The sequence below is a fragment of the Rhinoderma darwinii genome, chromosome 1 (assembly GCF_050947455.1).
Source record: "Rhinoderma darwinii isolate aRhiDar2 chromosome 1, aRhiDar2.hap1, whole genome shotgun sequence".
Taxonomy (NCBI): Eukaryota; Metazoa; Chordata; class Amphibia; order Anura; family Rhinodermatidae; genus Rhinoderma; species Rhinoderma darwinii.
In genome coordinates this window covers 376,432,366-376,504,454 of record NC_134687.1, presented here as the reverse complement: position 1 = coordinate 376,504,454, position 72,089 = coordinate 376,432,366, and the positions used below count along the sequence as shown (strand labels likewise).

The following is a 72,089-nucleotide window of genomic DNA, read 5'->3' as shown; positions in this document are numbered from 1 at the left end:
GTTGCCCACTCCAGACCAGCTGGTCTGCTCCAACCACTGCCTGTGCCCATTGCTCCCTGGCAACATGTTGCAATGGACTTTGTCACGGATCTGCCTCTCTCTGTGGGTTGCAGTGTGATCGGAGTGGTGGTGGATCGATTTTCTAAAATGGCAATTTTTTTTCCCTTGACTGGTCTGCCTTATACTGCGCGATTGGCCGACCTCTTCATTCAACACATCTTCCGTCTGCACGGCTTGCCTCTGCATATTGTCTCGGATCGAGGGGTCCAGTCCACCTCGAATTTTGGAGAGCACTCTGCGGTCAGTACATCAACTCTTACAAGTGCGAGTAGAGATAAAAAGAAGATCTCATTTGAGAACTCATATTGTACCATATTAAATAAACAACAAATTAGTAACAGGTTAACAAATTAGTGTTGGGAACCGGTATCATAATTACTTCAGTCTGACTGTATGGAAATACTACACATAAGTAGTCTCAATGGTACCTGTAGCATAAATTAACCATGTATGTCAATGAGTGTGTACTGTTTGGTTTACCCTGTCTTGACGCTGTAGAAGAATTGAACAATTGCTCAGATTATTATGTAACATTGAGGAAGTGTCCTCCTGTAAATAAGGAAATGTGTGAAATAAATTGGTGTTTCGCATTATAGGTATTCCTGAAGGAGTATTCCCAGAACTGACGTTAATCACTTAGTCTGATCGCTGGTGAGCCCACTGCTGGGACACCCACTTATCACTATAATGGGGGTCCCAAGCCTTTGAAGCGTCACAGCGTATGCTTGTACGCCTCTCCATTCAAAGATCTCCTCCCTACGGTCATGCAGTGAGGACAAACGGGGGCTTGGGACCCCGTTCTAGTGACTTCTGTGGGTCCCAGCGGTGGAACTGATGAAACTGATTTTCAGTCACAGAAATTTCTTCAACAAAATCTGCCGTGTGCGAATGCACCCTTATACTTTTTGTGTTTAGATTCCGCTCCTGACTTAAAAATATGGACACAAAATACTGACCAAATGATGTACTTATGTACATATTCTTATGGCCCCTATTGAACAGGTAAAGTTAATTTATGGGGCTTTCCGCATGCTGTAGACATATAAAACACACTTGTAAGTCAAATTTGCAGCATGTTCCACTTTTGTCTATTTTGTGGAAGCAAAGGAACCATTGAATTCTATGCATCTATATGTTATCCATAGTTTAAGTGGACTGTCTCATGTATTTCCTGTTCCCCTCTAGAAGATAGAACATCAGTATTATAGATCCATCATGAAAGCCACACAAATGAACACTAGTTGTAGAAAATGGAGCATGTACATATGGACATCATAAAGATGAAAAATATGATTGAGTAAAACCTGCTGACAAGTCCTCTTTACAGGTCACTGAGGTGAAAGAACCCACAGTATTTGATATTTTTTCTCTCTGAATGTACTTCTTATACGTGAGGTGTGGTAACCAGTAAATCTTCATTCCGGAAATCTTGCTTCGAATATCTGGAACATGGAATATGATAATATGCGGCACACCTTTTTGAATCCTCCCAAAAAGTTCATTGTTGAATGTTTCTTTGAGTTTGCCATCTTTTATGCATCGTATTAGCCTCTACAGTATTCATTTTGAAGACAACATGTCACATTTTAGCAAAGACTGAATAAACATAAATTTTCCCAGAGGCTTTCATTATGTGTTCGATACTCTCTATTGCGTTCATTTAATAAACCTGATACTTGTAGTTTATTAAGCATGCAGCAAAGCAGTATGGGTTGTGGGCTTGTGCCATCATGTTTCCGAGGCCCATCGTGATTTGAGTGACATACTACATTATACATTTGAAAACATTTGTACACCCAGTGGATAAGACGCACCTGTACGTTTCACAGGAATTAAAGCAAAGTAGAGGTGACATTTTCAAATGTCATATTTTTTTGCAGAAAGAAATTTTTAATCCAATTTTTTTTATAACATAGAAAGTTATACAAGAGAAATGCAACTCAATATTTATTGCCCAGGTTCTGCAGTTTTAGGAAATATACCACATGCGTGCTGCTGGACTGAAGCACAGGTGTAATGTCGGTGGCTGCGGGCTGTCAGCTCCAACCTCCCAGTGACAGCCGCAGCCACGAGTCGGCAAGCGCTGGCCCCAGCTTCCTCAGGAGAGGCCAGCACTTGCGTCCACTCACCTCTGCCAGATTCCGTAGGGTGCGCGCGTACGCTCGTGCCCGCTCTTAAAGGCATGGTGTCGCCCCAAAAACATGTTTTTTTTTTAAAATTTAAACATTTAGTGTGTGGGTGATAAAACATTGTTCAAATTTTTTTTATTTTTTTCGCGAGTCAGGAAATATTATAAATTTTTTCAAATTTATAATACTACCCATTTTTGGTCACTAGATGGAGCTGTTTGGAGCTAGTTCCCAAAATTGCAGCATTGCAACATTGGGTTAAAAGCTATCGCTCTAGTGAGCGCTCAGCATCCCCCCCTCCTTTATCCTGGCTAGTGCCGGGATAAACGAGGGGTTTGAAAGGTTTAACCTGCTACACTGTGCGTCGCCATTTTTTGAGGTAACCCACAGTGTAGTAGGTTTACATGCAGTAGTAAACACACACAAACACTAACATACGCTTGCACTGGACCTCATGCACGAACTTTGACCCGTGAGTACCCTGGACTATAAGAGGGGTCCAGCCCCCTAGTTCTATGCCTGAGCGTTGTTCTGTTCCCTATAGTTTGTCTATGTGATGGCCTCCTAGTGTGTTTCCTGTTCCAGTCCCTGTCCCTATACCTATACTTGTTTCCAGTTCCTGTACCTAGCAATCCATACCTTCCTGGTCTAGCACGGAGCTATGCCAAAGTCGTGCTGCGCTACATCCACGTCTGACCTGCTTCACCTCGCCTGACGTCCGCCTGCTACCTACAGTAAGTCCCAGCCGAGCCTGCCCTGCTGCTGTCTGAGCTGCCACAGGTACCTATAGAACTATAGACAGTCACCTGCTCCCTGTTGGCCAGCTGCCTTACCGCCAAGGCGGTACGGCCCAGTGGGTCCACAGACCATTCGTGACAACAGGCCTCAGAAGCAAAGGAGCACCTAGTGGATTTTGGGGCCTTATATTTATTAGAATATATTTTAGGCACCATGTCAGGTTTGAAGGGCTCTTGCGGTGCCAAAACAGTGGAAATCCCCCAAAAGTGACCCAATTTGGGAAACGACACCCCTTGAGAAAATTATCTAGGGGTATAGTGAGCATTTTGACCCCACAGGTTTTTTGCAGAAATTATTGGAATTAGGCCGTGAAAATGAAAATCTTCAAAGAAAATGTAGGTTTAGCCAGTTTTTTCTAATTTCCACAAAGACTAAATGAGAAAAAGCACCGCAAAATTTGTAAAGTAGTTTCTCCCGAGTAAAATAATAATCCACATGTGGTAATAAACGGCTGTGTGGACACATGACAGGGCTACGAAGGGAAAAAGCGCTATATGGCTTTTGGAGATCACATTTAGCAGGAATGGTTTGCGGAGGCCATGTCGCATTTGCAAAGCCCCTGAGGGGACAAAACAATGAAAATGCCCAAAAAGTGACTCCATTTAGGAAACTACACCCTTTGAGGAATTCATCTAGGGGTGTAGTGAGCATTTCGACCCCACAGGTGTTTCATAGAATTTATTAGAATTGGGCAGTGAAAACAAAAACAATTCTTTTTCTTCAATAAGACGTAGTTTTAGCTCACAATTTTTCATTTTCTCAACAAATAAAGGACAAAACGAACTGCAACATTTGTAAAGCGATTTCTCCCGAGTATGGCAATACTCCATATGTGGCCATAAACTGCTGTTTGGGCACACGGCAGGGCTCAGAGGGGAAGGAGCGCCATTTGGAGTGCAGATTTTGCTGCATTGGTTTCTGGGCGCCTGTGGGACCAAAACAGTGGAAACCCCCCAGAAGTGACCACATTTTGGAAACGACACCCCTCAATGCATTCACCTAGGGGTGTAGTGAGCATGTTAACCCTGCAGTTGTTTTGTAGAAATTACTATGCACTCGATGTTGCAGAGAGAAAATCGGATTTTTTTTCCATAGATATGCCAATATGTGGTGCCCAGCTTGTGCCACCATAACAAGACAGCTCTCTAATTATTATATGGTGTTTCCCGGTTTTAGAAACACCCTACATGTGACCCTAATCTTTTGCCTGGACATTTGACCAGTCTCAGGAGTGAAAGAGTACCATGTAAAATTGAGGCCTAATTTGGCGACTTACTGGTTCAAAATTGGAGAGGCTCTGATGTGAAATAATAAAAAGAAAGTGACCCCATTTTGGAAACTACACCCCTCAAGGCATTTATTAAGGGGTGTAGTGAGCATTTTCACTCCACTGGTCTTTTCCATAAATCAATGCGCTGCGGATGGTGCAAATTAAAAATTTATATTTTTCCCTAGATATGCCATTTCAGTGGCAAATATGTCGTGCCCAGCTTGTGCTACTGGAGATACACACCCCAAAAATTGTTAAAAGGGTTCTCCCGGGTATGGCGATGCCATATATGTGGAAGGAAACTGCTGTTTCGGCACGCTGTAGGGTTCAGAGGGGAGGGAGCGCCAGTTGGCTTTTGGAGAGCGGATTTTGCTTGGTAGTAGATTTGTTTGAGTATTGCTGGTGTTTCCGTTTATAACGTGGGTTTACATGTAAGCTGGGCAGAGTATATCAGGGGCTTAGTCAGATGGTATAATAATGGGGTAAAAAAAGAAAAAAATGATCCATAGATGTGTGTTACGCTATGAAGCAATCCTTTCTGCACAGGCCAGTGTCGCACTGATAAATGGCGTCCTTTCTTATGCCCATTTTGGTCCGCACTCCGCACCTTTGCAGTTTGGGGAATTTTGCTGGGAAAGTGTTGTCCTGGTATAATACGGACGCCCTTGCTTCCAGTGGATATTTTTGGGCCCTCCCCTTCCTGGTTCCCTAAATTTAGGGCCTTGATAAATCGCCTCTTGAAACAGAAGAAATGTCCCCCTCGGGCTGCACAACTGCATATTTTTTATTTCTGGACATATTAGAACCTTAACTCATTTTATTATTTCATACACGTAGTTGTATGAGGAATTTTTTTTTGGCGGGACGAGCTGTAGTTATTATTGGTACCATTTTGGGGTACATGCGACTTTTTGATTACCATTTATCCTGTTTTTTGTGAGGCAAGGTAACCAAAAAAAACGCAATTCTGGCATAGTTTTTTTTATTCAGCATTCACCACACGTTATAAATTCCATGTTACCTTTATTCTGCGGGTCAGTCTGATTCCGGCGAAACCTAATTTATAGCACTTTTTTATGTTTTGCAACGTTTTGCACAATAAAATTACTTTTGTAAAAATAATGTATTTTCTCTGTCGCCAAGTTGTGAAGACCATAACTTTTTAACTTGTTTGTCGACAGAGCTGTATTAGGGCTTGTTTTTTGCAAGACGAGCTATAGATTTTATAGATTTTTTTTGGATACGTGTGATTTTTTGATCACTTTTTATTCCAATATTTGTAGGGCAAAGTGACCAAAAAACAGAAACTCTGGTATAGGTTTTTAAGTTTTTTTTTTTTACGCTGTTCACCGCGTACAATAAATAATATAATATTTTTATACCTCAGGTCGTAATAAAGGACTTGATCAGGGAACAGGGCGATTGTGTTTTATTTTATTACTTTAAACTTTTAATATGTTTTCAAACTTTTTTTTTTTTTTCACTTTTTTAGACTTTTTTTCAAGTCACACTAGAGGACTTGAAGGTCCAAATGTCAGATTTATTTTTTTTCTAATACATTGCGCTACCTACGTAATGCAATGTTTTAGATCTGTCAGTTGTTCACTGACAGCAAGCCGATTAGGCTTCGCCTCCCGGCGGGGCCTAATCGGCTTCCGTAATGGCAGAGCAGGAGGCCATTGTGTCTCCTGTTACCATAGCTGCAGTCGCCAGTCCTGATTGCCTGTCAGGGCTGGCGATCTGCTAGCAACCGCTAAGATGCAGCGATCACTTTCGATCGCTGCATCGAAGGGGTTAATTGCAGGGATCGGAGCTAGCTCCGGTTCCTGGCATTACAGGTGGATGTCAGCCATAACATACAGCTGACTTCCAGCGCTGATGATGCCAGATCAGCTCCTGAGCCGTCGCCATCTTGCCGGCGGCTACAGAAGCCGTTCAGGCTCCTCCGCTGGGCAGGTCCCGACCAGCTTCCGTGCTAGGCAGACCGGGAGGACAGTATTAGGCCTCCGGTTGCCATTGCAGCCACCGGAACCCGGGCAATTTAATTGCTGGGGTTCTGATGAGCTGCAAACACCTTAAATGCAGCGATCGCGTTTGAGCGCTTCATTTAAGGGGTTAATGGCGGGGATCTAAGCTAATTTTGGTCCCCGCCATTACAGCCGGATGTCAGCTGTAAGATGATGGCACCGGCTCAGCTTCTGAGCCGGTGCCAAGCATTTGGCGTATGGATACAGAAAAATACGGGAAGCACTAGCTTTCCATGGCGTACCCATACGTCAAATGTCGGGAAGGGGTTGTCCTATGATAAAAATGTATCACCTATCCACAAGATAGGTGATAAGTGCATGATCGCTGCGGGTCCAAAAGCTGGGACTATAAATCGATTACGAGAACAAAGATCCCGTGTCCCCCGTTGGGACACAGGGCTCTCATCATCGCTGGGGTCCCAGAGGTTGAATCCACAGTGATCACACATTTATCACTTATCCTGTAGACAGGTGATAACTTATTTCCTTGGGACAAACCCTTTGAAGGGTAAATTTATAAGAGATGTTTTCTCTGTGGTTTTGTAATTTTTGTTTGCCCCGATTACAAAAATCGCATCAAAAAATGTGAATAAAAAACAAACAAAAAAATTTTGGCAATAATGTATCTGCGTAACTGTAATGACCAGCAGGTTTGTGGACCCACTGGGCTACTCCACCGGATTGGTGTAGGGCCACCTCTAAGGGCATTGTCAAAGCAGCCTCCCTGGTCTTCACTGTTCAATCCCTAAACAGGGATCTGATCTTCGCTGTGGGGGGACTGCCAGGTCGCTACCTCTTTAGGTGGTCCCGGCAGAGTAGCTGCTGGCCAGACAGGTGCTGGGCAGGCACAAGCAGATGGTACCTTGGTAGCAGCAGGCAGGGGCGTAGCTAAAGGCTCATGGGCCCTGATGCAAAAGTTCTTACTGCCCCCCCCCCCCCCCCGAAACTTCTCATGGCCGACGGTCCGCAGCTTTCAGCTGCATCGCTGGGTCTCCTAAGTGACCCAACAATGCATCACTAGCAGGCAGGGGCGTCGCTAAGGTCTTAAAATGTCAGGGGAAATAGCCCCAATACATATGTGTCCGCCCCAAAAAATGCGTGTGTGTGTGTGTATATGAGACAGCATAGCATATCTATAGCACTACGACCCTATCAACTATAGATAGGATTAGATACAGTGGCTCAGCAGACAGTATTACACATGATAGGATTAGATACAGTCGCTCAGCAGACAGTATCACACATGATATGATTAGATACAATGGCTCAGCAGACAGTATCACACATGATATGATTAGATACAATGGCTCAGCAGACAGTATCACACATGATAGGATTAGATACAATGGCTCAGCAGACAGAATCACACATGATAGGATTAGATACAATGGCTCAGCAGACAGTATCACACATGATAGGATTAGATATAGGGCCCAGCAGATAGTATCACACATGATAGGATTAGATACAATGGCTCAGCAGACAGTATCACACATGATAGGATTAGATATAGGGCCCAGCAGATAGTATCACACATGATAGGATTGGATATAGGGCCCAACAGACCGTATCACACATGATAGGATTAGATACAGGACCCAGCTCGCTGACATTGCAGCTCCAGTGCTGGACCCAGGAAAGGTAAGAATAATAATTTTGCTTCTTTATGTGTTACGGATTATTTTTGTGTGTTTGTGTTTTTTTACAGGTTCGGTTGTTGGACTTCGGATTCGAGGACTTCAATGACAGCGTTTTTTTATTGTCAATAAAATAGTTAATGGGGGTTGTGTTTTCTTATTTCAATAAAATATTTTTTCTATATGCTTGTATCTTTTTAAACGTTATTATCACCGCCTTATTAATGGCCGCTGGCTGAGGCGGGGCTTAATGTTAGCCGGTGCAAAGGCCAACACTAACCCCCATTATTACCCCGGTACCCACCGCCACCAGGGGTACTGGGAAGAGCCGGGTACGAACCAGTACCCGACCATCTGTAGTGACGGGCAGGCACCGGGGCAGCCGCAGGCTCCTGATAATACCAGCCTGCGGCCGCCCCAGTGGCCGACCATCACTACAGATGGTCAAGAACTGGATGGTACCCGGCTCTTCCCAGCACCCCCTGGTGGCGGTGGGTACGGGGGTAATAATGGGGGTTAGTGTTAGCCTCTGCACTGGCTAACTTTAAGCCTTGCCTTAGCAATGGATGCTGTCAATCAGCCGGCGGCCATTACTAAGGCGGTAGTAATATAGTTTAAAAAAAACACAAAGACATAGAAAAAATATTTTATTGAAATAAAAAAACCCACACAACCCTTGTTAACCATTTTATTGATAATAAAAAAAGCCGTCATCGAAGTAGTCCTGGAATCCGACGAAGTCCAATGACCGAACCTGTAAGAAAACACACAAAAAAAACGATTAGTAACACGTGTTAGGCTTAGATACAGGGCCCATGTGTGATACTGTCTGTGGGACCCTGTATCTAAGCCTACCACAATGTAGGCTTAGATACAGAGTCTAGCAGACAGTAATCTTATACAGTATAAGATTACTGTGTGCTGGGGCCCTGTATCTAAACCTACAGTGTGGTAGGCTTATATACAGGGCCCATCAGACAGGATCACACGTGGGCCATGTATCTAAGCCTACCATGTGATTGGCTTAGATACAGGGCCAAGCAGACAGGATCACACAATCTGTGATCCTGTTTCATGGGCCCTCTAAGCCTGCTACATCGTAGGCTTAAAGGGGCTGTCCAGTCCCTAAACATTGATGGCCTATCCTCAGGATAGGCCATCAATAGCTGATGTGTCGGGGTCCGTCTCCCAGGACCCGCCAATCAGCTGTTTTGAAGGGGCCGCAGCACTCGTACGAGAGCTGCTTCCCCTTCATTTCACTACTCGCTCACACTGTGAATCGCCGACACCGATTCACAATGTGACCAGAATGAAGGGGAAGCAGCTCTCGTACGAGTGCTGCGGCCCCTTCAAAACAGCTGATTGGCGGGTCCCGGGAGTCGGACCCCGCCAGTCAGCTTTAGCAGTCAGGGCTACTAATCTTAACTTCCTCTTCAGCCGCGGTGGAGGTCCTGTCCTCTCGATGTTGTGCGCAGTGCATAGCACTGTGACGTCATGCACTGCGTACAGCGCTTGACGTCAGGACCTCCGCTGCGATCCGGAACCAGGAAGGTAAGTACAGTCCGTTACTATAGTAACAGGGGCCTGCGGCCCGAGTTACTATAGTAACTTTTTATTGATGTGGTGCGGGGGGTCGTGGGTACCCCTGGCTTCGGGGGCCCGGTCGCAATTGCAACCGCTGCGACCCCTATAGCTACGCCACTGGTAGCAGGATACACGCTGGTGCCGGATTACTTGAAGCAGGCTGGTGCCGGATTACTGGAAGCAGACACAGGGTACAGGATACCGACAGGTAATGGACATAGGATACAGGATATGAAACATTCACAGGATAACACAAGGTTTGTCCAACTAGGAAAGACTGGGCCCCATAGCAAACTTTTGACTTCCCCCCCTAGGTGCCACACGCAGCACCCCTTATAGATAGTGCCCTCTGTAGATTGTGCCGTACAGCCCCCCTGTAGACAGTGTCATTTCCCACTTGTAGATAACGCCCACCATCTCCCCCTTGTAGATAGTGCCATACAACCCCCCCTGTAGATATAGCCATAAAGCCCCCCTATACATAGTGCCACACAGGCGCCCCCCTCCCTTGTATATAGTGCCACACAGTCCGTCCGTCCCCCCCCAAACAAAATATATGTATTGTACATACCTTGCCCCGTTCTTGCGACGGATGGTGCACTGCCCAGGCCCCGGTTGAGAAACACGCGCAGACCATTGTGATGCAGTGACGTCTTCACGCCGGCCTGAGCAGGGAGTCTTCCCAGCCCCTGATAGGCTGCGGGCCTAAAGTGGCCTGCAGCCTCAGGGCCGATTAGAGATTTTTCTGCTGCTTGAGGCGAACATTTAAATGGCGCCCCCCAGATTTTGATTGATTGTTCTACATCACAACCAGTCTCCTCAAATTCTTGCAGATGCGCTGTACTGCCCTGGCATACGCGGTGCAGCGATGAAGCCGGACAGAGTGCACCTCGCTGCACGGCGCATGTCCAAGTAGTACAAGGTGGGTTTGGAGGCAGGACGATGTGACTCTTCAGGATAGCGGAACCGCCCCATGACCCTTTAATGAGTAATTAGCATATAGTGTGCGCCGCTTTAAAAGTTGATTTTAGAGATTTTGCTGCATCTGAAAAAAACATACATTTGGAAATATTGTCAGGTCATGTATTACAGCATGGTGGCGGTTCAAGGGGTTAAAACTACCAGACAGGTTCACATTAAATATACAATGAATTGCAAACAATTCCATCTGCCCTGCAATTTTATTCTAAATATATATTATAATTACAGCTCGAGAACCAAGCTCCGTACATACGTACGGCACGAGTGCCAAGCTCAGTACATATATACAGCACCAGAACCAAGGTCAATACGTATATACAGCACCAGAACAAAGCTCAGTACATATATATATACACAGTACCAGAGCAAAGCTCAGTACATATATACGGCACGACCCAAGCTCAATACATATATACAGCACCAGAACAAAGCTCAGTACATAAATACAGCACCAGACCAAAGCTCAGTACATATATATATATATATATATATATATATATATATATACGGCACCAGAACAAAACTCAGTACATAAATACAGCACCAGAACAAAGCTCAGTACATATATGCAGCACCAGAACAAAGCTCAGTACATATATATATATATACAGCCCCGGAACCAAGCTCAGTACATATATAAAGCACGAGAACAAATACAGCTCAATTTAGTGCAACCCCTGCCGTATAGGTTTATACGGCGTAAAACGACAGCTCCCATTATGGCCATAACATTGGTAAGGATATGCTGGGACATGCTGTTTCACAAAAAAAAATTCAGGTTGTAATCAAACCACCCATCATCTTGCTGCAGATCATACAGTGACTACAGTACGGATTACAGGCAGAATAAAATTTACATTAAGTGACTCACCGGTGATGTCTCAGATTCTAGTTATTTTTCTCCTTTCTTCTCCCTCTGGTCCTGACCTTTATGATGATTTCTCCCGGCCATAGCCCATTTCTGCAGTTTTTCGCTCAGATGTCTTCAGCTTCTCACTTTTAAAACATTTCTGCACCTATAAACAAAGTTAAAATTCGAAATACCCCTTTATATAATAGCACCATACACTGCACCTCGAATTATAATAGCACCATACACTGTGTCCCTGATTATAATAGCAACATACACTGCACCTCTAATTATAATTGCACTACACACTGTGTCCCTGATTATAATAGTACCATACACTGTGTCCCACACACACACACCGTGCCTGTAAAGGATCTGCCAGGCTCAACTTCTGTGTATACGCCCATAGGTAATCAGTCTGCACCTGAGTCTATGTCTCTGAGACTGGCTCCATTCAATGGAGCCAGTCTCAGAGACATAGATTCAGGTGCAGACTGATTACCTATGGGCGTATACACAAAAGTTGTGCCTGGCAGATCCTTTACACTGCCCCTGTAGATAGTGTCCCCATAGCCCCGCTGTAGATAGTGACCATCATAGAGCCTCTGTTGATTGTACCCTACATAGAAGCCCCTGTAGATAATAGCCCACTTACAGCCCCCTGTAGATAGTGTCGACATATGACTCCAGAGCTGCAAGGCAATATTGCTAACCACTGAGCTGCCCTACATATAACTCCCCCTATAGATAGTGCTCCACATATAGCCCACCTCTGTAGATAGTGCCCCACAGGTAACCAACCCCTGTATATAGTGTCCCACATATAGCCCTCCCCTGTAGATAGTGTCCTACATATAGCTCCCCCTGTATATAGTGCTCCACATCCCCACATATAGACCAGTTTTATATAAAAAAAAAAAAAAAAAAACAACTTTACATACTCACATGATCCTGTTTCCGTGCAGTCCAGGGCCAATGCAGACCTGCTCTCTTCTGAGCAGGTCTGCTGGCGCTGAATGACGCAAGCCGTGCAATGCCATCGCGCCGCTATAGTCGTTGAAAGGCCCTGATTGGCAGGGCAGAATAACTTGCCCAGTCAATCAGCGCCTTTCAACGACGGAAGCGGCGGGATGAAAGGTGCTTATTGGCAGGGCAAGTCATTTTGCCCCACCAATCCACGTCAATGCAGCGCTAATTCATGTATTTGTATCTGCGTGTTATAGACGCAGGTACAATTACTGCAGGAGGGGGGGGGGGGGTGGCGGCGGAATCTGGTTTCAGTGGTGCCACCGCCCCCTCAGAGACCACAGCAGCCTATATTAATAATTTGCATCTACGTGCAGAGGACGCAGATACAAGTGAATGTGGTAGTCGCTAGCTCCGGTGCTAGCGACGCCACCAGGCATGAGGAGACCCGTTCCGCCCAGCCCATAAATGTTAGTGGCCGGGCAGCGCAGGCCCCGTAATGGCTGCTTGCGGCAGCACCAGGTATGGGGCCCCACCCCGAGCCCGTGTTGACTGCTAGCCCGTGGAATGAGGGCCTCGTAGCAGTTGCTACAGCGGTAGTTACATAGAAGAGAAAGGAACTACAGCACTCAGTTTCCAAAAACGGTCTGTTTATTCACCAGGTTACATGCTTGGTGAATAAACCGACAGTTGTTGGAAACTTGGAGTGCTGCAGTTCCTTTCTCTTCTATGCACCACCCATCCTCTCCTGTTGATGAAATAGATTTGATTGTGCTGCGGACTTCTTGAAATTTAGAGCGGTAGTTACGCCACTGATTACTAGTGACTTCCACAGTTGGTGCTATTTTGAAGAGATTTGTAAGCTTCTCAATGCATTTCTATGATCAGTAATTTCAGAATGATTTTTTTTTTTAGTGAACGATTAAAAATCTAGGTGTAGTCCTAGCCATAGGCCCTTAACTTCACCCATAAGTCAGCAACCTTTGACACTACAGCTGTTGTGAAACTAGAACTTCCTGTATGCTCTGATAGCCAAAGGCTGTTAGGGTATTTTGGGACTATCACAAAAGCTGGAGTGCTCAAGGCTGCTGGGGACCCCTGACCCAACCTATCATTGTTGCTGCATGTGCATCCTTTAATAATTTTCAACCAGGTAACTCCAGTAGGAAGATGCACCATGTTACAAAACCCACCTTTTCACCATCTCTGCTTTTGCAACATATCTGTGTAATACATATGTATATTATCAATACAGTATTTATAGTACTGCAAGAAGTACAGGACTATCAGATGCATGCAAGTTTAAATAGAATGAGGAAAAAAAATATATATGTTTCAGCCTAATTCATGTTTGCTTGATGGGCTAGGGTAGTGGAGGGGTTAATGCATGCTTTCCTGATCGCTTAGGATAGAAGACAGGAGCAAACCAAAGTTAATGGGTTATAGGAGAGGGTCATGGAGAGCGTAATGCACCCTTCCTTGGTGGTCTAATGGTTTACACAACTCTCCAGAAAGGTCTCTTGCTGTGTTGTCAACCTGTCTGACATATCTAAACCGGATGTGATCATGTACAACTTCCCCATCCAGCCCGGCAATAATTGCATAAATCTGCGCCAGCTAGCCTAATAATGTGCAGATCCCCTAGTGCCACCAAAACAGCTCTGACCCATCGAGGTATGAACTCTACAAAACCTCTGAAGGGGTCCTGTGGTATCTGGCACCAAGACATAAGCAGCAGATACTTTAAAGAGGCTCTGTCACCACATTATAGTGGCCGATCTTCTACATAATGTGATCGGCGCTGTAATGTAGATTACAACAGTGTTTTTTCATTTAGAAATACGATTTTTTTTACGGAGTTACAACCTATTTTTATCTTTATGCTTCATGCCCAACTGGGTGTATTTAACCTTTTGACCAAAAGGGCGTTGTTTTTTTTTTAGAGAAGTGTATGACGCTGACCAATCAGCGTCATACATTTCTCTGCATTTATTTACACAGCACATAGCGATCATACTAGATCACTGTGCAGCCACACACACACATTAACTTTACTGAAGTGTCCGGACAGTGAATAGACTTCCCTACCAACCAGGATGTGAGGTCTATTCAGAATCCTGAGACTTCGCTAACATTTGTGTGTGATTTAGAGCACAGCACATCAAGATCATGCTGGGCTGTCATTTATAGCGTAATCTCGTGAGATTACGCCTGCTGTGCTGTAAATGACAAACGTTAGCGAAGTGTCAGGATTCTGAATAGACATCACGTCCTGGTTGGTAGTGATGTCTATTAACTCTCAGGACACTTGAGTAACGTTAGTGTTTGTGTGTATGCACATAGTGATCTAGTTAGATCACTATATGCAGTGTAAATGAATGGAGAGAAGTGTATGATGCTGATTGGTCAGCATCATACACTTCTCTCCACAATGCCCACTTGGTCAAAAATTATTATTTTTAGGGTGGTCTCAATGGATTGGACTTTTTTCAGCACTGCCCACAGATATAGATTTAGAACTAAGAATTTTGAGGCCAAGTCAACACCTATCATGTTCCTCAAAACATTCCTGGACAATTTTTGCTGTTTAGCAGGGCACATTATCCTGCTGAAGGCAGCCACTGTCATTAAGGAATACTGTTGGCACAAGGGGGTGTACTTGGTGTGTAACCATGTTTAGGTAAATTATACTTGTCAACATAATGACCACAGGAATGCCAGGACCCAAGTTATCCCAGCAGACCATTGCCCAGAGTATCACACTGCCTCTGCCAGCCTGCCATTCTCCCATAGTGTATCCTGGTGCCATCACTTTCCCAGGTAAACCACACACCCAGACACCACATTTTATGGCTTCATGGCCCAGTTTGGTTCCTCATATGCCCTTACCATGGTTGACAGGGGGTCAACATGGTCACTTCAGCCAGTCGGCAGCACCAAATGCAGTAGGCTGCGATGCAACGTGCTCGGACAACTTTATATTAAAGCAGAGCCATCACCTGAATATGCTGACCAAGGGAACGAAATATTACCAGCAACATGTCCGTACTACTATTTGCCAAACTGGAAAAAATAAAATAAAAAAATAAAAAGTTGTGCCATTTGGTAACAAGGAACGATAAGAGAATATACTAAACAGCGCTATGAGTTCAGTGTATTTATGAGGAGTGCACCCCTCCATCCCTGTTCAAAGTGATTGATGGGCTGCTGGGTATACAGATAAACAGGAGCCAGTCATCAATCATGGCGTGGGGGGATGGGAGAGGTAGCATGTATTGGGGTGGTGTTTTTTTAAAGATATTTTCTCTTCATAAACATAAGTTGTAGCGTGAGCTGCTTCAAGACATGTCACTGCCTGCGTGACTTGTCAGAACATTTGAAGGGGGGGAGAAGGCAATTGGAAAATACCCAAAAAAAGTTACTGATTATGCTTTAGAAAGACTATAGCACAGCTGTAAATTTGACTAGACCAGACGGTCTTCAGACACTAGTTGACCATGTAAAAAGGACTAGTGATGAAACAGCCTCAGACAAAAATTGCTGCTCGAAGGCGGTAATTTTAACCAAATGTGCCATTACTATACAGTATATTGACTTGTAGGGGGCAAATATTTATGCATTGGTTTTATGTTTAGTTGTAACTAAAGTAGATCACTCTAGAAATTTGCCTAGGGTCCCAACCCTCTATTTTTGATAATTATTGCTATTGGCATGTTAATCATGCATGGTCATTACTGATAGTTGTGCTATTGTATCATACTTCCTGCGTTTTGGAATTGCTTGGAAACCGGTACCATTACGAAGCACGGTGGCAGAAGAATACACATTTGTACCCTTTTACTCTATTAGTATAAATCAGGCCTTCTCGAACCTAACTGATGAGGATCCCCCTTGTTGGTGGTGAGGCACAGCTGGGAAGGCAGAAGGAGTCATATGCTGCGCAGGCCTTTCTCTGAACGCACCAATATCTGGTTTAGCATCATACAGTAACAGTTTATTTAGCCTTATTTTAAGGTTATACTGGGTTCAGAAAGAGAAGAGTATTATTTTTCAGTTTCGCAAGGACTGACCACTCGTTCTGGACCAACAAAGGTTGAGAAGGTTGGTATAAGCAGACAGATTTACTACTGTGTAGCTATATGAATTTATTGAGAATAAGGTTTGTTATATAACTGTCAATTCTTGCAGTAGGTGTTTACAAATTAAAGTCATTAAAGCATTTAATCCTTGCATATGTACACAAGTTTCAAATATTTTTGAACTGTATTGACAAATTGTAATTTGGTGCAAAAATGCATTATGTAAAATAAAGTGTATTAAACACAACATTTTTAATGAAATGTAATATTGCATTGAGACAATTGATGCCTATAGTCTTCTACCATGGCTTAAGCAATTATTTGGTGTTCTTCCATAAGATTGTGATTAGATCTTGTTTAATCACTTCCACACAGAGCCAACAAAATGGTTTCATAATCTCCTTTGGTGTCATCCTGTAAATAAAAATATAAAAAAATATAAATCAAATGCTTATCGATCTCTAACACCGTTCCTCCTTAAAATGCTCACGTACACAGCAATATTACAGATCCATGATGGGAAAAAAAATAATAGGCGGCACGATTTGACGCGGTTTCTGCTTCAAACTAATCTAAGAAACATCTGAAACAGTCTCCAATTGAAATAAAAATGGAAACGCTTGTGGGAAAAATGCACACACTGTTCCTGCATTTCCATCTGACATCAATGGGAGGCAGAGAAAGCAGTTTTCGCAGCGTTTTGCCCACGGTGCTGAACTGCCGTGGCTGAAAAACGCGGCAAGGAAAGTGCAGGCAGATCAAAATCCTGCCTCAAAGCTCTTGAAGGAATTTGAGGCAGATTTTTCTGCCTGCAAAAAAATAAAAATAAAAAACTGAACTAGGGCTTAGAGGAATAAAACTTCCCTTTGCCTTCATATTTATTAATTTCTGTCTTTCAAGGTGTCACGAAAACAGTGGGCCAGATTTATCAATGTTGAGATTCTATCCATCCAATTGCGTTGATTGGTGGTATAGAGAGATGCACACATACTATACACTGTTTTACTGTGTAAAAATATAGTACAACATCACCTAACTTAATAGCGGTTTTCTATCTACAACAAATTTTTATTAAATCATATATTGATAACTGAATAAAGTACCATTCATAAAATTCCACACACACATTAGGAAAGATAATGGACCCCGCCCCAACACACTGTCTAGCCCTTAAACACCATAATATTTTTAAAGGGTATGAAATAAAATAGTGCAAGGCAAGTGGTCAACCATATTAATACATATACACAGCAGGTAGTGAACTCCACATAAATATAGCAAAATGGAATAACCAAATCCTGAAAAATGAGGCATACAGACCAAGTCAGTAAAAAGATCCAGCCCCTACGCATGTTTCACACTTCTTCCAGAAGAAACTACGTGCAAAACACGTGTAGAGGTTGGATCTATGTACCGTGTTATTCGGACTATAAGACACCAGACTATGAAAGGTGCACACCGAGGTTTTAGGCAACAGAAAAATGTAAAAGTAGTAAAATATGAAGAAAAAAAGTATTAATTCCTAAGAAAAAACTAAATTTGTTAAAGAACAAATTAGTTTTTTCACCAAATTCTGAGAGCCATAACTTTGATGTTTTTTTCATCGATTAAGCAGTGAGGGCTTATTTTTTGTGTGACGAGCAGTAGTTTTTATTGGCACATACGATTGATCTTTAATTACACAAACATGACTGGATTTTTCTTATTATACATACCAAAATGGCTTGACGCAATGTTTTTCCATACAGTCTCTTGTAATGAGCCTTAATTTCATTCATGTCTACTTCTGAACGGGAAACCATAACGCGAATTAAAGCTTTGTCCCGAGTTCCAGAGCCCTGTTTAAAGGTGAAAAGAAGAAGTTTTCTGTGAAATCACATACATAAACAGATTACTCTAATTAGATATAGCAAGATAAATGCCTGCCAGGACCTCCCTTCTGTGACACCACAGAACTATAGCGCCCTAAGCAATCTTTCTGCACAATGTGGCCACTGCCTCTTTCCTCTAACACATGTACAGCTTGTACATATTTAAAGGAGTTTTCCCACTAGGGCCATTTATGACAAATCTACAGGATGTCAGATAGATGCGGGTCCCAGCTCTGGTGGCCCGTTCTAGAGATAGGTGGGACCCGCATCTGACGTATCCTGTGTATGTCATAAACTTCCCTTGTGGGAAAACCCCTTTAACGCAGGTACAGCTCAAAGAATGCAGATTACAGGTTTGTAATTTGAGAAAGGAGACCAGATGGACAGCAGCGCCACACGGCTATGTTCACAAACTGCAGAAAAGCTGCGTAATAGTACACAGTATCAGCTTTGGCAGCCGCAGGGAATTCCATCCGAAAAACTGCACCAAATTGTGGAGCGTTTTTTCTGCTGGAATGTCCGCTGCGGAAAACTGTTAAAACAAAATAAAAAAGTGTTTCATACTTATGTAGCCATGGCGACACATCCCTCTGCTGTCCTGCAGGCCAGCTTCCTGTGAGAATGTTTCATCCCATGCTATCTCTGCAGCCTGTGATTGGCTGCAGAGGTCACATGGGATGAAACAGTCCCAGGTGGCCAGTCTAGATGAAGCATAAAAGTCTGGGTAAGTATAAGATTTTCGGAGTTACGATTTTTTGCGGCGGAATTGCAGCTTTTCCCCCTATTTTTTTAGCCTACACACTTTTCTCCAGTCTTGCCAGTGAAGAAAAATGCAGTCCCTATGCCTTCCACAGACCAACAGATTTACCATCAACGTACGTTATGATGCAAACCTATGCCTGCTCATTGCTAGAGTAGACTTGAAATCCTGGCACACGGACATCCACAATTGCGAAAATGTATTAAGAGGTATGTGCATTGTATTTTTCAGAGACTGGCGTTTTGAGATGCCATTCTGAAGCTAAAAATATATTTACTATTAGAGATGAGCAAATTAATTCTACACTAGTCGAATATGAAACTTTAGAAATCCGCATCAAATTTGATTAGTGCCATGACCGAGTATGTGGTGCACTAATCTTGGCAAAGTGGCAGCTGTCGGCGAGCACCAGCCGCCATTTTACAGATTAGAAAAAGGATCACATGACCCTAGGAGGGCTTTTTCATAATGCCTTGCAGCAGGGGCGTAACTAAGACTGGGCCCCATAGCAAACTTTTGACTGAGGCCCCCCCCCCCCCCTACCCTGGGTGTCACACAAACCTCCCCCCCTTGTAGATAGTGCCTCTTTTACAGCACCCCCCCCCTGTAGACTGTATGGCGTTATCTACAGGGGGGGGGGGGACGACTGTATGGCGCTAACGCCACACAACCCCCCCCCCCCCCCTCAAAAAAAATGTGACCTATAGTGTGTCCTACAAATAACATGCATCCCTTATCCACAGGATAGGGGATACATGTGTGATCGCTGGCAGCGATAGGGAGAACGGGGGACCGAAAGTCCCCCAAGTTCTCCATGACTAACCTCTGACTTCCGGCGTCTGTGTCAGCAGCTCAATAAAAATGAAAGTAGTGCTGGTCACGCATGCGCACAAGCGCGACCCGCGCTCCATTCATTTCTACGGAGCTGCCGACACAGACCCCGGAAGTCCGAGGTTTGTGATGGAGAACTTCAGGGGACTTTCAGTCCCCCGATCTCCCTATCGCTGCCAGCGATCACACATGTATGCCCTGTCCTGTGGATAGGGGATACATGTCTTTTGTTTAATGGCAGAGCGGGGAGATACCTCCCTGCTCTGCCGTAGTGTTCAGTGGCGTCCCGCTGTAGCAGCCATAGCGGCTGCTAGCAGAGCCTGCGGCCATGGTGGGGGCCCGTGCCGGCGGGTGACACGGGCCCCCTCATGCCGCGGGCCCCGTAGCAGTCGCTACGGCGGTAGTTACGCCACTGCCTTGCAGGCAGCCTTTCCAAAATGCATTGCAATTACTCCTTTCTCTACCCATATATGTTGCTGTAACTTTCACATTACTAATGCTGGCTTGGTGTTAAGAGCTTAAAGGGGGTTGGATACAGTTGTAGAAGACAGAACGTCCAACACGTGTTTTCAGGGCAATTAGGGGGACTTTCGGTCCGAATAAATGTGCCACAAATCGAATAGAGCTGGATGGCTGATAAAGGAATTGGAAATTGGTATCAAGTAAGTATGTCATACCTTCATTGACAAGTAAAGTTTTTCCGCAAAGAAAGCAGCTCTGCTTGTAGCACATTTCACTGTAAAGAAAAAAAAAAAACAAAAAAATAAATAAAATCACATTTTATAGTCAACGCAACCTCTAAAAGCACACCGAGCTGATGTTATTTGTAAAATATAAGAACTCTTTCTATATCTCCTATAAGGGCATGTGACGCTCTGGACCCAATCTATAACCCAGAGCAGAGGGCCTCTAAAAAGCAATGGCTCTTGCAGACCCAGACCATTAGATTAGTTTTAAATGGATTTGAATAGCCAGTATGCAGTTCTACAATTCTCCTCCAGTGGCCACTGTAGGGGCAACATATGACTAGTCACAGCTTCCAATAAAGAAATCGCACAACAGGTCTAGCTTCAGTAACTTCTGGCAAAGATCAGTCTGGCTTCAATTTACAAAAAGTTACGGTCTTGCTGAAGCAAACCCTCAATGGGTTTCTTAATCCATGACTACTTTAGGACTGGATTTTGTTTATGCACATTGTTATATTATGCTGGTACATTATAAGTATAATTCTGTGTGGTTGACAATGGTATTGGCAGTTCTGTGGTGATGTAAATACTGGGCTGGCACTAGTGTTTGGCCTAAACTTTGTGGGTCCAACAGTGGGGAATTGCGGCAAGATATCGCCTTTGTGTTGACAGTCTACTAGAAGCACTACTTTAGAACAATTTAGGGACTCTAGATTGAGAATAAAAATATATATATATATATTTTTTTAGGGTATAACTCTAAACGACCAGTTCGTTTTAGAAGTGAGTGATAGGATTCGGCCTTTGCTTGCACCTAGAATATTTGCCATGCTTCACAGCTTCTATGATTGAACATCTTGTACAGCTGCTAGGTATTATTGTGGCCCCCAAAGGGCCATTAGCTAGGACCTCATGGTATGCAAGAGTGAAGAGAATGGCTTTTAGTTAGGAGTTCTTACTAGATACCATTTTAGCTTTACCTCTAGAATGCACATTGTATTCTTTTTCTGATTGAAATATTACCACAGTACATACAATACACATTTTGAAAAAATTAAAGCAGTTCTATCAAGCAGGGTGGTACAGTTAGGGTATGTTCACGCGACCTATTTTCAGATGTAATTCAGGCGTTTTACGCCTCGAATTACACCGGAAAAGACGGCTCCATTACGTCTGCAAACATCTGCCCATTGCTTTCAATGGGTTTTACGATGTTCTGTTCAGACGAAGTGTCATTTTACGCGTCGCTGTCAAAAGACTGCGTGTAAAAATACAGTTTCATTGACTCCATTGAAAAACAGCTCCAATTACGTCCGTAATGGACGCTGCGAAAAACTCGAGTACTTGCAAAAATGTCTGAAATTCAGGAGTGGTTTTCGCTCTGTAATTTCAGATGTAATTTGTTAAGATGTGTGAACATACCCTTAAGGGAGTGATGCAACATGGTCATAAAGTGTTATCTGGAAAAATATTTGTATTGGCACATGACACGGACCTCCTTGTTCTTCTCCTGAAACATTTGTATCATATTTTGAGAGAGTATTCTGAACAAGTTTTACACACTGATTTACTGTACATGGCTTACACACAAATGCCTATTTGAGATAAAAATTTGGTAAACAATTCAAAATGTATTGTAGAGCACACCTCCCAACCGCCCTGGATTTAGCGGGACAGTCCCAGATTCTGGGCAGCGTCCCAGGCGATGCCCCGCTGTCAACTGTATGTGCGTTCTCCGGACGCAGATACAGTTTGTACTAATTCTGAAGCCGGAAGCTGATGGTTCCCTGCTTTAGAATTAGTTCAGAGTGGAGGAGCAGAGAGCTCCTCCGCTCACCGAGGACTTCCCTGGCACAGAGCAACTTTAAGCGCAGTGCTCAGGGAAGCGCTTGACATTACCGTCCATATATGGACAGTGACTTCAGTGGCTACTCCTTAAGCAGAATCCCTGTTTCCGATGATCTTCCTCTCCTAGAGGAAACCCCAGATAGCACTGGCCATATATTGACATTGACGACAGGTGCTCCTCCTGGAGCAGAATCCCCGGCCAGAGTCGGCAACGGGGCTACTGCTCAAGGAGTAGCCACTGTTCATATATGGACAGTGACATCAGGGCTTCCCTCTAGGAGCAGAATCCCCAGCCTATGCTCTAGAAGTGGAATCCGCAGCTAGAGGAAGTCCCAATTATGATATCTACAAAGGGCACTGGCACTATGGGCATCATGCTGCATGGGGGCATTTGTATGGGCATCATACTATTGGAGCAGGATACGGTGTGGGCTGAACTTGGTGTGTATGGGTGGGATTAGAGGGGTGGCTTAAAAAATTTGCAGCACTGCATCGGTTGTCTGTCTGAGAATTTGAAGTTGGGAGGTATGGTACAGTCAATGTCAGCCTTGCCAAAGTCCACTAAAATACAAGACGATTACGTAGTGTTATAGCCAAATAGATTCTCAAGGTAGATGGTTAATAAAATGCCGGCATGCCCAGTTCTACAAATAGATCTCCGCTTGCAGCTAGTGACTCTATACATTCATATTTACATTGAGAGGTTGAAAACCTGTCCTGGTGTAGTCCAACTATAGCATAGCTGTGGATTTATTAGGATTTCAGTCTATAGCAAATCACTTTACGGTCCTGAACACAGACGAATGACTCAACTACAATGATAGCATAACTGGGTCGCTACAGGTTTACCGGTCAATGTAGACAGGAAGGTTTGCATTTACGGAGAGCTAGCAGATATCTAGTATATTAGAAAGTTGCAGCACTTATTATACACAGAGTAAGCTGTACTTGCATATGTTTTACACTTCGATATTAACTGGCTACAACATTTTGTCCTACAAGAGAGATTCCCATACTACATACCAATAGCTGTGAGACAGCTTTCAATGTCTCCTTTCAGTTCCAGGTCCAATGCTTTGTTGACATCATGCTTGCTGTATTTCTGGTACTTCTGGAAAACTGCAATTTAAACATGCTCAATTGAATCAAAAAGGGTAAGACATGCAAGAAATCATTTTATGCAAAAATATTGAAAATCTAGGTGTCTAGAAAAAGTTAACCCTGTCATCAATACTCATTTACATAGTCCAGATGATAGGGATTAGTGATTACTGTAAAGAACCTAAAAATATTGGTCTTCCTTTGTTATCCATTTAACTTGGTGAATCAGTCTATGCATATGGAATTGCTGCATGCACGGATCCTGTGCGATAGCACATTGAGTTCCTATGGGTCCATATACGATAAACCCTGTTTTCTGCAGAACTGGGACCAGAAAGGGCTTTGGCACAGCTTAAAGATGATCTGTCACTGGTTTATTAATTCCGTATCCCCGCAACTAAAATAGGCGCTATGATGCTGATAACTACAGTCTGATTTTTTTAAAACTATTTGCAAAGTTATGTGCATTTTTCTAAATCTGCGATACTTGCCAAATAGAAGGTTACTCAATCTTTCCACTCTGACCAGTGTAATGTTTTCTGTAGGCCGTTGTCCAATCGGCATACAGTTCTCTTCCCTGCCCAGCAACAGTGTGATCACATAGTATACACCTTCCATTCCAGACTGTTTTCAACTGGTGACACCTCCTGTTTCACAGCTGGAACTGCGATCCTGGTGCCATATGATAGATTCTGGTGTAAATTCTGGTGGAATATGAAAGGGGAGATACTCTGGCTGTGGACCACCTGGAACAGAGATATGGCTATTTGAAGGGATCCCTTTTCTCCAGCCACATACTTTGTGTGAAGCTGCTTTGTGCTGATAGGACAGTGTCAGAGGCTGTGACGTAGTTCCACCTCAGAAGAGTCGCTGGTGTGGATGCCCACATGTCTCGTACAGCCTCATTTGCATATTCAGAAAAAAAAGCTCAACTTAAAATAATGTTCGTGATAATTGTATCCCAATAAGTCTGTGCCTATTAGATTAGCTATTGGACATTATTAAACTAGTGACAGAACCTCTTTAAAGTGTCCTACGATTTAGAAGTCAAATATTTGCAGTCGTGTATGTGCAGGACTTCAAGAACCGGAATAACCGTATTTCCAAACATTTGAGCTACAGTAGTTATGATAAAGATGTGGGGATTTGTATTCCCGCAACGCCTAGGCTGACAGGAAAAAAATCTAAGCAGACAGTGTGGTCATGAGGACAAAAAGAGTATAAGCTGCAGGCAAAAATTCTGAAAACGTAACCCCTTTCCGATGGGAGACAAATACTTATGTCATTGCTGGGTAGGGGGCGGAGCCTGCTCCATACAAAGCGGGTTACAACCAACACTTCACTTTCAGCAGGATCATGCTCATGCGCAATTATGCTTGTTTAACCCATAAAATGCAGTGGTTACTAGCGACCGTGGCTATTAAATAGTTAAGAGGGGGTGACCCCCCTCCAACATGATTGCGGGGTGCCGATGGGTGTTATGGTAGCATGGGGGGCCTAATCAAGGCTCTAAAGAATGCCAGAATTGCTGTTTTTTGGTTACCTCAGAAAAAAAAAAAAAAAAAAAAGTTACCCTCATGCCACTCGGAAAAAAAAATTATGGCTCAGAATTTGGCAACAATACATTCTCTGCTGTTTTTTCAGTTGTAAAATAAAAACCATATAAATTTGGTATTACTATAATCATATTGATCTGCAGAATAAAAGTTATGTTTTAAATTGCACGGTGGAGGCAGAAATTTTTTTTATTTTTTTTTTTTACAGTTTTGCACTTTCTACCCCACAAATTTGCGGTTTCCTAGTACATTATATGGTAAAATAAAATGGTGCATGAAAAACTAACTTGTCCCACAACAATCGAGCCCTCATGGGACGATCTACAAAAAAGATAAAAAAAGGTTATGGCATTTGGAAGGTGGGAAGGAGACCATGAAAATGAAAATCTGAAAAATGGCTGCGGCGGAAAGGGGTTAAACCTCTTTTTGTTAACTCAAACAATAGATATGGGGCAGATGGTGGAAAACAAGTAAACGTTATCACCAGTCAAGATTTTACACAGATTTAGTCCTGGATTCCCCTTTGGGAATCCAGGTCACAATCTAAGGACAACATCTCCCCGCTTGTGTGTCCACACAGTGGGAATAATGCATGGATTTTTATTTCCTGCGTATTTCGCCTGGAGAAATAAGCAGATTAGCTGCCAATAATGCACATCTGCAACAGAAATCAGAGAAGCCTTGGATTTCTGCCCCAGATCCTGGAGTAAGTGTGTGAACATGCCCCAACACATGACTACTTTTTTTTATTGTTATTTTATATATGCATTGGAGCAGTAATAGAAATGTTGGCAAAGGTACATCAAGTTTACAAAACCTGAGTAGTATTCGGGGATAATTCATTGAATATGGTAAATTTTATGTTGTATTTTGGCCATTGTTCAAGTGGCTAATGCTGCTCTGCAGATGTAGCCAAGCAAAAAAAAAAAAAATTATAAAATACTTAACCAAATGCTAAAATGTGAAATACTCATTTGGTTAACAATGCTGGACATAGTTTTGGACAAATTCACAGCATATCTACTAGAGGTTTCAGATGTAATACTCACTGAAAATCTGCTACAAAATATAGTACAATGTAAGTGAATCTAATATTATAAAACCCTATTCTCATTGCGAATTAGAAGCCTGCGGCGACCAAATCAGCAGCGAAGTCTGATGCAAAATCCACAGCCTAAAAGATCTTGAAGTACTTTGAATGACAAACCTTCAAACACATCCAGTTGGTGGCAAGTGAAAAGTTATAACAGACTGCAGCAGTCACATGGGCTGAAGCGTCATCCCAGGAGGCTGGACGCATCACCATGACAACGGTCAGGAGTAAGTGAGATTTTTTTCACTACAGTGGAGATTCCACTTCAAATTGTGGTGCAGGATTTTGTGTCGTTTTACGGGTGGAATTCCCTGCGGGTTCTTGGCCGGATACGCTGCATAGCTTTACGCAGTGTATCCGACCGGTGGGAACATGGCCCAAGGGTCCTTTTACACAGCCTTTTACGGGCTGTGTAAACGAGCGCCGATCAACAAGACCGCTGTATCTGCTCTCGTTTGTTCCTTTCGCACAGAGCAATGATCGGTTATGTGAAGGGACAAGTGATCATTACTACAATGTCCACATACATTTCCATCCCCCAAGGAGATGTGCTGCTGACAAGTGACCATTGTATGGGCCACATACACGAGCCAATCAGCTAATGAACAAGCTTGGCGGATCGTGGTCCTGTTTACACAGGGCAAGGATTTGGAAAGAGCGCTCATTGGCCTGTGTAAAAGTTAATTTAGGCTTGATTCAGACATCCGTAATTCTGGTGCATTTGAGCTTCTATATTATGGCCACGGGTTCCAGTCTGATTCCTATAATGCGGTTACATTGGGCTATTAGACCTGTGGACATGCTAGGACAGCCACAGTACTGCAAACTGAACACAACTTAGAGCATATGAACTTAAAATATTCATGTACAATCACCATTTTTTTTTTTATCTGCAAAATTGGTTTCCAGTACATTCAAAATTTGCCAAAGAGGATTTGTGTAGTAAATAGTATGCCGCACTTAGATTGATTTGGCGTGCTAAGCTCACCTTTCTGGAGGTGGGGAAGACTGCGAGTAGTGAGGATAGCGATGAACGCTGAAACATCTGTTCCTTTTCTCTTTTCACCTGCTTCATACATGGCCTAGAAAGGAAGAAAAACCCCCCAAAAAAAAAAAAAAAAAAAAAACGACTTCAGTAATATCGAAAAAGCAAATGACATGGAAAGTTACATTGGGTTAAGCTCTTGAAAACGCAACACAAATTAAATGCTTCTGGCTTTATTCACCCAATGTTTTAGGGTATACATTCATTTATTTTTGTACACTTTCTATTGAAAACGCTTTTCAATAGGAGTTGGGTCTGCAGGATCCCAACGCCTCAGCAAAACACACCTTTTTGGCATAGGTTTGCTAGTTAAATTCTATGCGCACGTGGGTGCATAGTGGTGTCATTTTCCCAGTGTATTTGCGGTCAGTACACCAGATGTAGTGTGAATCAAGTCTTCAGTAGAACTGCAGGGCCTAAGTTCCAGGGCACTAATTTTAGTAATAGTTTTCAATATTCATAAAAGGGCTCAAACTATATACTAATATTTAAATGTGGTAAATTCTTTCAGGGTAACAAGCTTAGGCTCTGTTGAAGTCTAGTTTGTATTACAGGTTTTAAAACATATACCACAAAGTTACAAAAATGTATGCATTTGTAACATACACAAACCTATATAACGAAAAAAAATAAAAATGGTATGTTCTAACTTCTATATGTTTTTTTGTTCTGGAGCCAAATCAATCAAGCCTTGTAGAGTCAAAATATAAAAGGAAGTAGTAGGTAGTGGCTGGGCAGTTCGAGGCGCTGTTTTGTCTCGATCTGGGTAATTTCCCAAATGACAAGATGTATACATTTGACATATGCAAACGTGAATTTTAACATATCACACTGCAGGGGCCAGTGAGATGCGTGTGGGTGGAAGGGGCAGGAGGGGGGGGGGGCAAGCTCCGGATCCAGAGATTAGTAGCGGATAACAGAGGAAGGGGGAAAAAAAATAAAAAAAAATAAAAAGTGCCAGGGAGGCTAGTCCTGAACTGGCATGACCTAGTAAATATGCCAGTTTGGCTGATATTAGGGATGCAAGTCCAGAGCAAGCATCACTGCAGCAGGGCATTGCTTCTAGCAACCAGGACAAGGTTTGCTGTAGGAAGGATGGAAGAAGGAGTGCAGCAAAGTTCAGACAGATGCTGATGGTAGGGGATTCTATTAGGCGGACAGTTCAGGTCAACAGTCGCCGCGACCGTGAATGCCGAACAGTGTGTGGTCTGCCAGGTGCGGCATATTGTGGATCGGACAGATAGAAGAGGCTGGACGCAGCTGCAGGCTTAAGGGAAGCCGACATGACCGTCCTGGTAGGGAAAGGGTTAATGTTACGAGGTCAGGGAAAGTTGAAGGAGCTGAAGGAGGGACGGGGAGGAGTTAAGGGGGGCGGGGGGGCCGTTACTGCGCTTCCCGCTGTTTCTCGGCATTGAGCCGGAAGCAGCGGGAGGAGTAACACACAGTAAGCAAAGCTCCCCGTTGCCCGGTTTTTTTAGTAATGGCAGAGGCCTTGATTTTAGAGCGGCTGCGCGCCGCTGCTGTGCACCACGGTCCCGGATGGCTGGAGGAGACCGTGGCTGCATTAACGCGGATCCCGGACGCCGTTTCGCCACGTCGGGCACGGCGTTCGGGGTCTGTTGTAAGGGACAGGCTCCCCTCCCCCGGCCCCCCTACGAGCATGGCTATGGCGGCGGGGGGGGGGGAGTCGGCAACAACCGCTCCTGCGCTGGGCAGGCAGAGAGCGGTGGCAGGGGTGACGGCGATGCAGGCTGTGTCGACCCGTCCCTCTCGGCGGTCCCGACCTCCAGAGCGCCTTAGTCCGGAGGTAGTCCCGCGGACACGGCGTCGCAGAGGGAGCCCGATCCCGGACGCTGCAGGCCAGGCAGCTGGGAGGACCGCCCCTTCCCAGGCCCTGCGTCCTGGCAGGAATCCCAGGCCGCGACGGGGTCCGGCGGTAAGCAGGGAGTCGCAGGCCGGGCTCCCTGTCACCCCTCCCCCATCAGATGGAAGATGTCGAGAGCAAGGTACGGCCGCCCCGCATGGTGATGTTCCGGCCAGGGGGCAGGCTTCGTCAGGATCGTCTAGACGGACGACTAGATCTGCAGCGACGTCGAGGCAACAGGTCCGGTCGGAAGTCTGGGTCCCGGCGGTCGGGCGGCAGGTTGCCGGCCCATCGGTCAGCGCGTCCTCATCCCCTTTCCGAAGATGTCGTTGGGAGGGACAGTCGTCGGCGAGAGAAGAACTGGAGGAAGGTGAACTGGACGTCTATCGTCGAGGTCAGGATGGTCCGGCTGACGGGAACACAGCGCCTGTGCAGCCCGGTGAGTGTATAACTCCATTATTGTCTTATCCAGCGATTTTTATGTCGGGTGTCGGCGGGGGGGCTGCTAGCATAGCATCGGGGGCCGGTAGTGGCGCGGGCGGACGCGACGGAGCGGGTTTGGCAGATTTAGTGGGTTGCTTACGGGAGCTGGTGGGGCGCCTTGATAGGGCCGCGGCGCCGGTAGTAACGGAAGTGTCCCCTGCGGTAGTTTGGGAAGGCCCCAGGGACGTGGGATCGTTGCAGGCGCGTCCTGTGGTGGCGGTTAGAGAGGCGGTCGCGGTGTCGGTGCAGACTGAGGCACAGAAGGACGGCGATCGAGTGCGCATGGACGATCGTGCTCGGGGGGAGGTGTATGTTTGTTTTGAGGGTCCGTTGGGGGCGCATTTAAAGCAGGAGGTGCGTGATCGGATCTGGAAAGATGAATACGTTGAAATTTTTTCTCTCTTGCCGCTGGCTAAATTCAATTTGGATAAGAGCAAGCGGGATGAGAGTAAAAAGGACGAGGAGGAACGGCGGCGGTATAGGCTTATCCCGCAGACGTTCGTTAATTGGTCGCAGGCGTTCGCCATATTGGCTAGTGTGATAGGGGAAAAGGCGCCGGAAAATTGTTCGGCGTTATTTTGTTATTTTGATGCTATTGGGGAGGCTCATAGGGCGTATGGGGGTCAGGCGTGGCTGCGATATGATGAGCAATTCCGTCAGCGGAAGGCGGTTCGGCTGGCGATTCGGTGGGACCAGAAGGATATTGCTCTCTGGTTACGGGTTACGGCTCCGGTTAGGCAGCCCTTTCCCGGGAGCGGTGGCCAGGGAGGCCAGTCTAGTCAGAGTGGACCAAGCGGCGGGGGAAAGGCGGGGTTTTGCTGGCAATTCAATGAAGGCCAGTGCAAGTTTGGGGCCACGTGCAAGTTCAAGCACGTGTGCTCCGAGTGTAATGGTGCATCACACGGGGCGGCAAAATGTCTGCGGAAAAAGAGGTCCGGGAACCAGCACGGGGCTGGTCAAGGGGGTGTCGCCGGTGAGGGTGGAAAGGATGGCCCCTTATCTAAATGAGTATCCGGATAGGGCGGCAGCTAAGTTGCTTTATGAAGGGTTTAGTGTTGGTTTTGTTATTCCTCCGCCTCCTTATGAGGTTCCGGTTACGCGGAGAAATTTAAAATCGGCTTACTTGCATGCGGAAGTTGTGTCGGAAAAGTTGTTAAAAGAAGTTTCGTTGGGGCGCATGTCGGGGCCATTTGTGGAGTCGCCGGTGAAAGATTTAGTTGTGTCCCCTTTGGGTATTGTCCCTAAACGCGAGCCCGGAAAGTTTCGTTTGATTCAACATTTATCGTATCCCAAAGGTTCGTCGGTAAATGACGGGATTGATCACGAGTTGTGTTCCGTAGTTTATACCTCATTCGATAAGGCGGTGGGGTTAGTGCGTGCTGCGGGTCCGGGGGCGCTGCTAGCAAAAACCGACATCGAGGCGGCGTTCAGGTTGTTGCCGGTGCATCCAGAAAGCCAACGGCTGTTGGGTTGTTTTTGGAATGGGGCCTTTTACGTGGATCGGTGCCTTCCGATGGGGTGTTCTCTTTCTTGTGCATACTTCGAGGCGTTTAGTAGCTTCGTGGAGTGGGTAACGAGGGGAGTATCCGGGGTCGATTCGTTGATCCATTACTTAGATGATTTTTTGTGCGTTGGCCCGGGGGGTTCGCCGGTTTGCGGTAACTTGCTTCATGCCCTGCAGAAGGTGGCGAGGGATTTTGGGATCCCTTTGGCGCCGGAAAAAACGGAGGGCCCGGTAGCGACGATTTGTTTCTTGGGAATCGAAATTGACTCGGTGGCAATGGAGTGTCGGCTCCCGGCGGATAAGTTGGGTGCTTTGAGGCTGGAGGTGCGACGGGCTTGTAGAAGGAAGAAAATGTCGCTGAGGGAGCTTCAGTCGCTGCTGGGGAAGTTGAATTTCGCCTGCCGGATTATGCCGATGGGGAGGGTGTTTGGTAGAAGGTTGGCGGCGGCAACGGCGGGAGTGCGGGCGCCGCATCATTTTGTGAGGCTCAAGGAGGAGCACCGAGCTGATCTTCAGGTTTGGGATGACTTCTTGGGCCAGTACAATGGTCGCTCGCTATGGATGGCCCCAGCGCAGGATACGAGTGATCTGAATATTTTCACGGATGCGGCTGGGGCGGGTGGCTTTGGAGCTTACGGGGGAGGTCCGTGGTGCGCAGGTCAATGGCCGGCTAGCTGGGTGTCCAGTGGATTGACGCGGAATCTGGCCCTGCTCGAGCTGTTTCCCATCGTGGTGGCGGCTACCATTTGGGGGGACAGGCTCAGGGATAAGAAGGTCCGTTTTTACTGCGACAACATGGGGGTGGTGCTTGCCATTAATAACATCACGGCGTCCTCTCCTCCGGTAGTTCAATTGTTGCGACATTTAGTGTTGGTGTGTTTGTCGTTGAACGCGTGGGTGGTGGCGGTGCATGTCCCGGGTGTACGGAATTGTGTGGCTGATGCTCTCTCGCTCGCAGTGGGACCGGTTTCGGCAATTGGCCCCGGGAGCGGAACGTCTCGGTTTGGCGTGTCCGGATCATCTATGGGATCTGGTATCGGTCCCGTAGAGCAGCTGTTACAAAGGTCTTTGGCGCGCACGACGTGGAGTGCTTATGCTGCTTGTTGGAGGCAGTGGGAGGAGTGGGTAAGAGGGTTGGGTGATGTCAATACGGATAGAGACAGGTTGGTGGCACTTTTGTATTGGTTAGGGGATGCCTGGGAGGGGGGGTTTTCAGTAGCGAAGGTGAACCGGTTTATATCCGCGGTGGCGTTTGGGCTTAAGTTGCGGGGCTTGCGGGATGTATCGAAGGAATTTCTGGTATCGCAGGCTTTGAAGGGGTTGCGCAGAGGTAGGGTGGAGGCGGATAGTAGAAGGCCGGTGTCGTTTGCTTTGCTGGGCTTGTTGGGCGGTTCATTGGCATCGGTATGTCGTTCTTCAGATGAAATGGATTTGTTTCGGTTGGCTTTCTCGTTGGCGTTCTTCGGAGCATTTAGAATAGGTGAGTTGGTGTCGCCAAGTACTAAACAGGCAGGGGGGCTGAGATCTGGGGAGGTGAGCCTTTTTGCAGATCGGTTGGAGGTATGGTTGCGTAGATCAAAAACTGACCAATTAGGGAAGGGAAAACTGATAGTTTTGTTCGCTCTCCCGGGGTCGGTCATGTGCCCAGTAGAGTGCATGCGGGGTTTTACAAAAAACAGGGGGTCTCCAGATTTGCCTTTGTTACGTCATGTGGACGGGTCGTTCTTGTCCAGGTTTCAGTTTGGAGCTGTTTTTAAAAAATGTTTGACGGCGGTTGGGGTTGCGGCAGGCTCATATTCATCTCATTCCTTCCGGATTGGCGCAGCAACGGAAGCAGGGCGCTGGGGGTTGGATGATGAGGGGGTGAGGCGTATTGGTCGTTGGGAGTCTAAAAGGTTTAAGTCTTATGTCCGCCCCCATATGTTGTAATTTTGTTGTTATGCTTGCAAATGTTATATGGTGGTGCCTAACTGTGTTTTCCGTTTCAGATTCGCCTCCTTGTCTGGTGTGGTTGATGGGTCATTCGTACGTGCACTGGGGGGCTTTGAGGGCGGACGTCCGCCCGGATGGTCGCCAGTTGCGCATTCCGCGACAGGATGCGGTTGTGCATTGGCTGGGGTTTAGAGGTATGTCGTGGAACAGGGTGTTGGCGGAATTCCAGACATATGTGCGGCTCGATAGGGTTCCGGAGGTTTTAGTGTTGCACGTGGGTGGGAATGACTTAGGAGTCCGCCCTTTTCGTGAGTTGGTGCGGGATATCAAACATGATTTGTTGTGTTTGTGGGTATCTTATCCCAAGTTGGTGGTAGTGTGGTCGGACATAGTCCCAAGGAAGCATTGGCGGTTAGCTAGATCGGTGGAGAGAGTCAATAAGGCTCGGATAAAAGTTAACCGGGCGGTGTCCCGTTTTGTGGCGAAGAACGGGGGCATTTGCGTGAGGCATAGGGATTTGGAGTCAGGATTGGGGAATTTCTGGAGGAGTGACGGGGTTCATCTGACCGAGGTTGGCATTGATATTTGGAGCTTGGCTATAGCAGAAGGCATAGAAAGGGCGGTGGTGGTGTGGTGGAACTCACAGGCTTAAGGTGGTCAAGGCCTGTTTCGCGGTGGCGGGGGGAGTCCTTGAGGCCAGTCAGTACAAAATGGTGGGGGGGTCGCATCGGGGGTATGCGTCCCCCAAAAAAGGTACATGGTTGAAGACTTCATCGGGTGTTATCCCTTTGAAGTGGTCTTCTGGTAGAAGGTATGTCACTTGAAGGCTTCATCGGGTGTTATCCCTTTGAAGTGGACTTCTAGTGGTCGGTATATCACTTGAGGGCTTCATCGGGTGTTATCCCCTTGAAGTGGACTTCTAGTGGTTGGAGCCATCTGCAGAGGTGAACGGTGCTTCCGAGCTGGTTTACGGCTGGAGGTAATTAGTGGTTTGCAGATGGCTAATTCGGTGTGTTCTTGAAAGGAACATCTGAAGGGGCTTCAAGGACTTCCTCTGCTCGGGTTAATGTTAACGTTTAATTGTTATTTATGATTCTGACCCATGTTGGGTCATGTGAATTATTAGGAGGAATTCTCTGGTGGATTCCTAACTAGTTATCCGAATGTTTCGGATTTAAATTGTTTTTATAAAACTGTGAAATTAATAAACGGCTGCTGTGGCCATTTCACATCCAACCTCGGTGTCATGTGTCGTTACTAAATGGGGATGGGGGATAGTATGGTTTAAGGTTAACACACGACTCTACCTAGGCAGGTCATGCTGGGTGGGGCCGGGGGAAGACCCGGCGGTCATGGTACCAATGACAGTCAGTGGGAGATGGAAGGTCCTTAAAAAGGATTTTAGGGATCTAGGAGAGAAGCTAAAGTCCAGGAACTCCAAGGTAGTGTTTTCAGAAATACTACCAGTGCCACGAGCGTCATTTGACATATATACACAATTAAAAACATATGTGGTAGAAGTTTTTTTAAATGTATTTTTTATTTATTTTTTTAAAGAAAAAAAACTAAAGTACTAAAGCAGCTTTTAAGGACTGGGGAAGATCGTGTAGTTTGTGCATACGTTCTATTAGGGCATCGGTCGTGTTTATAGAGATCAATGTACATGATGTGGTGCACGATTTGACACTTTCATGTCAAAACTTGCACATCAGATGCACAGTAAAAACGAGATGTGAACTTAGTCTTAGGCTTTAGGGTATGTTCACATACTTAAGAAACTTCTGAAAATACGAAGCGGTTTGCAAGGAGAAACAGCCCCTGATTTTCAGCCGTTTTTTCCTTAAAGAGGCTCGGTCACCACATAAGTGCCCTATCTCCTACATAAGGAGATCGGTGCTATAATGTAGACAGCAGTGCTATTTTAAAAAACGATCCATTTTCACCACTTTATTAGAGATTTTAGATTTATGCTAATGAGTTGCTCAATGGACAACTAGGCATGTTTTACTATTGACCAAGTGGGCGTTGTACAGAGGAGTGTATAACGCTGACCAATCAGCGTCATTCACTGCTCTCCATTCATTTAGGCAGCGCATAGGGATCCTTTTAGATCAGTATTGTTAATGTGTTCGTATAAGACAAGCACATAGAGAAGTGTTTAGACAGTGACTAGACATTCCACGGGATGTCTATTCACAATCCCTGCACTTAGTTACGGTTTCTGTGGTAGTTACAGCAGAGCAAGCATAATCTCGTTGTAACCTGTCATTTACAGCGTAATCGCACGAGATTACGCTTGCTCTGCTGTAACTACCACAGAAACATTAACGAAGTGCAGGGATTGTGAAAAGACATCCCGTGGAATGTCTAAACACTTCAGTATCGTTAATGTGTTAGTATAAGACAGCACATACTCAGTGGTGGATCATTAGGGCGGTTCGGGCGGCCGCCCGGGGCTCCCAGGGGGCCCATGGCCGCCCGAACCCCCTCATGCCCGGTGGCGTCGCTAGCACCCGAGGGAGCCCCGGTGCCAGGACCACACCTGTCATGAGGCGAGGTTAGCTTCTGTCCTACTTAGCAGCCGTGGTCTGTGCTGAAACTCCCCTTCCAGCCCCCCTTTCCTGCTCTACACATCTCTCCTCCTGCTGCTAGCAGTCGGGACATGGGGGAGGGGAGACTGTCTGCAGGCTCTGTCAGGCTGTGAGCAGGAGAAACGCTGTGTGAAGACTCCCACCACATCAACCTGCTGAACGCTCTTCACAAATATCCTACATAAAAGGTAAGTGCATGTGTATTTACAATGTGTAGCATGTATGTATACACGTATAGGGGACACACACACACACTGTGTAGCATGTATGTATACACGTATAGGACACAATGTGTAGCATGTATGTATACACGTATAGGACACAATGTGTAGCATGTATGTATACACGTATTAGGACACAATGTGTAGCATGTATGTATACACGTATTAGGACACAATGTGTAGCATGTATGTATACACCACACACACACACACACCTTTGCGGCACTCCAAGTTGAAAAAATGATGGTTTATTCAATCCAAATGTAACAGCAACGTTTCAATCCTACAATAGGATCTTTCTCAAGCCAGGCTTGAGAAAGATCCTATTGTAGGATTGAAACGTTGCTGTTACATTTGGATTGAATAAACCATCATTTTTTTTCAACTTGGAGTGCCGCAAAGTTTCTCTTTTTCTATATCTGACATTACGTCCGAGGATCGGGACTTTTTTGCTGGCACCAGATTCATACTTATTCTGTGAGTGCTGCCGTTTTCTCTCTCTCATATAATATATATATATATATTATATATATATATATATATATGTGTGTCTATTCCTGCAGCAATTCTGCTGCAGAAAAAAAAAAAAAAAAACTCACCATTTCCTGCATGCTTGCTCAGAAAATGGTGTGTATTTTGCTGCGTTTCTCAATGCACCTTTTTACGCTGCTTATTTTTAAATGAGGCGTAAAAAAACGCCCCGTCGTAACAGAACGCCGTATTTCCCATTGAAATCAATGGGCAGATGTTTGTAGGCGTTCTGCTTCCGATTTTTTCAGTAAGTTTACGGCACCGTATGTCCTATCCTTGTCTGTTTTTTGAGCATCACGCACCCATGGAAGTCAGTGGGTGCATGAAAATCATGGACAGCACACGGACACACATCCGTGTGCAGTCAGTGATTCACGCTCAAGTTCATAAGAAATTAAGCGAAGTGGAGAAAAAAAAAAAAAAAAAAAAAGAGAAATCTGTTCATAAACAACCGATGCAGTTCCGTGTGGCAACATATGCGGACGCAAAACGGACACGTTTGTGTGAATCAGGCCTTACTTGTGTAGATGGCAGAATCATAGGTTGGAATACATTGGAGTATTTAGAACAAAGTATGTACGAGTGATTCGCAACCAGGGTTTCTTGTAACCTCTGGTTCATTGGAGCCTGGTCAGGGGTTTCCCAGAACACCGCAGCAGAAAGAACTGTTGCTTATAAAAAGGATGGAAAATAGACCTCAACCTACGCAGAGATGCTCTGCAAAGCAGCTAAAACGTGTGCAATAATAAAAGCACTGGGCATGCATTATATAATGCTTTACCTCCGGCACACCAAGCTTCAGTTTAGGCTATCTACAGTATATACTCGGCTTTAGCCTGTAATAACTCGATTGTGTTGTGCAGGAAAAGACTTGCCGAAATTTGGATATTATTTATACATTAAGACATTAGTAACCATTAAATAAAAATAACTGAAATGGTTAGTCACAAAACAAGATTTGACTCGTGAATTTGTATAACAATGCTAACTTTTTTGGATATAGAGTACATACCAGTAACTAATATGGAAACGAAGCTTGTACAAGCGTTAAGTCAAAGATCACTACATCTGTACTGTCAGCCGGTGAAAAATGGTGTGCTGTATGAGGTGGTTTATGGTGTCTTTTCAAATACAGAAGATTCATGTACATCTGTGCAAATAAACATTTCATGGATATCTACTTACCCTGGCGTCAGTATCCACAAGTTCATCGTTTACACGAGCATCTTCACTGCGATCCCCCTACAACACATGTAGACTTGTATTAGGAGTATTGGAGTGAAGAGTGTACAGCAAAGTGCACGTTTGCAGAGAATTGCATAGTTAAACAAGGGGAGATAGTTTAAAGGACCAAGAAAATGCATCAAACCTTATTTTCCTGTACTACAACATTTGTCTTGATATGGTTTATCCCCATTTAAAAAAAAAAAAAAAAAGTGCTCCATTGACAATGCTACCAGGTGTGTCTTGCGCAATGTATGCATGTCTTGAACATCCGTTTGAGGGTGAATATCCCTGCACTAGATGCAGCATGTTGTGTATTTGGAAGCCCAGGTATTGGATCTAAATATGCAGCGTGAAACACTTAGAATTGCAAAGCTGGAGAGAAGTTTAGAGCTCACTGGGCAAACACTGGCAGGGGCCAGTGAGATGGATGTGGGTGGAAGGGGGGCGCAAGCTCAGGATCCAGAGATTAGTAGCGGATAACAGAGGAAGGGGAGAAAAAGTGCCAGGGAGGCAAGTCCTGAACCGGCACAACCTAGTAAATATGCCGGTTTGGCTGATATTAGGGACGCAAGTCCAGAGCCAGCAGCACTACAGCAGGGCATTGCTTCTAGCAACAAGGACAAGGTTTGCTGTAGGAAGGATGGAAGAAGGAGTGCAGCAAAGTTCAGACAGATGCTGATGGTAGGGGATTCTATTATTAGGCGGACAGTTCAGGTCAACAGTCGCCGCGACTGTGAATGCCGAACAGTGTGTGGTCTGCCGGGTGCGGCATATTGTGGATCGGGCAGATTGCTGGGTGGGGCTGGGGGAAGACCCGGCGGTCATGGTACCAATGACAGTCAGTGGGAGATGGAAGGTCCTTAAAAAGGATTTTAGGGATCTAGGAGAGAAGCAAAAGTCCAGGAACTCCAAGGTAGTGTTTTTCAGAAATACTACCAGTGCCACGAGCGTCACTAGAAAGACAGCAGAAGATTAGGGAGTTAAATAAGTGGCTTAGAAATTGGTGCAGGAAGGAAGGGTTTGGGTTCACGGAGAACTGGGCTGACTTCTGTCGGCTACAAGCTCTATGGTAGGGACTGGCTGCATCGAAATGGGAAGGGTGCAGCTGTGCTGGGGAAAGAATGGCTAGACGGCTGGAGAAGCTTTTAAACTAGGATCTGGGGAGGGAGGCTGAGGATACACAAGCAGGGTTAGATGGAGTACATAGGGAGTGGGGGCTGGGGTTAGCAAGCCGAGTAGGGAGGGGTCTAGGAATAAATACGGACCTAAGAATATTAAAGATGTCGGTAAGATTAAACGTACGAATGCAAGAAGTCTTGCAAGCAAAATGGACGAGTTGGAGATTCTAATGACTGACATGGATTATAATGTAGTGGGCATAACAGAAACCTGGCTGAATGAGAGCAATGACTGGGTAACAAATGTGGGGGGCTAAACCGTATTCAGAAGAGATAGAAAAGAAAAAAAGGTGGAGGGGTTGGTCTGTAAAATCCAGTTTAAGACCAGTGCTGAATGAAGACATTGGGGGAGACTGACAGTGTGGAGTCTTTGTGGGTAAATATTCATGGAATGGTTAATAATGGTAAACTACTAATTGGAGTTTGTTATAAGCCACTGGACATAGCAGAACAGGCCGAGGATGAAATGCTGCAACAAATATAAAAAGTAGCAAATCATAATGGGGGATTTTAACTATCCTGACATTAATTGGGACTTAGAGGCCGCTGGATGTGCTAAAACCTGAAACTTTATACACAATTCAAGACAAGTATTTCACTCAGATAGTTAATAAACCAACCAGAGGGGATAATGTGCTGGATCCAGTCTCATCTAATAGACCAGACACCATATCAGATGTGGAGGCCCAGGAGCACTTGGGCAATAGTGACCACAATATGGTAAGTTTTAATATAAATTTTCAATAAAACAAATACGAATATTTAAGGGAATTAAGCCCAGTAGTGGACAGACTATTGTATCTCATCTTCTTAGACTCTTGGAACAGGATCAGTGCCACAGGATTGGAGGACGACTGATGTTGTACCAATATGTAAGGGTAAGAAAAGGTGGGACCGAGCAACTACTGTCCAGTAAGTTTGACATCTGTGGTATGTAAAGTATTTGAAGGTATTCCAAGAGAAAAATTACTAACGTACATAGCAAAGAAAAGTCTAACAACTTATAACCAACATGGATCCATGAAAAACAGGTCGTGCCTAACCAACATGCTCTGTTTCTAATGTGGATGATGGTCATGCGGCGGATGTGATTTATTTGGATTTTGCGAAAGCAGTTGATACGGTTCCAAATAACAGTGTTCTAAAGCTACAGACACAGGGACTGGGGGAACGTGTATGTGAGTGGGTAAAGAGTTGGTTAAGGGACAGAAAACAGTCGCTATAAATGGAACTTACGCAAAATGGGTTGAAGTTAGCAGCGGGGTACCACAAGGATCGGTGTTAGGCACAGTTCTTTTTAATCTCTTTATTAATGACGTTGTGGATAGGATTGATAGTAAGGTGTCAGTTTTTGCTGATCCAAAAGTTTGTAGGATACTTAAAACTCAGCTTGACCTTAAAATATTACAGAAAGACCTAGAGAAGTTGGCAGCATGGGCAAAAACATGGCAGATGAAGTTTAATGTTGATAAATGTAAAGTAATACACTTAGGATGCAATAATAGTATTAATTCATATACGTTAAATGGAATAAAACTGGGGATAACTGAACAGAAGAGGGACCTGGGTATTCTGGTAGCAAATAATCTAAGCAGCAGCACTCCATGTCAGGCAGCAGCTACAAGAGCAAATAGGATTTTAGAGTGTACAAAAATATAAAAACTAGTGTTTCAAATGTAATTACCCCTCTATAAATCACTTGTAAGACCACATCTAGAATATGGAATTCAGTTTTGGGCTCCACATTGTAAAAAGGACATTGAACACTTTCCAGTTCTCCTAAGGCGGGCAACAAGATTATTAAATGGGAGGTGTTCCTTACAACGAAAGGCTAGAAAAATTGGGCTTGTTCAGCTTGGAAAAAAGACGTCTTAGAGGGGATCTTCTTATGTATAAGTATGTGTGTGGTCAATACAGAGAACTAGCACATGATCTGTTCCTTCCAAGGACTCTACAAAGGACCAGGGGACACCCATTGTGGGTGGAAGAAAGACGTTTCAGACGACATCAGTATAGGAAAGGGTTCTTTACAGTTAGATTGGTCAAACTATGAAATGCCCTTTCCCAAGAGGTAGTGATGGCAGATACTAGGTCAGCTTTTAAAAAAAAAAAAGCTAGATGCTTATTTACAAATAGCATTGAGGGTTATATTTATTTTATCAAGCAGTGAATGACGGGTAATTTATTGAGAAAAGTTGAACCTGATGGATCTATGTCGTTTTTCAACCTCTGTAACTGACAAAACCAGAGAGACACAGTAACAAACATTCCCATTGTAATGCCATAGAAGTCTTATAAACATTACTAGATTAGGCTGAATTCACACTGCAATTTATGAATGCAGATCCCTGCTGTATTGCTTCACAGAGATCTATTCCTGAATAAAGTGAACTTCAAATTAGCATCAGTTGGGGAATGGGGTAATTTCTGAATTCCTTAGAATTTTAAATAAAATTAAAAAACCCTAATAAATTCTACACAGTTTGTGGTAGGTAATACTAATATATAGTTAATGTCCATTGTTAGTTATTTAATGCTTGGTACATGTGCCATTGGTGTAAATACTATACATTGTGCCGAGATCACGATATAATACCTTTGCAAGTGCAAGTAATGCTTTTTGAAAATCTCCAGATGTATCTGAGGTTATATCCTTTGACAAATCATTCTTGAATACTGTAACAGATGAAAATTACATTGTAGTACTTTCGTAGGCATGTAAAACAATCAAATATTTTTTATATAGACAGTCGTGTTTTTCTCTCATTAGGTCATTGAAACATGAAATACTTGGGGGCTAATTATTCAACCTTTCACAAGAGGGCAGTGCAAATTGGGACATTGCCACTTCTGGAAAGAGGGCAGGGCAACAGCAGCCTAACAAAAGTTTTATAAATTTACGCCAAATTTGCGTAAATAATGGAAATCTACGTCAGTTCCTAGCTGGTGTAGATTTCACTCTGTGGTGTGCAGCAAGCTAGAGGCCTGCACTGGGCCCCTACCTCCCCTCCAGCTCCCTATTCACTCTAGCGCTGCTCATACGACGTATGGAAGCTGTGCAGTTTCAGGATATTGTATGCTCTGATGTTGCATGAGCAGTGCTGGAGTGATAAGGGGACCCGGAAGAGAGAGAAGAAGCGCTGAGGTTCGTACGCGTCTTCCCTACATTAACGAGAAAATTAAATAAATGTGTCGCATCTTCCTCCAAGGTCGTGCCACACAATTTGTTTTGAGGCTTTTGCCTCTTAAACAATAAAGGTGTTGTATTTTACAACAGCTTTTCTTAACTCAGGCCTACGAAACAGTCAAAAAATAAATTACCCCTTTAACTGCCTTGCTGTACCGGTGTTTTTTTTGTTTTTCCTAGCAGTTAGGAAAAATATATATATAAAAAAATAAATAAACTTATACCTTGTTAGCCAGTATATGGAAAATATAAAAACTGAAATTCCTTAGTAGTGGATACCTTTTAATGGCTAACTAAAGAATACATAGTAAGATTGCCTGGAAAGAACGTGGTTTGCCATCATTTCAGTTAGCCATAAAAAAAAATAAAAAAAAAAATACTGAGGACTCAATTTTATTAGTAACAGATCAATATCTTATAAGCTACTGTACAATTTACCATGTAGACATGCACAGCCTATTTCATGTACGGTGTTGTACTAGATAGATTAGTGCCACGTATACTTCCCATATCATACGAGCAATTGAACTTCTGTGATGCCAGATATAGTAGGGTCTAGGCTTCAATACGGACCATACAATGGCAGCTATAGTTCCTATTCTATAGTACTATAGTTCCCAGTATAGCATAAAAGCAGTCTTTGACCCATGGGAACCTGGCCTGATATGCTGCGCAGTTTTTACGTAGTGTATCAGACCTGGAACCCACAGCACCTTCGGTCTGAAAAAAACGACACCACACAGTCAATAGCGACAGCAGCATCTAACGTGTGACAGAGGGAGGGAGCTCCGGGGCACCGATTGGTTTCCATGGCAAAGGCCCACAGGTCTGCCTTCAGCAACTGCCTATTTGGCCATGGCCTAATAGATTGCCTGCCAGTTTTACTGACCGGTAATAATGCTTTGGTATACTAAGTATATCAAAGCATTATATCTGCGATCAGATGATTGCAAAGGGAATTCAAAGTATTTGTTTTATATTTTTTACAATAAGATTACTGTAAAAATAAAACTACTCCCCCCACCCCTAAAAAAATAAATAAAAAAACATTAATGTTATAGCTGCGATCGTAATGGCTCGAAGTTGACAATTCGGCTCTTTCAATGTGGCGATTCAAAACCTTTTTTTTTTTTTTTAAGGGGTTTTATTTTGCAGACACAGGAATACAAAACCTTTACATATTTAATATCCCTGTAATCATGCCGACCCATAGAATAAAAGGTAACCTGTTATTTATGCCGCATAGTGAAGGGCAGAAATTTAGAATGTAAAAAAACATTGCTGAAAAAGCGGTTTATTTTCAATTCTTTACTAAAATAAAAGTTAAATTCTATGCATCCAAAAATAGTGCAATTGAAAAAAAATACAACTCGTCCCGCAAAAAACAAGCCCTTATACGGCTAGGACGATGGATTAAAAAAAATAAAAAATAAAAAAAAAACTTGGACAGTGAAAAATCAAAAAGATAGCCAGGCCTTTTTGCATGTTAATGACCAAGGATTAAGCATGTTCTGTACATTTTCTGTTTCTTTTTATAGTGTTTTTACTTCAATGTGACACGCAAGTGTTTTTCTGCAGACTTAGGCCTGATTTACACGAGCGTGTGCGTTTTGCGCACGCAAAAAACGCAGCGTTTTGCGTGCGCAAAAGGCACTTGACAGCTCCGTGTGTCATAAGTGTATGATGCGCGGCTGTGTGATTTTCGCGCAGCCGCCATCATAGAGATGAGTCTAATCGACGTCAGTCACTGTCCAGGGTGCTGAAAGAGTTAACTGATCGCCAGTAACTCTTTCAGCACCCTTGACAGTGAATTCTGATCACCATATCGAGTAACCTGTTAAAAAAAAAAAAAAGGTTCGTACTTACCGAGAACTTCCCGGCCGTTGCCTTGGTGACGCGGCCTTGGTGACGCGCCTCTCTTGACATCTGGCCCCAGCTCCCTGGATGACGCGGCAGTCCATGTGACCGCTGCAGCCTGTGCTTGGCTTGTGATAGACTGCAGCTGTCACTTGGACTGACTTGTCATCCCGGGAGGTCAGACTGGAGGAAGAAGCCGGGAGTTATCGGTAAGTCAGAACTTTTTTTTTTTTTTTTTTTTTTTACACGTTCACGTATATTGGGATCGGAAGTCACTGTCCAGGGTGCTGAACCAGTTTAACTCTTTCAGCACCCTGGACAGTGACTGTCTCCTGACGTCGCGTACCGGAACATTTTTTGCCGGGTTCGGCCAAAACGAGTTCTGCCGAACCCGGTGAAGTTCGGTTCGCTCATCTCTAAGACACTCCGTTTGGATGTTAGTAAACAGAAAAGCACGTGGTGCTTTTCTGTTTAGATTCAGAGTTTGACAGCTCTTGCGCGAATCATGCAGTTCGCACGGAAGTGCTCCCTGCGTGGTTTTCACGCACCCATTGACTTCAATGGGTGCGTGATGCGCGAAAAACGCAGAATTTTTGAACATGTCGTGAGTTTTTTCAGCGCACTCACGCTGAGCAAAACTCACGGACTGTCTGCATGCCCCCATAGACTTGTATAGGTCCGTGCGACCCGCGTGAAAAGCACGCGAGTCGCACGGACGTATATCAAGTTCGTGTAAATGAGGCCTAAGGCCTCATGCACATGACCGTAAGGATTTTTATGGTCTGCAAATATGGATCCGACAACTATGGATACACATCCATAGCAATTGCAGAAGCGCCTATAGAAGTCTATGGGCGAGTCCTCCGTGCTGCAATTGCTGACAATAGGACAGGTCATATATTTTGCGGATCATCTCTATCGCCTGGACACACATTCGTAAACATACGGAAAGTGTCCAGGGCCAATAGAAATTAATGGTTCTGCAAGTTCATCTGTAATTACGGATGAAAATTACGGTCAAGTGCATGGGGCCTTTAAGGGCCTGTTTACATCAGCATTTGGCTTCTGTTCCTCTGAACAGATGAATGGAAAGAAAACTGAAGAGTATACTTTCCGTTTACATAACCATTTTCAATTGTTGCGCTATTGCTTCCAGGAAAAAAGACCCAAAAAAAAACAAAAAAAAAAAAAAAAACTTAAAACCTAGCAGAACGGAGGCAAACAAAAATCACCACTGAAATCAATTGTAATGCAAATGGCAACTGAATAATCTGAGGATATACTGCAAAACTGCACACTAGGTCTTGTTTACACAGTGCAATTAAGCCAAAAACAGAATTAGATCCAGAACAGACCTCGAAGGCCTTCCTTTATATATTTCTGCTGTTCAGTGCAAAATCTGCACTGTGTGAACAAGGCCTAAAAGGAAACAGATACAATCCTTGGGGGTTAATTACATCCATCAGCTTCAATACTTACATTCTTTGTAAACTTTGTTGATTTCTCGGAGCTCCTTGTTGGTTCTTGATGCTAAGATTTCAATAAGAGTCTCCTCATCAGTTCCCATTCCCTTTAGAGAATGAAAATGTACCAGTGGTTACAGGTGTGTGAACGTTACATTTTTTAAAATGTGATGGACTTCTATACATTTAAGGACTAGAATGTTCTAATTCATACCTTGGTGGCATGTTTAAGTTCCTGGGCATCAAATTCAGCTGGGGTTCTCAGTAAAGCCAAGACAACCTCTTCAAGATGACCAGAAAGGGCTTTCTTCAAAGCTTCCTCTAGAGGCTTGAAACAATAAGACATACCAGGTTAAAGTTGATAGTAATTTATGCCTTTTTTTAATATGTAAATTGTATGGTATTTACTTCAATTATGGCATCATGAATTAGAAAAAAAATAAAAATTCAGAAGAGAAGAGCGTCCCATCATGTGGGAAAAATTCAGACATAGGAATCATGAAGATTAACATACACAATCTGACAGTGAACACAGATTGGATAGTGTCAGACTCTACATAGTGACCCCATTTATAAGGCCTGATTCAGACGAACGTGGCGTTTTTGCGCATGCAAAACACGCTGCGTTTTGCCTGCGCAAAAGCCACTTCACAGCTCAGTGTGGCAGCAGATGACGCGCGGCTGCGTGGTTTTTGTGCAGCCGCCATCATTATGACACGCCATTTGGATGTTTGTAAACAGAAAAGCATGTGGTGCTTTTGTTTACATTCATCCTTTTGATAGCTGTTGCGCGAAACAGCCAGTTCGCACGGAAGTGCTTCCGTGCGGCATGCGTGGTTTTCACGCACCCATTGACTTCAATGGGTGCGTGATGCGCGAAAAACGCAGAGATATTGAACACATCGCGCTTTTTACGCAGTGGGAAAATGCTGCGCAAAAAGCACGGACTGTCTGTACTGCCCATATACTTCTATTGGTCCATGCGAGCCGCGTGAAAACCACGTGGCCTGCACGGATGCAATTCACGTTCGTGTGGATCCGCCCTAGGAGTAATGCTAATGCTGAATTGTCAATTTATTCATACACTTCCAGGAGGAATAACAGAGGAAGGACAGTTCTAAGAAAAGATACTCCATAATCAGACAAGTAAGAGCCGACAGTATGCATAGACTTATATTTAAAGTTAAAGATTTGTAGCAATATAAAATTTAACAGCTCACTATGAGGTTACATAGTTACATAGTTACATAGTTAGTACGGCTGAAAAAAGACACATGTCCATCAAGTCCAACCAAGGGAAGGGAAAAGGGAAGGAAAAATTTCTACACATAGGAGCTAATATTTTTTTGTTCTAGGAAATTATCTAACCCTTTTTTAAAGCCATCTACTGTCCCTGCTGTGACCAGCTCCTGCGGTAGGCTATTCCATAAATTCACCGTTCTTACTGTAAAGAAGCCTTGTCGCCTCTGCAGCTTGAACCTTTTTTTCTCCAGACGGAGGGAGTGCCCCCTTGTTTTTTGAGGGGGTTTTACAAGGAACAGGATATCACCATATTTTTTGTATGTGCCATTAATATATTTATATAAGTTAATCATGTCCCCCCTTAGTCGTCTTTTTTCAAGGCTAAATAGGTTTAATTCTTTCAATCTTTTCTCATAACTTAAATTCTCCATGCCCCTTATTAGCTTCGTTGCTCTTCTTTGTATTTTTTCCAACTCCAGGGCATCCTTTCTATGAACTGGAGCCCAGAACTGAACTGCATATTCTAGATGGGGCCTCACTAATGCTTTGTAAAGTGGCAATATTACATCTCTGTCCCGCGAGTCCATGCCTCTTTTAATACACGACAATATCTTGCTGGCCTTTGAAGCAGCTGATTGACACTGCATGCTGTTATTGAGTTTATGATTTACAAGAACACCCAGATCCTTCTCAACAAGTGAATCCGCCAGTGTAGCTCCCCCTAGGACATATGATGCATGCAGGTTGTTGGTACCCAGATGCATAACTTTACATTTATCTACATTAAACTTCATCTGCCAAGTGGACGCCCAAACACTTAGTTTGTTTAAATCTGCCTGTAATTCATGAACATCTTCCATAGTCTGAACTATATTACATAGCTTGGTGTCATCTGCAAAAATAGAAATAGTGCTATTAATCCCATCCTCTATATCATTAATAAATAAGTTGAATAATAGTGGTCCCAGCACTGAACCCTGGGGTACACCACTTATAACCGGGGACCATTCAGAGTAGGACTCATTGACCACAGCTCTCTGGATACGGTCCTTGAGCCAATTCTCAATCCAATTACAAACTATATTTTCTAAACCTATAGTCCGTAATTTACCCATTAGGCGTCTATGGGGGACAGTGTCAAATGCCTTTGCAAAGTCCAAAAACACTAAATCCACAGCGGCCCCTCTGTCTAGACTTCTGCTCACCTCTTCATAAAAACAGATTAGGTTAGTTTGACAACTTCTGTCCTTAGTAAAACCATGCTGGCTGTCACTTATAATGCTATTTATTGTCACATAATCCTGTATATAGTCCCTCAATAGCCCCTCAAACATTTTCCCCACGATGGATGTTAAGCTTACTGGTCTATAATTACCCGGGGAAGACCTAGAGCCCTTTTTGAAAATAGGCACCACATTTGCCCTGCGCCAGTCCCTTGGCACTATACCAGTCACTAGAGATTCTCTGAATATTATGAAAAGGGGGACAGAAATAACTGAACTAAGCTCTTTAAGAATTCTAGGGTGTAACCCATCTGGTCCCGGAGCCTTGTGCACATTTATTTTATTTAATTTAGCTTGGACCATCTCTACATTCATCCAATTCAGTATATCAGCCGATATATTAACAGCACTGGCACCGGCTACATCAGCTGCTCTTTCTTCAGTTGTATATACATTGCTAAAGAACCCATTTAGTAACTCTGCCTTCTCTTGATCCCCTGTGATCAACTCCCCATTACCATTATCTAGGGGTCCCACATGTTCAGACCTTGGCTTTTTTGCATTTATATGCTTGAAGAATTTTTTAGGATTTGTTTTACTATCCTTGGCCACCTGCCTTTCATTTTGTATTTTTGCTAATTTGATTACATTTTTACAGATTTTATTAAGCTCTTTATATTTTACAAAGGCTACAGCTGTACCCTCAGATTTGTATTTTTTAAATGCCCTTTTTTTGTCATGTATTGCCCCTTTCACAGAAGGTGTAAGCCACGTGGGGTTTAATTTGAGTCGTTTATACTTATTACCTGTAGGAATAAATTTTGCACTATAATAACTCAAAGTAGATTTGAAAATCTCCCATTTATCATTTGTTCCATTATTTGACATTAGTTCTTCCCAGTCTATATCCTGAATTGCAGCCCTCATCCTGGGGAAATTGGCTTTCTTAAAATTAAATGTTTTTGCCCTCCCAGCCTGCGTTTGTTTTTTACAGTATAGGTAAAATGTAACTATATTATGATCACTGTTACCGAGGTTTTCACGAACATTGACATTCCCAACAAGATCTGCATTATTAGAAATGACCAGATCCAACAGAGCTTCACCTCTAGTCGGGTCTTCCACAAACTGGCCCATAAAATTTTCCTGCAACAGGTTGAGGAAATGTCTCCCCTTTGCAGTTGAAGCCGAACCATGACACCAATTAATATCCCGGAAATTAAAATCTCCCATTATCACTACAGTACCCGCCTGTGCAGCCCGCTCCATCTGTTTATATAGCTGAACTTCCATCTCCTCAGTTATATTGGGGGGTCTATAGATTACACCAAAAGTAATTTTTTCAGTGTTTACCTCCCTTTCTAGTTCCACCCACAAGGTTTCAACCTCCTCACAGTCTTCACCCACTATTGTCTCTTTCACACTCGCCTTCATATCACTTCTCACATACAGACATACACCACCACCTTTCCTATTTGTCCTGTCTTTACGAAAAAGTGTAAAACCCTGTAGATTTACAGCCCAGTCATGTGAAGAGTCCAGCCATGTTTCAGCAACACCAACTATATCTATATTTTCTTCCAGTATCAAGGCCTCCAGCTCCCCCATTTTACTTGCTAGACTTCTGGCATTTGTGAACATACACTTTAACTTGCCTGTCAGTTTTTCACTTTTATTATCAGAAATGTGATTTGACATTAATCGGTCCTTTTTATTTACACTGATGTTTTGTAACGAAAGGATCTCCTTATCCTGTTGTCTAGTCCTCTCCCCACATTCTGTTTCTCCCCCCACCAATATAGTCTGACCCCTCTCTAACCTGGCTACCCCTTTTTTTCTACATTGACCTCCCTCCTCAGCCCTAGTTTAAATACTCCGCCACCCCAGCTAGAATTCTCTCCCCCAGCACAGCGGACCCCCTTCCATTTAGGTGCAAATCATCTGCAGAATACAGTTTGTACCCCAATGAAAAGTCAGCCCAGTGCTCTAGGAACCCAAATCCTTCTCCTCTACACCAAGACTTCAGCCATGCATTTAACTCCCTAAGCTCCCGCTGTCTAAAGTGAGATATTACTCAATGATGGACTGCTCCTCCGCATAATCAGAACTGCAAGGTGCTAGAAGGCCTCCTCCACACAGATTTGTTGTTTTTTTTCTGACAGATTAAACTATTGGAAAACGCCAGCGTTTGTAAGATGTAACATGCGTTATGGAATTTTTAGACTTTATTTTGTATATTTTTTTTAAAGCTAATAGAGCAACCTATGGGGGAAAGAAATTCTAGTCCCAGAGCATGCTGCATTTGGAAGAGAAAAAACAAAAAAACAAAAACAAAATTGAACCATGAAGGACAAATTCAGTGTGTGAATCCAGCCCAAATCACAGCATGACAAAACCCTAATGTGCCTAGCCAGCTTAAATTGGAGAACTGCATGCCAACCAGTGCACCAGTTAGAGGGTGGAGGCATACCAGCTTAAGGCCCAGTTCACCAAATTTTTGGGTGCTGTTTTTCATGTGGAAACTGCGCCAAGACTGCCGAGCGGGAAAAAGCAGCAACATGCTCTTTCGTCTGACCTCCCATTGAAATCAATGGGAGGTAGAAAGATTACTGCAGCGTTTAATGCCCGCGGTGCTCAATGGCAGCGGCTGAAAAGCGCTGTGAGAGAAACGCTGCAAAAAACACGGCAAAGATGCAGGCAGATCCAAATCTGCCTCAACTCTGAAGGAAGAAATTTGAGGTAGTATACAGGGCTGGCATCAGCACCCAGCGAACCCAGCCAAGTGCCGGGGCCCACTCGGCCGCCATCACGGTCCATATAAGATGTCAGAAGGAGAGAAGGAGTCAAAAGCAGAGCGCTAACGGCTCAGCTCCAAGACTCAGTCTCTGGTAAAGCCCCTGACATCACTGTCCAAATATGGACAGCAGTGTCAGGAGCAGTGTTAGCAGGAGTTAGTGGCACTCTGCCTGGGACTTTGGCTCTAGGGTTGCCCCTGAAATCACTAGCAATATTTGTACAGTGATGCCCGGGGCTTCTCCAGAGCTGGAGTACTGGCACAGAGCCCTTTACTAGCGCTCTGCCTAGGACTTCAGCTCTGCTCCAGACATCACTATCCAGGGGCGTAGCATGTGCCCCGGGCGCAGCTTAGAGGGGGGCGCCAGCACCACCTCCTCCTGCACTATAATTGTACCTGTGTCGCAAGGACACAGGTACAATTAGAAGCAATGAATGACCGGGCACGTTCCGTGCCCAGCAATTCAGCACCTCTCCACGAGTGAAGAGACTGGTACCTTTTGTACCAGTGAAGCTTCCGTCGATGAAAGGCGCTGATTGACAGGGAAAGTCATCCTGCCCAGCCAATCGGCGCCTTTCATAGATGCTGCATTCAACCCCCAGGAGACCTGCGCAGAAGAGAGCAGGATTAAGGCGAGTTTGAATATTGTTTTTTTTTTTTAAATTGTAATAAAAAAAAAAAAAGTGTGTGGCATTATGTACAAGGTGGACTTTATCTACAGAGGGGGGGGCTATCTATGGAGAACCATATACAGGGGTGGGCTATAGCTACAGGGGGGGCTGTATAGCCCACCCCTGTAGATAGTATCCCACAAATAGCTCCCCCTATAGTGCTCCACAGAAAGCCCACCCTTGTATATAGCCCCCCTGTACATATAGTGCTCCACAGATAGCCCACCCCTGTATATAGTATATACAGGGGTGGGCCATCTGTGGAGCACTATATACAGGGGTGGACCATCTAGTGGAGCACTATATACAGGGGTGGACCATATGTGGAGCACTATATACAGGGGTTGACTATATCTACAGGGGGCTATATACAGGGTTGGGCTATACGTGGAGCACTATATACAGGGCTGGGCTATCTGTAGAGCACTATAGGGGGGAGTTATTTGTGGGACACTATATACAGGGGTGGGCTATATGGGGGCACTATCTACAGTGGGCTCTATGGCAGGCACTATCTACAGGAGGCATAGTGTGTGTGTGCGCGCGCGCGCGGGACACGGTGTATGTTGCCATTATAATTACAGGTGCAGTGTATGGCGATATTATATTTAGGGGTGTAGTGTGTGGTATAATGAGAACTTTATCTTTATTTATAGGTGCAGAAATGTTGGAAAAGTGAGAAGCTGAAGACATCTGAGCGGCAAACTGCAGAAATGGGCTGTGACCGGGAGAAGTCATCATAGAGGTCTGGACCGGATGGAGAAAAAGAACTCAAATCTGAGACATCACCGGTGAGTCACTTAATGTAAATGTTTATTCTGCCTCTAATCAGTAATGTAGTCACTGTATGATCTGCAGCGAGAGGATTGGTGGTATGATTATGACAGGATTTATTTTTTGTGAAACAGCATCTCCCAGCATATCCTTATCATTGTTCGGGCCATGCTGGGAGCTGTAGTTTTACGCCGTACATACCTATACTGCAGGGGTTGCACTAAATTGAGCTGTATTTGTGCTGGGGCTGTATATATGTAATGAGCTTGGTTCTGGTGTTGTGTATAGAACCATATTGCTTGTAAAATGTACAAATGTTTTTATGCTCTCGTTACATAAAAAGAAATGTGGAAAATAAATGACACGTCGATTGGTAGAGAAAAAAACACGGCGAGGGGGAAGGAGATGTCGGGAAAGAGGTTGGGGGGCGCCAAACTGAATCTTTGCCCCGGGTGCTGGAGAAACTAGCTACGCCTCTGTCACTATCCATATATGAACAGTGGTGTCAGGAGCGGAGCAGAGCAGGAGTCCAAGGCAGAGTGCTAGTAGTGCTCTGCCTGGGACTATGGCTCTGGGGTTGCCCCTGACAACACTGTCCATACATGGACATCAGGGGTTTCTCCTGAAGCGAAATCCCCAGCTGGAGCATCGGCAATGCTCTTGCTGGTGATTCCACACAGAGGGAACCCCAAACTCACTACCTACAGGGAGTGAGGCTGTGTGGTGCTACCTGGGAGGAGGGGGCTGTGTGGCGCTATGTACAGAGGACACTAAATTTATGGGGGTACAAACTGGGTGCCTAACTTCCTGGACAAGGGGGTTGGAACAGCATGAACCAGCACCAGGAGTGCAATCCCATTTAAAAGTTCTGGTATGTGGCCTCTTCCGTGTACAACCCTGTTGTCTACAGTACATGTCTATTCATGTACAGTGATAGCAATAGATAAAGGTTGAAATTAAAAATTATTACATTCAGCGGTAACAGTAGGACCACCCACTGGACTTCTAATGCTATTAATGAGAGGGCATATAAGGGTAAGGCCACACGGTGCGTTTATGTTGCGTTTTTAAACTGCAGCAAGTCATTTTTCAATAGAAGTTAATGGTGAAAGGTTTGTAATATAATAGCAGCAGTCTGTCCATAACAATGTGTTTTTTGTGCGGTTGACCGCATCTTCATAATGTCCGACCGCATGCGGTTAATGACCGCGCTGCCAAAGTTGTTGCTGAACTGCTTGCGTTTTTGCTAACAGTTCTGCATTGTATTGTAATGAAGTTTGTGAGGTGCTTCCTGTATATATTTCAACATGGGTGAAAACAATGTCCATCAATGATTTCCTTTGGAATGCTGCAGTTCTGTTGCGTTTATAGAGACGAAAAACGCATGCAGTTGACCGCGTGCGGTTTTCAAACGCAACAAAACACCACAAACGACGCACCGTGTGGCCTTATCCAGATTCCAGCGGTGTATCAATTACCTTGTAATATTCAATAGTTTTCATAAAATAGTTGTTTCCATCCTGCAGCACAAGCCAAACATATTCAAGAGATGCAGCTCCCCCAACTTATTGGGGCCCCATGCACACGTCCGTAATTATGGACCCATTAATTTATATTGCTACGTACACCGTTCCGTATTTGTACGGATAGTGCCCATAGAAATTATAGAGCATGTCCTTTTTTGTCTGGAATTACGGCACGGACGCCCCATAGGAGTCTATGGGCGCTTCTGTAATTATGAACTGCTACGGATGTGCACCCGTAGCTGTGCATAATTACGGAAGTTTTGCTAGGAGACGCCAGGTTCAGATGTTTGCTGTGGACATGAAATCTCACATCAAGTCTCCCATAGGAATGAATAGTGAGACGGACTTCCTGTCCACACAGCTGTAAGATTGTTAGAGCGGGGGTCATGCGGCCGAACACCAGCCTGGAACGGTGGCCGAATCTACAAGATAAAAACTATAGCAGAGTTTAACCACAGACAGAATTATTGATGCCGCCTCAAACGGGTAAGGGAGGGGGAAGTTTACTGGGAGTGCTTCTTTAAAACAGTGGTTTGTCAAAAGTGGATAGCATTTTGTGTTTTCCTCAATGAGCATGTCATTTTAGGAGGACCTGTCACCTTCCTAACATGGTCTGTTTTAGTAAACTTTCATTCCCCATGAGTCAACAACCAGAACGCTACATGCTCCATTCTGGTTATTCCTCCTGAATAAATTGACAATGAAAATGGTAATGGCCAGTTAAGGTGTCCTTACGATTTATTTTTTGTTCCACCTGATTAAAAATGGTAACTAGGTTTCTTATTTTTCTGACCCTTCACAAGCCATGGTGAACTTAATAGATAAAAAAATATTTCTTTATTCACACCACTATATTACAGTAAGACTTTTTTAGAGGGCTCTTCCCACCTTGGACATTTATGGAATATCCATAGAATTGATCATAAATGTCTGATAGATGCAGGTCCCAGAGCTGGGAGCCGCCTCCATTTTAAAAACGGGGGTTACTCAACCCCCATACCATCTGGCCACGGTATCCAGGTGGGGAATGAATGGATAGGTGGCCACTTGTGTGCCTCTTAATTCCTATGGGAGTTTCAGAAACATCCGAGCTGCGACCCGCATCTATATATCTATGTCCTGTGGATATGCCACACATCTAAGGTGGGAAAACATGGAATATCCTGACAGACATCTGGTCTAGATAATGGAAGTTCTTCTCAAATAGGTGGCCTTTTGGAGAGAATGTACTTACCTTTCCAGTAGAGCTCTGGTATGCTGCCTTTATGGCTTGTCGCTGAGCATTATTTCTTTTGGTTAAAATATTAATTATTGTTGCTTCATCGACCCCTTTCAAAAGAAAGAAAAATAAAATGGTGACAATTAGTATAACATTTTACGAACTGCTACATTCATGGAAAACTTTGCTCATCACAGATAGTGTAGCTTTTTTGGCCCTGCTCACACTGAGGTTTTTTTGCAGGCAGAAGATGCCTGGATAAAAAAAAAAAAAGTCGAGTTTTGAATCGTTTTTTTACCTATTTCTTCAACAGGCAAAGGGAAAAACCGCGAGTGGTTAACAAAGCGCATCACAAAAACATGTCAAAATGCGTCAGCGTTTTTTCTGTCTCGCATTGGGGATTTTGAGGTGGAAAACACCTTGAGAGGGCATGTCACTTTTTCCCGTGAGCCTGAACAGAGCCTTAGGGTATGTCCACACGCCCTATTTACGGACGTAATTCAGGAGTTTTACGCTTCGAATTCCGGCCTAAAAAAATGGCTCCAAACATCTGCCCATTGAATTCAATGGGTCTTACAATGTTCTGTGCAGACGGGCTTTTTTTTTTATGCACCACTGTCAAAAGACGGCGTGTAAAAAACCGCCCGCCTCAAAGAAGTGCATGTCACTTCTTGGGACGTAATTGGAGCCGTTTTTCATTAACTCCAATGAAAACCAGCTCCAATTACTTCCGTAAAAAGACGCCGCGAAAACGCGTGCACTTGTCAAAACGTCTGAAATTCAGGAGCCGTTTTCGCCTGAAAACAGCTCCGTAACTTCAGACGTAATTGGCATTGGCGTGTGAACATAGCCTTACTGTTAAGTATTGTGCCTCTTACATTTTTTTTTTTATTAAAAAGTGATCCATCAGTATACCTTTAGTTTTGATGGCCTTGTCTATGGCAGACACATCTGCAGCAGCATCATAAGATGCAGCCCCCTTAAGACCTCCGGTCGCTTGTTGCTGGCAAGAAATAATTTGTTTTATATATTAACAACAAAATGTTATGATTAATATCTTTTACACTGCAGAGAAGCAAGAATTAAAATGTGAATATCATTAAATACTTACCTTTGCATGTTCAGAATTGTCATCCAGAAAACAGGCCTGCAGTAGAAACTCACGTACGAAAGACATGGTGAAGAATAGGCTCTAAAAAAAAGAGAACACAAAAATAATTCTCCACAATGATAATTGGCAAATCCATTTTACCATTTGTAATTGGAGAATGAAATTGGATTACTGACGAATATGTAAGAGCGTGCATTGCAGTGAATCTGAATGCATCTATCAGCAAGATACGCTTGAAATACTATTCTTGCCCCACAGATTATGCCATTTCTTTATAAAAAGATTGGGAGACAGCAGGACTATGGCCTCAAGCACACATCTGTGGCCTTTTATACGGCCGAAAAATCAGATCTGCAAGACATGGATGGCTTCCATGTGCGGTCTGTAATTTTAACAGACCAATGAATAGAATGTCTGAGACTGATCTGCAAAAATGGACAGAAACCTCCAGTGTGAACAGGGCCTAATAAGATTGCTCCATTTTCTTTTAATGCATGTAAAATAAAAACCGAAGCTACTGCAAAATATACCAACAATGCCAAAAAGAGTTTATAGCCAAACATATATATAAGTAATAAATATTTTTATTGACATATATTTACAAACCATTAAAAAAATATGAAAAGGACAAGACCCTAATAAAAAAAAAAATAAAGATTGTGAGCGGTTGCTGATATTTCTAGTAGGAACATGGGAAATAGCGATGCTGTCCACTAGTTCTGATCAATACAAAAATTCCCCTTTTTAAAATATAAACAAGTGAGCTAAATAGAAATGCTATATAGCGCAAAACCATCAAATGTAGGTGAACATTAAGTGATCAGGAGAAAGTTCATAGTAAAGTGCCAGTGCAATTAGTTACCAGAAACAGATGACAGCAGCTTACCCATAATGAAGATAGTGAGAATCAGTGTTCGCTCCGATGTGTCGCTCCGATGTGTCGATAGCTAATGTGTCAGAGCGAACACTGATTCTCACTATCTTCATTATGGGTAAGCTGCTGTCATCTGTTTCTGGTAACTAATTGCACTGGCACTTTACTATGAACTTTCTCCTGATCACTTAATGTTCACCTACATTTGATGGTTTTGCGCTATATAGCATTTCTATTTAGCTCACTTGTTTATATTTTAAAAAGGGGAATTTTTGTATTGATCAGAACTAGTGGACAGCATCGCTATTTCCCATGTTCCTACTAGAAATATCAGCAACCGCTCACAATCTTTTTTTTTATTAGGGTCTTGTCCTTTTCATATTTTTTTAATTGTTTGTAAATATATGTCAATAAAAATATTTATTACTTATATATATGTTTGGCTATAAACTCTTTTTTGTGTTGTTGGTATATATTTTGGAGTTGCCTATTCGATAATTTATGGGGGGACCTTTCTCTCTGTGAAACGTACCTAGCCCACAGTACTAATGCTACTGGAGCATATATATTGATGCTACTGCAAAATAGTTCGATGTTCTGTGTCGACGGTCATTTTTGTTACGCGCCGCTGTAAAAAAGACGCCTGCGTCAAAAAAGTCTGTCACTTCTTGAGATGTAATTGCAGCCGTTTTCCCTGGACTCCATGGAAAAACAGCCCCAATTACGTCCGTAATGGACGCAGCGAAAAGCGCCTGCAACATGCCATTACAGCTGAAATTGGGGAGTTGTTTTCTCCTGTAAACAGCTCCGTGATTTCAGCCGTCACGGACGTGTACACATACCCTTACTCTTCAATCAACCCCTTTTTTTTCTACTGTAGGTTAGCAAGAAGAGGGTGCAGGTGTGGAAGGGAGTAACACAGGACTAGTCTCAGATAGTTCTGCAAAGGTGCTGTAGGCATTAAATGGTAGTCTTCATTTAAAAAAAAAGCCTATTTGCCTAACGTTATTGACGCAATGGAAAATGGTTACCAAATTGCACGTATGTATTTTTTTTTAAAAAGGTGAAGTGCAGTTGGACAGCAAGTTTCTGCTGCGTTTCTGGAATTCAAAGATTTTCCTTTAATGCAGGACAAACCAGAGGTTATTAGATTTTATGAACAGTGCTGTGGAAACAGCGTTTATTTAGTTTCCGTATAAACACCTCTCAGTAACGGTTTATAAGCCACACAATAAAATTCATTTCAGGAATATACCGTACGTCAATAAAAGATAACGTAACAAAAGGTGACTATGTATATACAGTATAAACTAAATATTAGTTTGCTTTGTTAGGACAGGAGGATAACCGGTTTGTGCTGGGCTGTGGGTTTGTCCTTTTTATAAGTACAGCTATTCTGAATAGCTTATAGGGACAATGCGATGGGCTCCATTATAGAGGCAAAGTGACAGCTGAAAAATAATGTCTCCTTGATGGTTGAGTGATTTTATTTGAATTTTCTGTCACTAGGGGGCACAGTTGATGTTTGGCCCAGTCTATTGGAAAACTGCCTGGGGGTGGTCCCTTCAGCAGAACTATTAGGGTATGTTAACACGACAACGCCAAATACGTCTGAAATTATGGAGCGGTTTTCAAGAGAAAACAGCTCCTGAATTTCAGATGTTTTTACAAGTGCACGCGTTTTTCGTGGCGTCTTTTACGGACGTAATTGGAGCTGGTTTTCATTGGAGTCAATGAAAAACGGCTCCATTTACGTCCCAGGAAGTGTCCTGCACTTTTGACGAGGCTGTATTTTTACGCGCCGTCTTTTGACAGCGACACATAAAATGACAGCTCGTGTGCACAGAACATCGTAAGACCTGTTGCAAGCAATGGGCAGATGTTTGCCGACGTACTGGAGCCTCCATTACGTCTGAAAAGAGGCCGTGTGCACATACCCTTAGGGCCATACAGGCCCCCCCCCCCCTGTAGGTAACACCATACAGCCCCCCCCCCTGTAGGCAACGCCATACAGCCCCAACCCCCCAAAAAAATCCGACCTACAGTGTGTCCTACAAAAGAAATGTATCCCCTATACACAGGATAGGGGATACATGTGTGATCGCTGGCAGCGGTAAGGAGAACGGGGGACTAAAAGTCCCCCGAAGTTCTCCATGACTAACGTCAGACTTCCGGCGTCTGCGCAGCTCAATAAAAATGAAAGGAGCACTGGTCACGCATGCGCACAAGCACGACCGGCGCTCCATTCATTTCTACGGAGCTGCCGACACAGACCCCGGAAGTCAGAGGTTAGTCATGGAGAACTTCAGGGGACCTTCGGTCCCCCGTTCTCCCTATCGCTGCCAGCGATCACACATGTATCCCCTATCCTGTGGATAGGGGATACATGTCTGGTTTAAAAGCAGAGCGGGGAGATACCTCCCTGCACTGCCATAGTGTTCAGTGGCGTCGCGCTGTAGCAGCCATAGCGGCTGCTAGCGGAGTCTCCGGCCATGGTGGGGGCCCGTGCCGGCGGGTGACACGGGCCCCCTCCTGCCGCGGGCCCCGTAGCAGCTGCTACGGTGGTAGTTATGCCACTGGAATCATCCATGGCTTTGAAACATCTGTAAACAGGTATCCTAGAGCAGATCATAGTTGATAAATGCAGCAGAGACGTTTGGTATCTGGCAGGATATCCTGTGTAATCGCAATATGGTACCGGTTACATCTACACGTTAAATGCACTTCTGCTACGTTTGTATTGAAGTGTCTATTTGTGTGTATGCGTACCGTGTAGAACTATGTGTATACACATCTGTTATACATGTACAGTAGGTATATATGGGTCATGCAGGACATTGAGTTTTTTTAATGTACATTTGGATGTGCATATGTGTAATTGTGTGCTAGGCCATAGCAGATGTGTCTCGTTACAAACGTTACTATGATCTTTGAAGTTGTCACAACACTACTCATATTGGAACGCCACCAGGGGCTGCTCCTTTCCCCTGTTTCTATAGTGAAATCAGCCGCTCCTTGTCATTAACCCTCCCCATACGGTTTGCTGTTCCCTTTCTGTTCGTACTACAGTATAGGTTTAGAAGTAAGCACTGAATCTTTTGTTGCCATAAACAGTGGAATGTCACAATTTCCTATTGTAGCTACGCTGCATGAAGTGACTCATTTCCTGTTACTAATATTTCCGTAGTGGGCTAGACAAATTAAAGACATATGATATGGCTATTCTAAAAGAAGTTAAACTTTAATGAAAAGAATAATAGGGTTATTAAAAATGATTGTCCACAGTTTGACCCTCGACTAAAAAACAAGACTGCTGCAAATAGATAGTTTTCTTCAGTTGTAGAGCCATTAAAAAAAAACAAAAAAAAAACTGGTCATGAGGTACTGTAGTCACTTTCCATTGCTGTCACAATGCCATCATCTAGAACTACAGAGAATAGAAATAAGTGGAATGACTAGTAGGATTATCAGAATATTAATGCGTGAATATATTCATTATAATACAATGTATGTGCCACATGGACCGTCACGAATTAAAGTAAATTAAAGGGCAACAACCAGCTGATGAACGAGCTCATTCATCAGCTGATTGTATTGATTTAAATGCCAAAAATAGTCAGCAGCACATCTTCCAGGCATTCTACCAACATAGAAATGTACGGGGACAAGCAATCGTAGTAATGAGCGCTCATCCCCATACTAGTTCCTTGTGAAAGGAGCAAATGAGCGCCGATTAACGAGCTGTCTTGTTGATCGGCGCTAGTTTAAATTGCCCACGTCAGACCACCTTAAGGCCTGATTCAGACGAACGTGGCGGTTTTTACGCACGCAAAACACGCAGCGTTTTGCTTGCGCAAAAGCCACTTACCTGCTCCGTGAGGCAGCATCATATGATGCGCAGCTGCGTGCTTTTCACGCAGCCGCCATCATTATGACACGCCATTTGGAGGTTTGAAAACAGAAAAGCACGTGGTGCTTTTCTGTTTACATTCATCCTTTTGACAGCTGTTGCGCGAAACAGGCAGTTCGCACAGAAGTGCTTCCGTGTGACATGCGTGGTTTTCACGCACCCATTGACTTCAATGGTGGCGTGATACGCGAAATACGCCGAGATATTGAACGTGTCGCGCTTTTTACGCAGCGGACAAACGCTGCGCAAAAAGAACGAACTGTCTGTACTGCCCCATAGACTTCTATTGGTCCATGCGTGCCGCGTGAAAACCACGTGGCCTGCACGGACGCAATTCACGTTTGTGTGAATCCGCCCTAAGCCTTGGAACAAAACGCTCACCACATAATAGAATCAAGCTTAAAGAGGCTCTGTCACCAGATTATAAATGCCCTATCTCTTACATAATCTGATTGGCGCTGTAATGTAGATAACAAGAGTGGTTTTTATTTTAAAAAACTATCATTTTTTAGCAAGTTATGAGCTAGTTTAGATTTATGCTAATAAGTTTCTTAATATAGACAACTGGGCGTGTTTTTACTTTTTACCAACTGGGCGTTGTACAGAAGAGTGTATGACGCTGACCAATCAGTGACTAATCAGCGTCATACACTTCTCATTGTTCCAGCCCATTGTGAGGGCTTGTTTACACGAGTGTTATTCATCCGTGCGACGCGCGTGATTTTTACGCGTGTCGTACGGACCTATAATAGTCTATGGGGCTGTGCAGACAATCCGTGAATTTTGTGCACCGCGAGTCCTTTGCAAAATACTCACGACATGTTCTATATTTGTGCGCTATTCGTGCATCACGCACCCATTGAAGTCAATGGGTGCGTGAAAACCACGCATGTCACACGGAAGCACTTCCATGTGAACAGCGTGATTCACGCAACAGCAGTGAAAAGGATGAATGAAAACAGAAAAGCACCACGTGCTTTTCTGTTTACAAACATCCAAACGGAGTGTCATAATGATGGCGGCTCCACTAAAATCACACAGCCGCGCATCATATGGTGATGACACGGAGCTGTTAAGTGCCTTTTGCGCACGCAAAACACAGCGTTTTTTGCGTGCGCAAAACGCACACGCTCGTGTAAACGAGGCCTGAAAGTGTGATTGTGCAGTGAAAGAAGCTGGGCTGGAACAATGAGAAGTGTATGATGCCGATTGGTCAGCGTCATACACTCCTCTGTACAACACCCAGTTGGTAAAAAGTAAAAACGCCCAGTTGTCTATTAAGAAAGTAATTAGCATAAATCTAAAATGGTTTATAACTTGGTCAAAAACGATCATATTTCAAAATAAAAACCACTGTTATCTACATTACAGCGCCGATCAGATTAGGTAGGAGATAGGACACTTATAATCTGGTGACAGACTCTTTACCACTCATTTTCCTCTTGATAAATTAAACTATGACCAGGTTCAAGATGTGGCATATACCAGTACCACTGCCCACCAGTAGGTGGAAGGTAAATGTACTACAAGTTTCACAGACTGAGGCCCCATGCACGGCCCGAGATTGCAGGCACGGCCGGCGACTGACAGCCGCATTTTCGGGCCGTGCTCCCATACAAAAGTATGGGAGCACGGCCCGCAAAATGCGAAAGAACGGACATGTTCCATAATTCCCGGAACATTTCCACGGCACTGACACCCTTCCGTAGTGCTACGGAAAGGTGTCAGTGTTCAATGAAAGTAAATGGCTCCGTTTTTGCGGACCGCAGTTGCGGTCCGCAAAAACTGAGTTTTTTTGCTGTCGTGTGCATGGGGCCTAATGATTGATTTCTTGCAAGGCTATCATGCTTTAAATTACAGCTCTGTTTTTTTTACTAATTTGTGGTGTTTTATTGCATGATCACCCACTAAATGAAAAAAATCCTGAAACTTTCATAATACAGTAGTTTTCACTCTGACCACAGCCTCGCAATAGTCTGAGGGTATGTTCACACGGCGGGGGTCCGTAACGGCTGAAATTACGGGGATGTTTCAGCCTGAAAACATCCCCGTAATTTCAGCCGTACCGGCATGTGCAGGCGCTTGAACGCCGCGTCAATTACGGCCGTAATTAGCGCTGCTATTCATTGGAGTCAATGAATAGCGGCTCCAATTACGGCCAAAGAAGTGACAGGTCACTTCTTCTACGCGGGCGTCTATTTACGCGCCGTCATTTGACAGCGGCGCGTAAATATACGCCTCGTGTGAACAGACAAATGTCTGCCCATTGCTTTCAATGGGCAGATGTTTGTCAGCGCTATTGAGGCGCTATTTTCAGACGTAATTCGGGGCAAAAACGCCCGAATTACGTCCGTAAATAGGCCGTGTGAACATACCCTAACACTTCCAGTTTAGCTAGTGCTGTGTACACTAGGGCAATTCATTCCATTATCCTCAGAGCAGGATTACAATAGGTGATGGGGACAGCTCACCTCCTCCTGCACGTCATCATAGAGCACGCTCACAACACTCTTCAATAGAAGATAATGGCTTGCTTTAGATATTTGTTTCTTATGTCTAGGTGCCTGCTGTAAAGAAATCTCTGAAGCTACTGATGGAGGAGCTCAGGCAAGAAAGCGAATCTCATTCATGTAAATAAATGTAAAAAAAAACACCACAAGGTTATAGATTCCCTTAAAAAATAAAAAAATAAAACCCACATGTATGTATCAAGCTTTTTTTTGGTGTATAAGGCCAGGTTACCACGGGTCGGATAAGCTGCGTAAAAATCACGCAGCATATCTGACCTGGAACCTGCAGTACATTCCATCTGAAAAACCGCACTACATCAGTGTGGTTTTTCAGCCGGAATTTCCTCTGCGGTAAGCAGCGTAGAAAAAAATAAAATAAAGAGCTTGTACTTACCTAGGCCATTGTCATGGTGACACGTTCCTCCGTGGCTGTCAGGTCCAGCCTCCCTGGATGACTAAAGCCAATGTGACAGCTGCAGCCTGTGATTGGCTGCAGCGGTCACATGGGTTGAAAAGTCAAAAGACAAAAAGGCCAGAAGCCCTGGGTAAGTAGAAATTGTTTTTCTTCGGAAATGCGTTTTTTGCGGATAAGTCAAAGCGGTTGTGGTTTTTGCATCCGCATTGAATTCAATGGGGAAAACCCACAACAGAAAAGAAACTAAAGTTTTGCATAAATTGACATGCTGCAGATTTAAATTCCACACCACCGGACAATTAACATTTTTAGCTGAAGTTTTTTTCCACACGGACTCATGTATTTCAATGGGGCTGTTCACACGACCATTGTTTCAACGAAGCGTGTGAAGGGTCCATAAAGAAATAGGACACGTCCTATTTTGTTTGTGCTTCACACATCCCTGCATAGACGCTAGGCTACACATTGCATAATTTAATACTGAAAACCTGCATCAATATCGACATGCTCCAGATTTTAATATATGCACCGCAAGTCAATTTAGGTGCGGAAAAAAAATTAATCTCATTTACTTTGCTGGTACTGTATTATGCTGCGGATTTGCCACAGGAAAATCTGCAAGTGTGCTAAGGACTTGTTTACAACGCAGATTTTGCATTTATTTTTTAGGCCCATACCAGTAATGGAACCTAAACAGAAGAAATATAAAGGAAGGACTTATAGGTCTATTCTCCTGGATCCAATTCTGGTTTCACATTAGCAGAAAACCTGAGGTCCCATGTACACGACCTTATTTTCATCCATCCGTAAATACAGTCCATAAATACGGATCCGTAGTAAACGGTATCTGCACATACAGTCCGTAGTACACGCATCTGCGAGAACAAACAAAAAACCCACAAATATGCAACATCTGTAAACCTGGCGTGGCCTAGCAACACTTCCGTAATGACATCCTGCTACACATCCGTAATTACAGAAGCGCTCATAGACTTTTATAGGGAGTCAGTGCCGTAATTACGGACAAAAATAGGACACGTTCTAGATTTTACGGATCATTTCTATGGAATGGACAACCCATCCGTAAAAATACAGAAAGGTATACGTAGTCCATAATGGGTCCGTAATGATGGATAAAAAAAAGAAAAAAAAAGACAAAAAGTTGCGTGCATGGGGCCTGACTGGATTATGTAGGGTGGATTCACACCCACAGATTTTGTTGCAGTAATTTCTGCAAATGAAAACCCATTGCATCAATCTGTGCCTGCTACAGAAACAACCACATTCAGATAAATGGAATAGATTTTCAGTAGTAGAAATTTCTGCAAAAAACACGGCCGTCTGTAAATCAAGCCATACACATCCAGAAAGAACCACACCCTGAATAGCAATACATTTCTGGTTATCACCATTCCAAACAATCCTCATTCATTGGAGTACGCATTTAGTAATTGACCTTTTGTATGGTCTTCGATGATTTCTGTATTTGAGGGTAAAATTTATCACCATGAAAAAAAAAACTAACTTTTCAGCTTTTGCGGTGTTCCCCGAAGGCAGGTTCAGCAGTCATCTTAGTCACATACCTCCCAACCATCCCAGATTCAGTGGGGCAGTCCCGGATACCGGGCGGTGTCCCGCAGTTGCAGGCAGCTGGGGGTATGTCCCACTGTATATGCATCCTCAGGACGCAGACACAGGTGAACCAAATTCTGAAGCAGGGAACAGTCAGCCCCCTGATTTAGAATTAGTTCAGAGGAGTAGAGGGAGCTCCCCCGCTCGCAAAGGACTCCCCAGGCACAGCACTACTTTAAGCGCTGTGCTTGGGACAGCCCTTGATATCACTGTCCATATATGGCCGGTGACATCAGTGGCTACTCCTTGAGCGGAATCCCCGTCCAGAATCGGCAACAGGGTTTCCGCTCAAGGGGTAGCCACTGACATCACTCTTCATATATGGGCAGCGACATCAGGGCTTCCCTCTAGAAGCGGAATGCCCGGCCTATGCTCTGGCTGGGGATTCTGGTCCTAGAGGGAGTACCAATGGCACCATCTACATGGAGGGTGGTGCTATCTCAAGGGGCACAGTGTCACTATGGGCAGCTAAGGGGGCATTATGCTGCATGGGGGCGTATACTGTATGGGGGCAGGAAACTGTATGCGGGGCACTATGGGAGCATGATATGGTCTGGGTTGAACCAGGTGTGTATGGGCGGGGATTGGATGGGATTAGAGGCTGGGCTTAAGAAAAAAAAATTGCAGCAACACGCTGCATCTGTTGTCCCTCTTTGTGATACCTGAATGTGGGGAGGTATGTAGTCATTAGATCTGGATTACAATAAAAGCAAACACCTCTATTATAAGGGTATGTTCACACGGCTTACTTACGGACGTAATTCGGGCGTTTTACGCCTCGATTTATGTCCGAAAATGCGGCTCGATAGCGTTGGCATACATCTGGGCATTCATTAGAATGGGTCTTACGATGTTCTGTGCACACGGTCATTTTTTTTTACGCCCCGCTGTCAAAAAGGCGGGGTGTAAAAAATACCCCCGCGTCAAAGAAGTGCCTGTCACTTCTTCAGACGTAAATGGAGCAGTTTTCCATGGACTCCATGGAAAACCAGCTCCATTTAACGTCCGTAATGGACGCAGCAAAAAGCGCCTCAACATGCCATTACGGCTGAAATTACGGTGCTGTTTTCTCCTGAAAAAAGCCCCGTAATTTCAGCCGTTACGGACGCTGCCATGTGAACATACCCTAACACCGGAGGCAGATAACAGAGCATCACACCATTTCTGATAGGTGGACAATGCTCAGCTCCCGCTCCTTCCTGCACAGTGGCTGCTGCACGTCACAGAGCATGCTCACAACACTCTCAGAAATCAATAGGACAATTTCTAACGTCCAGGTGCCTTCGGTCACGCAAATATTTGGAAACGCTGCTGCCCCCATTAGAAAATAAACTATGGCAACAAGAAGCATGTTTTTACCAGCCAGTGTACGGACAAGCGGAGGCATGCGTTTAGGCTTTACACTTACAGAAAACCTGTACATAACCCTCACCTGACTGATATACACGTAAAGTGGTCGCACCCCGAGTAACCAGGGACAGCCATGTAATAGCCATATCTGGTTAGCTATTAAATCCTCAGGCATTCAAAAACTTTTGGTATTTATCCGTTTTGTAGTTAAGGATTATTTTTTTAAAAGGATAAACCATATAAAGGAACAATGAAAACACGCACAACCATTACTTTTTAAAAGCAGACTTGACAAAAGTTGTCCAGAACCTGAAAAACCAGTTTGAGGACATAAGAAAGTCTCCTAAAGTTAGCACTAGCATTTTCTCTGTTATTAACTCCGTAAATGCAGGCAGAGAGTTAAGACTTGAAGAACGCAATAGAAGCTTGGAAAATACATCATTTCCTACAAAACCGTTTAGGGCGAGGAGATTAGGTATGACTCACAGATGGCCTGGCTTGCAAGTAGGTTTCCATGGTGAGTAACCACAGAAAAAAAAAAAAGAACCCAAGCCAAATTTTCTAAACTACATTTTTGTTTTGTTTTTTTACTTTAAGTTTTACCATAATATTTGTTACTGGAATTGACAGATTTACAAAAAGCCTTTAGCGTACACTCATAGCTTTCGAAGGTTTATCTTTAGCTACATAAGTTAAATAGGAGAAGATATAGCGAAGGCAATTACAGAAGCATAAAAAGAAAAAGTTAAACTTACTGGACAGGAACTGGTCTACACAGCAGTCTCACAAATACTAGGCAGAAGAATGGAGCCTTGGGCTTCTGATATTTATAAGAATGTTCCAAAACCACACCTAGCAACACATGGCTATGTTCTGCAGCACGATCATTGGCTGTCTGGTTGCGAGGATGACATATAAATCACTTTCCATGAGATCGTCTCTCTTGCTGCTAGCAAACTGAATTTAAGATTAGAAATACATAAGTTATAGTATACACTTTTACTTTTTATCAAGTAATGATTTTTATAGATTAAGTATAATACACATGTACAAGATCTGTGTTTTGGATTCTGTATAAAAAATGTTCCCTGGTTGTTATAGAAGTAGTAGGTGAGTCAGTGGTTAAGTAGGTGGGACATGATCTCAGACCGCAATTTGGGAAAGTGTAAAGCACAGTAATTCGGGGGAGAGCATTCCTGCCTTGCAGCAATAAATCTATGGGTTTGACTCTGATCATGGGAAAACAGCATGGAGTTTAACCACTTCCTGACCAGGAGCTTTACCCACCTTCCTGACCAGGCCCATTTTTAAGTTTTAGCCATGTGCTAATTTAAAAGCAAATTGTTGTTCTATTATTTTTCCAACGTACATGTATTTGGTCTTGTTTTTCTCAGAAAATACTGGGCTTCCATATTGTGTAAAAAAAAGAATATATATTTGATTATTTTTTTAAATATGGTAGGAAAAATGGAAAAAAAAATGTGAGTATGTGAATTTAGATGATGTTTTTTGACATCTGGTGCATGCCGCTGGGTAAACACAAATGAATACATATTTGGCAACTTCTGCCGACTTCAACGATACCAAATATGTGTGCATTTCTTACACGCTGGGCACAAGGTGGAACTTGCTGACACCATACGACTGTTACAGATGTTGTGACATTTCCAGTCCACAAAAACGGATGGCCCATCCTCAGGATAGGCCATCAATATCTGATCGGTCAGGACCCGGCACCCCTGTCGATCGGCTGTTTTGAAGGGGCCACAGTGCTTATACGAGCGCTGCTTGCACTTCATTTCCATTACTGCTCACACTGTGAATCGCGGACAAACAGTAGCGGTGGTTCACGGTATTACAGCCTTCTACCATTCAAGTGTATACTGTAATACTCTGTCCGCGATTCACAGTGTGAGCAGTAAAGGAAATGAAGGGGAAGCGACGATCGTACAAGCATCGCGGCCCCTTCAAAACAGCACATCGGCGGGGCTCGGGGAGACGGGCCACCACCGATCAGATAGTGATGGCTTATCTTGAGGATAGGCCATCAATTTTTGTGAACTGGAAAACCCCTTTGACACACCCAAAATTACTATTTTATGTAAATTAGACCCCCTCAAGGTATTAATTTAACGACATATCAAACATTTGAAAATCTGCCACGTAAAATGTCTGCAACATGTGGATGAGATTTGTAAAATCTCATCTACTTGCCTTGTACAGTAATCTGCTGCAGATTTTGCCGGCGCAAATCCACGGGTAAAATCTGCAGTGAATCCGCCACATCTAACGTCACCCTAAGGGCGGATTCAGACGAACGTGAGCGTTTTGCACGCGCATAAAACGCTGCTTTTTGCGCGCGTGGCAGCAGCGTGTCAGCTCCGTGTGTCCTGTTCATATGAATGCGCGGCTGCGTGCTTTTCGCGCAGCCGCCATCATTATGACACTCCGTTTGGATGTTTGTGAACAGAAAAGCACGTGGTGCTTTCCTGTTTACATTCAGAGTTTGACAGCTGTTGCACGAATCACGCTGTTCGCACGGAAGTGCTTCCGCGTGACCTGCGTGATTTTCACGCACCCATTGACTTCAATGGGTGCGTGATGCGCGAACAGCGCACAAATATAGGATATGTCGTGAGTTTTTTTCAGCGGACTCACGCTGAGCAAAACTCACGGACTGTCTGCATGCCCCCATAGACTTACATTGGTCCGTACAACATGCGTGAAAAGCTCGTGTAAACGAGGCCTAAGGCCGAGTTCACAGAATTTTTTGGCCTGATTTTGACGTGGAAACCGTGTCGGAATCAGCGGCAAAAAACTTCCGAAATTTTTTTCTTCCCAGGAGGCAGAAAAAGCATACTTTGATGTGGTTTTTGCCTGCGGTCCCCAATGGCCGCAGGCGAAAAATGCAGCGAAAAACGTTGCAAAACGCAGCAAAACAGTGCAATCAGGTAAAAATCGGCCTCAAAATTCCTTCAGGAATTTTGAGGCAGAGTTTTCCTGCCTGCAAAATACTCAGTGTGAACAGGGCCTAAGGCTGGGGTTAATGGTGACTTTAGACCCGACACATGTCGCCCGGCCAAAGATCGCTATGTCCCATAGCCTATACCGCAAGTAATGAAAGTCAATGTGATCGCGTTGCAACCTGCAAGTAACTGCAACACGACAGTTTGGATTTCTTGCAACTGTCATGTCGCGGCAACTTGCACGTTGCAACACAACCACATTGACTTTTATTACGTGCAATGTAGGCTATGGGACATGGCGATCTTTGGCCGGACGACCTGTGTTTCGTGTGGCCAAAATCGCTGTGTAGCAGATAGATACATTTATTTATTGAAAAAATGTTTATTGAAAAAAAAAAAAGTGTGTGTGTTTTGTTTTTTTACATTACATTATTCTTCTCCCTCTCTGGCAGCCTGCCAGAGAGGGAGAAGATGCAACTGTTGATCGCTGTGACAGGCTGTCACAGCGATCACTTGACCAGAGACCACACTGAGTGGTCTCTGGATAAAGCTCCGTGATACAGCTGTCTATGGACATCTGTATCATGGAGCGCCTTACCATCGGCGAGCAAGCACTGCTGGGTGGAGCAATGTGATCGCTGTGACAGGCTGTTACAGCGATCACATGACCGGAGACCACACTGAGTGGTCTTTGGGTGAAAGCTCCGTGATACAGCTGTCTAGAGAGCGGCAATCCTGCATATTCTGGAACGTCCTTGCAGAGTTATTTGCGGACATTTATAATCGATGAGCGGTCCGCAAGTGGTTAAAGGGATTTCCCCATCTGGACAATCCCTCTCTAAGGCCCAGTTCACACAGAGTTTTTTGGCAGTGAGTTTGAAACGTCGGAATCAGCGCCAAAAAACTGCAGACATTTCTTCCCATTGATTTCAATGGGAGGCGGAGACGTTTTTTTTCCCGGACGGCTCTTAGCCGCTCGCAGGAAAAAGAGCTGCATGTCCTTTCTTGCCACAGTTCCGCCTCTGACCTCCCATTGAAATCAATGGGAGGCAGAAAAAGGGTTTTTGGCAGCGTTTTTTGCCCACGGTGCTCAATGGCGAAACTGCGTGAAAAACGCTGCAAAAGCCGCGGCAACAAAGTGCAGACAGGTCAAAATCTGCCTCAAAATCGCAGAAGGATTTCTTCTACCTGCAAAAAACTCTGTGTGAACTAGGCCTAAATGAGGAATCCCTGTTAGGGTATGTTCACACGTTTGGCAAAATACGTCTGAAAGCGAAAACAGCTCCTGAGTTTCAGACGTTTTTGTAACAACTCGCGTTTTTCGCTGTGTATTTTACGGCCATTATTGGAGCTGTTTTTCAATGGAGTCAATGAAAAACAGCTCCAAAAACGTCCCAAGAAGTGTCCTACACTTCTTTTTCGCAATGGGCAGATGTTTTGAGGCGTAATGGTGCCGTTATTTCAGGCGTAAATCGAGGCGTAAATGGCTCAAATTACGTCTGAAACCACTGTGTGTGAACATACCCTTAATCGTCTGATCGCCGTGGGTCAGGCAGCTGAAACCCTTAGCAATCAGCTGTTATAGCTAGGGACCACTGCAGGAAAAACATGGTGTAACATGTAACCATGCAATACATCGCCGTGCTAAGTCCTGCAGAGTGGGAGCCATTCTTTGCATGGCTTTCCACTCGTGGCTAATGAAAGGCGTTCCCAAGTAGGGGATCCACCTCTATGACCCCCATATGGCGTAATAGGCAATATAGGTAGTGATTCTCCTAATAGGAGCACTCCTTTCAAGGGGTATTTGCAACTTAGACATTTATGGCATATCCACAGGATATGCCATAAATGTCTGATAGATCAAACGGGTCTCAGCTCTGGGAGCGGTCGCCGCACCGCGCATGGCGGGGGTCAGGTCATTATTGCTATAGGTGCGAGTCTCACAGCTGGGACCCGCATCTATTAGACATTTATGAAATAAATGTCTTAGTTGGTAATACCCCTTTAAAAAGGAGCTGTCACCAGTTCAGTGAAGCCCAATTTCCCACAGCCTAATTTCACAGTGTGATCTCATGAAAAAAGCTGAGATCACGCTGTGCAAGGAAAGGGGAAAAGCTGTATGACGCTGAAAGGACAGCGTCAAACAGACAACACAGACACCGCCCCCAGTGAAACCCCTGCGTTACCGACCCTTTGGCTAGTATAGCATAGTTCGCATAATAAGAAAATGGCACATAACTCGGAAAGTAAAAGACGGATTGGAATACATATGACACTGACATCATCAGCGTGAAAGCGCCTATGACACTATGCTTTACTGAACTGGTGACAGGTCCTCTTAAAGGCACTTTTCAAGCACAAAGCATCATTGACCCCAAAAATTGCCTGAGGCATGTAAGATTTTTACCTGTTAGTGACCACCAATACATCTTTTGACGGCGGTCACTAACGGGCATAAGACTTGGCCTCCTTTTCATGGCGGCCTAGTCTAAGTCCTGCACAAGTTTCCCGTGCAGGCTGGAGCAGTTGCTCATCTGTCTCATGACAGCCAGGCTCGTGCTCTAACGGTAGCGATTAAAGTTTCCTTAGATAGCGTCCCTTTAACCTATTAGATGCCACGGTCAATAGATGTGCTATTGACTGCGGCATCTAAGTGGTTTAT

At 44.1% G+C, this 72,089-nt stretch overlaps 1 protein-coding gene across 1 annotated transcript; it reads right to left on the bottom strand.

The window, feature by feature from the left end:
* Nucleotides 1–16,439: 16,439 nt before the first annotated feature.
* Nucleotides 16,440–67,295, bottom strand: LOC142652515 (annexin A1-like). Its single transcript, XM_075828166.1, has 13 exons — nt 67,217–67,295; nt 55,771–55,851; nt 55,575–55,662; nt 54,675–54,769; nt 45,425–45,538; nt 45,227–45,317; nt 41,300–41,379; nt 37,484–37,540; nt 27,116–27,209; nt 23,401–23,496; nt 20,521–20,579; nt 18,097–18,219; nt 16,440–16,795 (listed from the first exon to the last, which is right to left on the bottom strand). Exons 2-13 carry the CDS (start codon nt 55,834–55,836, stop codon nt 16,739–16,741), a joined length of 1,020 nt encoding a protein of 339 aa, XP_075684281.1. The 5' UTR covers nt 55,837–55,851; nt 67,217–67,295; the 3' UTR covers nt 16,440–16,738.
* Between the last annotated feature and the right edge of the window lie 4,794 nt (nt 67,296–72,089).

Bases quoted from the DNA above. Each gene is read 5' to 3' on its own strand.
- LOC142652515 (XM_075828166.1), bottom strand. From the start codon at position 55,836: ATGTCTTTCGTACGTGAGTTTCTACTGCAGGCCTGTTTTCTGGATGAC. The intron at 41,380-45,226 runs GTAAGTATTGAA...CATCTGTTACAG, and splicing joins CAACAAAGTTTACAAAGAAT to TATTCAAGAATGATTTGTCA. The intron at 23,497-27,115 runs GTGAGCTTAGCA...TTTAAATTGCAG, and splicing joins TCTTCCCCACCTCCAGAAAG to TTTTCCAGAAGTACCAGAAA.